Below are 57,540 nucleotides of genomic sequence, written 5' to 3' on the forward strand. Positions count from 1 at the left end.
TGCGTGCATCGAGATTACACCGCCAGTTTGGTGGATCTCGAATGCAACCCGGCTTACTCGTATGCTATGGTGACTCTCCTCCCTCTTAGGAAGCAGGACCCATCCATACACATTCTTAACATCTACAGTTCACCCAAACTGCCCAACATAACATACGCCGACATCTTTAGCAAAGCTCACACGGTGGCAGGCAATGAACCACTAGTCATAGTAGGCGATTTCAATGCCACCAGCCCTCACTGGGGTTATCGTCGGGAGGAACGACGTGGTCGGAAATCGGCGGAACTCATTTCCACCATGGGCCTAACCATCCTGACGGACCCCACACACCCAACCCGCATTGGAAACTCTGTTACCCGAGACACATGTCCCGATCTCACACTCACCAAAAACATCAAACACGCAGATTGGCTCAATACCGAGGAAACCCTCGGTAGTGACCACTGCATTGTCATTACCACAATCCGGACACACCCCCTTACTCGTCCTCACCACCAAGCGAAACTTCCAGACTGGACCAAATTTCGCTTGGTATACTCCAATCCGACCCCCATAGCTCACCAAGGATACTACACTTGGTCCCAACATCTCGTAAACTCACTCCACAAAATCGAGCAGACGGTTCAACTTTCAGAGGCCACGCCGGCGGTGGACAACCACCTCCTGCATCTCTGGGAGGCTCGGCACAGCCTAGTGCGCCGATGGCGCCGACAGAAACACAACCGACAGCTCAAAATCCGCATAGTGGCTCTCACCCTAGAGGCCGACGAGTACGCGGCCCAGCTCGCCGACTCAAACTGGGTAGAGCGCTGCAACACTGCCGCCACACAGATGTCAAGCCGCAACACCTGGCGTCTCTTTAGGGCTCTCATCGACCCTAGCCAAACACGCACAGAAACACAGAAACACCTTCAGCGCGCGCTTCACGCCTATGCGGGTGACGCGGAAAAATTGGCACAGGCTCTCAGTGACAAATATCTCTGTAGCCAACAGGACCCCATCGGACCGGCGTATTCATATGCAGGCACGGAAAACGCCGAGTTGGATCGTTGCTTTCAGCTCCACCATCTGAAGGCGGCCCTGTCCAAAATGAAACGAGGCACAGCGCCAGGTCGGGATCGAGTGACGGTTCGGCTCCTAGCCAACCTCCCTGACTCGGCGTACATTCACCTCCTCGACAACTTCAATCAGATCTGGGAGGGGCGCGAACCCCTACCGCTCGATTGGAAAACGGCCTTAGTAACTTTCATCCCTAAATCAGGCAAATCTGTAAACATCGACAATCTCAGACCAATTTCCCTAACCTCATGCGTAGGGAAACTTATGGAAGCCATGGTCCGGGACAGGCTCTCTGAATACTTAGAGGCCCGACACACTTTTGCAGACACTATGTACGGCTTCCGCCCACATCGCTCTGCTCAGGACATCCTCCTGCAACTCCATCGTGACGTTGTCGAACCGGTCTAACATCCCAGTGACGACAAGGTAGTCCTCGCCTTAGATCTCAAGGGAGCTTTCGATAACGTTACCCATGACATCATCCTTACCAACCTATCACAAACAAACTGTGGGCATAATGTTTTTAGGTACGTCCGCCAATTCCTCATAGAACGGCAGACATACCTGCGTATTCAAGACAAGGAGCATGGACCGTACCCCCTCGGTACGCGCGGAACACCACAGGGAGCAGACCTCTCTCCTCTTCTGTTCAATCTTGCCATGGCTCACCTTCCCTCATTGCTAAACGATGTCCCAGGCGTGCAGCACGCTGTGTACGCCGACGACATCACGCTATGGGCAACTCAGGGTTCCCTTGGTAGCATCGAGACATGCCTGCAACATGCCGCGTCGATAGTTGACAGCTACGCCCGCGGCTGCGGTCTCGAATGCTCACCCACCAAATCGGAATACGTGCATCTTCGCCCCAAACCGAACGACACGACACAAATTGAACTCACCTTGTGTAACAGGGCCATTCCGGAACGCGACGAAATCAGAGTCCTGGGACTCTTCATACACAAACACCGCAAAATTGACACCACTCTGCGCAAAATACGCACTGTGGGGGATCAGGTGGGCCGCATGATCCGCCGGGTTTCGAACAAGCGAGGAGGTCTCAAGAGCCGTGCTGCTCTGCGCCTCGCCAACGCTTTCGTGACCAGCCGGATCCTTTATTCGACACCTTACCTGCGTCTGCGTAAATGCGACGAGAATACACTAGACTGTATACTCCGCAAAATTTACAAACGTGCCCTAGACCTCCCCATCTCAACGTCGAACCAACGTCTCGCAGACCTGGGCATGACAAACACGTACGGGGAACTTAAAGAGGCTCATCTCAATAACCAGTACCTGCGCCTTAGTAGGTCTCAGGATGGGAACAACCTCCTACACCGCCTCCACATTTCCAACACCCACAAGGTGGAAGAGCGTACCGCGATCCCCGAGGATTGGCGTGGTGCACTGATCATTCCGCCTCTGCCCCCAAAACATGACAAATGGGACTCACGATGGGCGGCGTACAGCGCGTGCTACAGCCCTACAGCAACGGTATGGCTCACGCCCGGGAGTCTTCTACACGGACGCATCCGGCCCCCACCACGGCGGGTGGTACACGGCCGCTGTGGTTCACCAAAACGTACCTATTCAAGGGCCCACCTTTCGAGCACCGGACATCACACACGCGGAGGAGGTCGCCATAGCCCTCGCCGCAGCGGACCCCGCATCTCGGATAATTATTACCGATTCGCGGAGGGCGTGCCAAAATCTCACACGGGGTTGCATCAATCATCGCGCCGCCTAAATCCTTAAGCGATGCTATTATGTAGATCGCCCAAATCCACGCACCGTCATCTGGACTCCTGCTCATACGGGGCTAGTTGGAAACGAGGCTGCAGATGCCTCGGCCCGCGCGCTTAATTACCGGGACCCGCCTCGCCCTCCATCGCCTGATGTTCCAGAACCCAATCCGGCTACCTCTCTCGGAGAAATCACCGCTATGTACAAATCGAACAGGCTCCGCTTCCCACCCCCAGCATCGGGCTTGCCCAAGAAGGACGAGCGCTGGCTCCTCCGTCTCTATACCAATACAGTATTGTGCCCGGCGATACTCAAACATTTCAATCCGGCATTCTCTGGGGAATGCCCGCACTGTGACCATCCGTTCGCGGATCCTTTCCATATGGTGTGGGCATGCCCCTCAAATCCGGCGGTCCCGCCACTTCCTTCCCCTTCCCTCCCTACCCGAGAGAGCTGGGAGGCTGCCCTGCTCGGTTGCTCGACCCTAGAGGACCAGCGTGCCCTAGTGGCCCGAGCGCGTGCTGCAGCAGAAGCCACAGGGGTCCCGGACTAGGGACTCCTCCTAGATTTTGTAAGGGGCCGGCCCTTAAAGCCGTCCCCAACTCTCTCCTGTCAACTGAGTGAATAAAGTTTACTACCTACCTACCGCTATCAACGCCGATAGTCAGCCACTGTACGCCTCGAACACCTGGGAAAACAACAGCAATAAGCGTCCCTGTCGTATGCTGTCCCTGCTGCCAAGTGAAAGTGAATTCACGCTGAGAATCCCTGAAAACCTGCGGAGCCGACGCGACATGCGTGTCTGCACTCCGTGCTTTTAACACGTGAGCGTTAAGGAATACCCGACATCGGTAGCGTCAACCCGACGGATGCAAAGAATAAATGTGAGCGTCCCAGCTGAAATCAAACCCAAGCATTCTGTGTGGCAATGAAGCATTTTACCACAGAGCTACGCCAGCTCTCGGAACTACTTTTCTGATAGACGCTAATCTTCGTAAAACGCCAATAGTGGTTGCAGTACTGCCGACCCAATTTTATAAATATTACATGTTCACTCCTTTGATACAGCCGTCACGCCGGGTGAACGTCAATTGTGGTTAGTTGCCATGCGCTGAAGTTGATTTAGGTAGCAGTGCCTAGGGCCAGCATCCGCGAGAATCTGCGAGCATCCGCACTTCATAACATCTTCTGGTGTTGCTAATACGCATGGTCTAGTTGGCATCGTTGCGCAAGTGCAAACAACTGATTATATAAACATCTGTCACTCTTCAACATAAGTCTGTGCATGCAACATCTGTATATATATTTAACGTCATTTCATGACGTGTCGCTCAATAAAACAAATTGGAACATGGTCCCATTCCCTCCGCATTCTTCGCAAAACGTCGATCTCCAGGTACTTTGGATCTGCCAAATTTTTTGTACGACTTTGTGGTTAAATTAACAGGTAACGGGAACGTAGAGTGATTGTTGATTGATATGTGGGGTTTAACGTCTCAAAACCACCATATAATTATGAGAGACGCCGTAGTGCAGGGCTCCAGAAATTTCAACCAACTGGTGTTCTTTAACGTGCACCCAAATCTGAGCACACGGGCCGACAACATTTCCGCCTCCATCGGAAATGCAGCCGCCGCAGCCGCGATTCGATCCCGCGACCTGCGGGTCTGCAGCCGGGTACCTTAGCTACTAGACCTCCGCGGCCGGGCTAGAGTAAATGTTGAAAACGTTATAAGAGTGCTACAAAGGCAAATTTTCTCCGTTTTTCGCCCGCTGAAGCCAGAAAGTAGTCATCTATCCAAGGTGTTATAAGAGTTCCAGAGAGGCGATGCTTGATGGGCCGTTGGTGACTGAAATACTCCTCTCACTCGGTAGCAGACTGAATGAGAGCTGTTCTATTTCACTGCTGCATTTCGTTATTATTACTTACGAAAACTGAGCACAAAGAAAAAAAGGTGAAATGTTAAAGATTGCAGGTGGCATGTCGCGCTGCGAATGTACTGTCGGGTGCGTCGATCTCTCTTCTTTCCTGCGACCCAGTTTGAACGTTGACATTAAAAAGCTTCCCTTTTTGTACATGCCTGAAAAGATGGCACGTTCATTACTCAGCAGCATCGATGCCAGTAAACTTTAAAACTGCTGCTCAGCTTTAAAACGACAGAAGCTCACCACTGTAGCACTATTGCCTTTAAGAGTTTTTAATAATTTCTCGATTGTGACATTTTGCCGCTATCTAATACAAGGAGATAAGCTGCCGCTAGATTCGCAGCTGCGTTGAGGCACGTGTCGGTATACTTAGGCTAGGCTGGAATAAAACTTGTCGGCCAGTTGGCGGCGAATCTTTATTTCTTGATTGCTGTTCGAGTTCACATTCCAACATCGATAAAACTAATAGAAAGCTTGAACAATCAACGATTATCTGTGAAAGCATCACCGCGATCCCACTCGTCATTGCAATGTCGTGAGGTTAATTGCAGCCCAGATTTCTGAGAAACCAGAGTCATTGCATGGCACAAAGAACGTCCGACTCATGAGCTCATTCATTTTTAAAAGCCGGATTCAGTTCTGTTGCCAAGTCCTCATTGGCGTTAGAAGAAGCAGAGATTGCTCATTTTGATGTGCATTGTTGAGAATGCGCTTGATGCGCATCGTGCATGTGGTTCTCGGGTTTGTCTTCCCGCATATCTTCTTCGTGTTTTCAATAAATGTCTCAGTTGTTGGTATGCCATCGTGGCGTTTGTGTTCCCCTTCTTCCACGTTGTTTTTCGTGCAGTTAACTTAAGAATTTCAATGAAAGCGTTAGCATTTTACTGTTCCTTCCTTCTGGACAAGTGATATAGGCTCCAGCATTCGTATGTGAAAAAATTGGCAGATCGTACGTACAGTAGGAATCGATGATATGCGAAGCACGAATGAGGAAGGTTGATTTGTCACTTTGAAATCAGCATAGCGTTACTAGGCGGAGGTAAATTATGCCGTACATGACTTCCACGTAAATGTTACCACGTTTTGACGTGTAATTTACCTTCGTCAGCTATTCACGTCACCTGATACCTAATTTGGCATATGTTGAGCTAGTGAAAAGGCTGCGAGCGTGCTGAGATTGTAACATGTAGTAAAGTTTTACATGACACGCATGTGATGATTATCATGTTTGAACGCGTTATTTACCTTCGTCGTCTATTCACGCCTCGTAATACCAACTTTGGTATATGCTGAGCTAGCAAAACGGCCGCGAGCGCACTATGAGCGTAGCATGCAGTCGTGTTTTACATGACACGCATATCATGAATATCATGTTTGGAAACGGTTAGTGAAACGGCTGCGAGCGTGCTGGGATTCTAACATGTAGTGAAGTTTTAAATGACACGCATGTTATGATTATGATGTTTGGACGCGTTATTTACCTTCGTCGTCTATTTGCGTCTCGTAATACCAACTTTGGTATATGTTGAGCTAGCGAAACGGCCGCGAGCGCACTATGAGCGTAGCATGCAGTCGTGTTTTACATGACACGCATATCATGATTATCATGTTTGGACCTGTCACCAAATTCGGTATATGTGGAGCTAAAAAAATGGCAGCAAGCCCATCATGAACGGCCCAATATACTCCGACGTAACGTTGACGCGCGCGCACGCTGGGCGCAGTGGCGGTACGCTAGCAAAACGCGAGCACTCCATAGTCGTACGCCAGGCGCGACCGGTGCGACCAGCGTCCGTCGCGCGGCTCGGTGGCAACCGGCGCGAAATGGTGGCGGTAGTGGTTGGTTGGAGAAAGGGAAAAGACCCTTATTTCTTCACCCCTTAAGGGAGCACGGTGCAGCGTCTTGTAGGAGATGGGAGGAGGGGGTATATAAGAATATAGCAAAGATACAAAAAAATGACCCCGTATCTGCATGTTTTACTGCAAATGTCGTCGAAAGATGATATACTTTTGGTGTGAAGAGAGTGAAGAAAACGTTTATTTGATTTTCTGCGTGAGAAAATCGGTGAATTGTATTCTGGACGCGCTGCTAGATCGTCTCCATCCGTGCAGCGAAGGTGAACGAGTGCGTCAAGGCACGTTAGACACGAGCGCCATCTGGCAGTCATCTTCAAAAAAGAAGGAAGGCGTGCGCGCCCGTGGAGAAAGATGCGTGCCTCGCCTGTCTCGGAGGCTGTAAGGAGTAGAACGCAAAGCGACGGGTAGGGGCCACCACCGTGTCGTCTTAGCTAAAATCCCTTGATCTCGGGAAAGTAATGACACTCTCCTCCACGCACACGTTTCCTCCTCGATTCTCCTCGCCCGCTTGCCGTACGTGCGACGCCATTTTTCGCTGACGCTGCCGCGGGTGCGCCGCAGAATTCAACAGAGGCGGGTTATTTGCGGCAGTTTGCGCACCACAGTAGTGCTGAAATTGCTTTAATTGATGATAGTAAAATTAAGAACACTGGGGCAACCATTTATAAAGGGTTAGCTTCTTTAGAAATTGTGTAAGTGGGCCATGCTAAATAAATAAGTGTTTTTTTGGGCGTCCTACGATGCGGATGTTTTTCTGATGCATGATAATATGCTGTACGTTTACATCTGATGTAGTTACGCTTGTGGCATGCACAATGGGTTCTGATTTTTTTCCGTGCTTGTGCGCCAGTATACGACATAGGTACTTACAGCACCCCGTATTGCAGTGATTTCGTGTATGGTGGAGCCTTTAGATTTGCGCCAAACTGAAGCAGGCGTTTCTGCAATGTCAATACGATTAGGTGTCGTCAACAGTGACTCATCTACCACAATAACAGAAACATAATAAAATGAATATTTAGAGCTATGTTCTGACATTTTCGTCAAAGAAACTCGTGATCAAGTTAGTTCTAAGAGCAGGAACTGCACCAGAAATGTCATCATAATCTGCGCGTCGATAGCGACCAAAAAATCCTATCCGGGCCGACTGATCCCGGTCTGAAGCACCCATGTGACACTGGTATAAAAGATAACATAGTTTCATATTGGGGACTGGAAGACATGCTAATGCAGGCGAGACCAAAACGATTGCCGTGGCGGTCTCCTATAAAATGGCTCACTCGCAATAACCGTGCTATAGCTTGTTTTGCGTTGCGCCTTTGTATTCCTTTTCTTCTTTCGACAAACCGCATCTCCTTCATAATTTTTGTGTGTTCATTTCCTTTCCAAAAACAAACAACAAAACAAATTTTCCTATGGAAACTAGCACAAATTAGTGTCACCCCTATCCACCTATTTTTTTGTTTCCTCCACCAAACGTTCTAATCCTTACAATAAAAAGAAGCGTGATCGAGAAGCTGTGTCATCCCACATAATTGTTCGCAGCGAAAGCAGACTACAGTTGTGGATTTTTCACGATTGCCGAGGTGTGTGCGAGGTGATGATGAGCGGAATATTTTTATTTATTGTATGTATTTATTTATTTACATACTGAACACCAGCATTTTGGTCCAGGCAGGACCAAAATGTTTGACAAAAAACATGTATCTATACGCTAACTGACGTGACATGTCTGTGAAATAGCAAGAAAATTTAATACACATTGGAACACTCTAATCCCCAAGTCGACAACATTCCAGCAATATAGCAAAATTTTCAGCCGAAAAAAATTTTATGAGGCAGCGAATTGCATTCATCAATTGTTCTCAAAAATAACTGCATTTGTAAGCATTTGTAAGCATTAGTGTAAGCATTAGTGCATTTGTAAGCATTTGTAAGCATTTTTAAGCATTAGGGTGCCAAAGATCGAGAATGTTTACGGCGGGCATTCCTAGCAGTGGCTGGCTGAACGCAACCAGGTACATTTAAGGTAACTTTACCTGACATTATTTTGTACGAAAACGTTAAACGATCCAACTTTCTTCTCAATTGTTTCTAAGAAAGGATTTCAGCGTTTTGATGACAACTCTGCTTTAAAGCAACGCATAAATAGCCGAGAAAAAAATTACAGCATATCCACGAGGTGGATGATGACAAGTGGGGCGAAGCCTGCGGACGGACGGACGCAGGGAAGGACGGATGGATGCTCACATGGACGCACGGACGCATTGACAGGCTCTTTGTCCCACTCGCTATAATTTGTTTTGTGGATATGCTGTGACACCATTTTTATTGACATGCAAATCAATGCAAAATGCTACTACGACGACACGGGACATACGACCCATGGCGTAAGGAGCTTCGCCTCTAAAAAACACGTATGTTGATGCGCAGGTCTAAACAATACTTCGAATGCAGCATTCAGTGATGACTTTATACGAGCAATAAGAAAGGCGCCTTTTCTCGCAAAGTACACTGTTCTTTGTAAGAGCAAAATTTTTTCAGCCGATAATTTGCAGCCACTGCTTCTTGCGCAAGCCATTGCGTTTACCTTGGGGTATCATAAAAAGGGTGTAACTATTTTTACTGTGGTTGTTGCAGTCACAGGCGCAACAGCACGGCATAGCGCCCGCAAAAAAAAAAAAAACAAAGTGCGTACTACTTTTGTTACGCAGAGCGTCGGCTAAAAATGGCGGGAGAGAAAAAGAAAAACACAAGCAATGCGCAAGATCCACGCGTCTCCAAGGGCAGCCACGAAGTAGACCAATCATAGTGCAGAAAAAGTGTCGGAGACCGGTTGGACGCGAAGGGGGGCTAAAAGAGAGAGAGGAGGTCGAGCGCGCAGCGACGAGCACAGAGGATGGCTGTACTCTCCCAAGATCAAAGGGGTTAGTCTTAGCAAAGCGTTGGAGCATCGCGTTGCACTGTCAGCGCAGCGGGCTAAACGCTACGGTTCTTAAAGGGCCACTCACCAGGTTTGACAACTTTGAGCTGACAAGCGCAATGCGTAGACGAGGCGTTCATGATCACGCCTGCGAAAATTTGCGGAAATGGGTCGAATTTCATGCTGAAAGCTGCGCGCCCTCGCCTCTACCGGCGCACGCGTAGAGAATGAGGGCATGACGTGGGCGTAGGAATGGTCCTACGTACACAGCACTGCGGTCACGTTGGTTCTCTACGTAGACGACTCTGCTCTGACGTTGTCAACAGTATACCACGGCCCCGCCGCGGTGGTCTAGTGGCTAAGGTACTCGGCTGCTGACCCGCAGATCGCGGGATCAAATCCCGGCTGCGGCGGCTGCATTTCCGATGGAGGCGGAAATGTCGAGGCCCGTGTGCTCAGATTTGGGTGCACGTTAAAGAACCCCAGGTGGTCAAAATTTCCGGAGCCCTCCACTGCGGCGTCTCTCATAATCATATGGTGGTTTTGGGACGTTAAACCCCACGAATTAATTGATTAACAGTATACCACGTGACATGACAAAAAGTATTTAACACAACATGCGTAGTTTATGTATTTGTTGCTTTAAGAGATGAATAAAACTTTAAATAAATAATGAGACACAATAGGGATTTGTGCACGTTTGTCTTACATTTTTAGATGCGGAAGCATCTTATACTCGCGCCTTGTAGTGCGCCGTCCGCGCCGTCCGCGCCGTCCGCACCGCTTCTCGAACATTCGACAGCTGACGCGCGCGCATGCGCCGTCGCGCCGTCGCCCAATCTTCCACCATCTGTGCATCCCTTCCTCCTCTACACACCGCGCGCGCTTCACTCCTCCACCATCTGTGCACCCTTCCTCCTCTACACACCGCGTTCGACATCTACAATTCTCCTGATTCTCCAGTAGACGCGCATGTGGCGTCGCGCTTCGAGAACATTCAACAGCTGACAGTGCATGCGCCGTCGTGCTGTATATATACTCAAGGTCGGTGCTCGCTCGCTCAGTTGCCGCTCGTCGGTTGGTTTGTACGGCGCGTCGACGTCCAAGGTCGCGGTGAAATGAATTCCAACGAAGCCACAAACACAATGATCGACGTCCCTTCGACCAGCGCCGCCCTTTCGCATACGTGTGTACGTGTTCACTCATTTAACACCCCCTCCTACAACCACGTTAACCAATTTAGCCATCGACCCAAGTAAGTCGCAATTTAACACCCCATTTCACAACCACGTTAACCAATTTAGCCATCGACCCAAGTAAGTCGCACTTTAACACCCCGTTAACCAATTATATGGTCCACATCCTCCTCAGTGTTCCCCCGAGGGAAGCTGCGGGCAATTTTTTTGCCATGAAATGCTACAAGATGCGGGGCTAATGTGCCAGCGTTTCACATGCGTTCGGGTTCCCGCGGTCAGCGCATTAAGCAGAAGACCGCCGTGGAACGCTCCTATGCGTTCGCGCACTCATTGTGCTCATCTACTCTACCGCGTCTAAGCCAGCGTTTCCAAACCATCCCGCAGAAACAGGCAGGAGGCCACAAAATAACGCTGGTCAACAAAGCAACGCTGCTCGCGTGCACAGGGGCTTGGCTTGTTCGGGCACGTCATGTGAACGTTACCTCTTGGTCGGATGCTGGAGAGGGTGGGGAAGAGGTTTGGCTTGCGAAGGCTACGCGGAGGAGCGGCAAGGGTTTTGAGCTCGTCTCCTCTCATTCTCGTTGTGCGCCGCTTCAAAAAACCTGTTTTCTCCGCTCGTGATAAACCGATTCGAAATATTTTTGTGGCAAAACGTTCCTCATCTAACACCCAACAACTTCCACAGTCTAACTAAAATTCGGTATGGGGCCTGGTGAGTGGCCCTTTAAAATTACTTTGGTGTGCCTTCTCTAGTATAAAGGCACACACACAAAACATGGACGCATCGTTATGGTGCCTCAGATATGCGCAATAGTTACTGTTCAATTGACAATTGCACAAGTATGACAGCTGAATTTTGAGCCATATTAGTGGGCGCTGCGGATAGGGTTGGCCTTTTGAGGTGTCGTATGGTGCCGTTTAAGGTATCGTTACCACGGACAAACAGACATATGTACAAACAGACCAAAATTTTGGTGTTGAAGGTCTTCAAGAAAGACTATCGTCTTTAATAAGGAGGGGCAAGGGAGGCAAGAAAGAGCACTAGAAAGCGAAGAGATAAGAAAGTTGGGATCCGGTCGAAGGAGTCCATGGACGCGGCACAGCTCAGCGAGAGCTACACTGCGCCAAGAGACCGCGGAGGGCGAACCAGTCGGTGGGAGCTACGCTGTCGTCGGAGATCGCGGGTGAACGTCTGATCAGCTTGAAATCCACCTAGCGAATGCCGAAATGCGGCATCCTGCATTTTGCGCCGATGACGTTACACAAACAGCACTGAATCTGCCTCTCTTCGTGAGGAAGGGACGCCGGGCGCACTCAAACGCGCATGCGTCAAAGCAGCGGAGCGGGGCACGCGCGGCGCCTGGCGTGGCATCGCCGGCGTCACGCGACAAAACGAACGCCGGCGCGCACACGCGCCGGCTCACGTCGAAGTGCATTGGCGCTTTGAGTGTGACTTGTAGTCATGTTCTTACTTGACACACATCTCATCGTTATCAAGTTCGCAGCAGTCATATAACTTTGTCATCCATTTACGTCCCGTAATACCAGACTTGGTATATGTAAAGCTAGCGAAACGGCCACGAGCGCATCACGAGCGTGGCATGTAGTCATGTTGCATGACACCCACCTGATGATTATCACGTTAGCACCAGTCACATACCTTCGCCATTTATTCACGTACCGTAATACCCAAATTTAGTATAACTGACGCTAGCGAAACAGCCACGACCGCATCATGAGCGTGGCCTGTAGTCATGTGATTACACGACAGACATCTCATGATTATCATATTCGCACCAGTCACATAACTTAGTAATCCATTCACGTCCCATAATACCAAATTTGGTATATGCGAAGCTAGCAAAACGACTGCGAGCGCACTAATAGCGTATGGCGTAGTCATGATTAACGTGATATTACAAGACATGCATATCTGATTTCCACGGTCAGTCCTGCCACTTGTTCGCCATGCAGTCATGTCACACCATACCAATTTTTGCAACATGTAATGTGAACGAAACCACCGCAAGAGCAGGAAGACCTTGAATAGTAAATCATGACATTCACCACATGTAGTTTTCATGTTATGACTAGTCACTTATGCTCATCATACAGTCATAATATGCCATACCAATTTTGCCATCGATACCATTATCGAAACGCCAAGGAGAGCTAAAATTCAAAGGCAGCTAGCTAGCTAGCTAGATAGATAGATAGATAGATAGATAGATAGATAGATAGATAGATAGATAGATAGATAGATAGATAGATAGATAGATAGATAGATAGATAGATACGCTTAATGTCGCCGAAGTTCGCTAAGAAATGCTTCGCATATAGAAGTTTGTTAGGCATATCAACGCTACGATAGAGTCAGACGGGCAGACGCAGAAATACTGTACGGTCCACTAGAAAAGTGTCAGGAAACGTGACCGCATGCCAAAACGCTTGTTGATGCCACCTATAGTACTGTAAGAAAAAAGATCGATTCAAAGAGGCGTTCTTTTGTCCCCTAACAATACTAGTCATATATCTTGCGTTCCTCTCCTTGCACTACTGCCACGCGCCCGCCATTTTCGGGTCACCATTGACATGAGCGTTATTAGGGCGACATAGCTGTCTTGGAAAGAAATGGGTCAGCACCGAGTTTTCAAGAAAGGTAGCCAGATAATTATCGCCGTGGGACACAAAAACAAACTTTTAAGGGCGAAGCTCTTTAAAGCGGCACCCGTTCGTCCCTCGTCGTAGTACGTAACATGTCTTACGCTTTGACCTGCAAGCACGGTGTAAGAAGTAGTAGCTTAGGTGATTGAACGGCGCGCGCTGGGCGAGGGCCACTGCGGCACGCTTAGAGTTCTCCTTTCTCCGCTCGTCAAGAGAGGGCGCTAGAAACTTGTGCCCGCTCACTCGCTTCGCGCTCTCAGACAGCACTAGCCGTTTGCAGCTTTGTTCACGGCACGTTGTTGCTGCTCGCCGGGTGTTGTCAAAGCATTGTTCATTTGTCTGCCAGGTAGCTCCCAACCTTCGAACTTTTTCATGAGCCTGCATAATGGGAAAGTGCTTCGTACCGTTTTGTAACACCGGTTACAAGTCTTGCAAAGAAAAGTTCTCGCTTTTCAAGCCGCCGAACGATGAAGCAAGACTGGAAGCATGGAGACGAGCCATTCCTCGTAAGGACCGCGTGCTCCAAAGAACGGATCGCGTTTGTGAGAAGCATTTCGCTTCCCGTTTTATCCTGAAGACGTGGTCTGCGGGAATTGACGGCCATGTGCTGATGTCTGGAACAAGAAGAGCGGGCCTTTCAAAAGACGCTGTGCCGTCAATTTTCGAAGGGGCGCCAAGCTACCTGTCCAGAAAGATTAAAAGCCCTCGAAAGCAAGTGAAACGGCTAGCGCTTCCTGTGGCTGCTTCGGTGAGTAGCTGTAACAACAATAGCAGCAACTTGCCAACGACAGCTAGCCACATAGAAGTCTCCCCAGCGGACAATATGGAAACGTCGTCTGACGACAGCTGTTGTGTGACTAAGACTGGTGAGAGTAACTCATGTGACTCAGTGTTCGAACGGCTTTTCAGTGCAGTATCTTGCGTTAGCCTGCCACAGCCATCATGGGCGGCGCATCTCATCAACTTAGCTGGAGTGAGGGACGTCGTGTTTATTGACGCTGCGGTTGCGCATAGGACAAGCGACGGATCGTCGGTGCTGTTTAACAGGAAGGCTCTGCATGTCAAAAGCAACATGGAAGTCCAAGTCTACATCTTAGACAAGTTGATCGACTCTGCTGCAATAGGGGTAAGTCCCTTCGCCACATCTGCCCTTGAAGTTGAATCCATGCTCAAAGTTGTTGACGGCATAGATGTGTGTAGGGGAGGGCCTAGTTTAAAGGACTTCCCTGATGTGTCCCCTGAATGTGCCTTTGTGGACTGTCAAAAAAGCTGGAGACACAACAAATGTCTCTTGGTGACACCTGGAGGTGCTATCTGTCGCCTGTGTTCGGGCCTCGTTGACACCCTTAGAATACATGCTGATCGCCGAGCTGCGCGAGCCAAGCAGGGAATACCTCTCAAGCGTTTCAGGTTATCGGTGGTGCCCACCCAACAACAGAAGCTTTCTGCTTTGCGGCATGCACGATCAGCTGTTCAGCGGTCACGAGCACGACTGGCCAAGCGCAACAAGCTGTTATTGGAGCAGTTGCAAGCAGCGATGAAAGAGCTAACAGATTTGCAGGAGCAAGATATCAAGGAGAAGCTAAAGGGATTTGATATACCGCCAGCACAGCTTCTTTTGATAGAAGAATGTGTATCAGTCGCAAGGTGCGCATCAAAAACAAGCAGGCGATACACAGACGATTGGATCTTGTTGTGCCTCTTGCTGCACATACGGAGCCCGGCCACCTACTCTTTCTTGAGAAACAACGATATACTGCCTTTGCCGTGCGTTACCACAGTGCGAAAGTACATAAGCATGGTTGGTCCGAAGTGCGGTTTCGACGACAACTTCTTCAAAGCCCTCAAGATAAAAGTTGCCGGAAAGACCGCATTCCAGCGGCGGGGAATCCTGATCTTGGACGAAATTCAAGTAAGAAAGGAAATGGCTGTCAACTCGCAGACAATGACGTACACTGGCCTTGTTGATCAAGGAGAGAAAAATAATCAGAGCAAGGAACTCGCAGATCATGGCCTCGTCTTTGCATTTGCTCCGTTTGGTGAAACCTACCTACAGCCAGTAGCCGTGTTTGCGTCAAAAGGACCAACTAAGGGGACGCTGCTTTCGCAACTCCTGATCCAGTGCATCGTGCACCTAGAAAAAGCCGGCTTGTTCGTAGACGGAGTAGTGTGTGATGGTGCATCCACCAATCGCGCGATGTGGAAGCAGCTCGGCATTACTGGTGCACTTGGCCACGTCCGTAATTCCTTTGAGCACCCAATGGACAGCTCTAGAAATGTTTATGTGCTGTCTGATACGCCTCACATTTTCAAGTGCATCAGAAACAGGCTACTGGACAAGAAGGTTCTTAAAAAAGACGGCAAACTGATAAAATGGTCGTGCTACGATGCCCTGTACGTTGCAGACAACGAGAACAAAGCAGAGCTAAAGGTGTGCCCTAAAATAACATTCAACCACATCAACCCTTCCAAAATGCTGAGGATGAGGGTGAAGCTTGCCACGCAGATATTTAGCAACTCCGTAGCCAAAGGTATTCTTTTCTATGCAAAGAGAGGCGCGTCTCGTCTGACCAATGTTGAGCCGACGGTCGAGTTCACACTTTTTTTAAATGACCTGTTTGACGCTTTAAACCGACGTTTTCCAGCAGAAGGCTTAAAACTAGAAGGCAGAGATTTTTGTGTTTTAGAATCTGCATCCGCGTGGCTGGACTCATGGGAGCAACAGGTCGTGAGCGGGGAAATTCATAAGGACCTTTTTCTGACGCAGTCGACTGCAGAAGGCCTACGCGTAACCCTGAAATCAGTGCGGGAGCTGTCAATTTACCTGCTGAAGGACTGTGACTTCAAGTATGTATTGACGGCGAAGATGAACCAAGACCCGCTGGAGCGCTTCTTTGGAATAATCAGGCAAGCTGGTGGGCAAAATGAGCACCCGACGTTTCCCACGTTCCTACAGCTGTACCGTATGCTCAGCTTATATTCTTTGGTAAAACCACCAAAGTTTGGGAATTGCACGCTGCCTGATAAAAGACAAGCAGCCGTTGTGACTTTGTCTGATATCAGGGAAATATATAAAGGTTCTGCCGCGCAACGCACAGGAAAGTTGGATGAACTAAAGCGAAAGCTTGACGGGCTCATCGACGAAGGAAGCTGGGAGTGCGATGATGTCTTCGATTTCGACGACCCTGACACAGACGCAACAGTAGTTGAGTGCATTGTCTACTACGTTACAGGTTTTGTGTCCAGAAAACTTCGCAATGGAACAACCTGTTCCATTTGCAAGAACGCTCTTCAAGGAAAACAAGGTCTCGCAAGCGTGCCCGAAGCTGATCTCGTGAACTGTAAAACCCGGGGCTGGCTCACGCATCCAAATATGCACCTCTTTGACTTTTTCAAGTACACCGAGGAACAGTTTGCCAAGTATGCAGGGGACAGGGATGCATACGACAAAACTACTGATGCCGTGTTGGAGAATTTCCACTTCACATTTCCTTGCGGTACGCACAAAGAAGAAATGCTTGCGAAGTTGCTACACTACTATATCTGCCTACGTATGCGTCAGTACTGTAGGCAATTGAAGAATAGACATGAAAAAAAGAGCCACGACTTGCGAAAAATGGCAAAGCTTGTGTGAGCACGACCGCTACACGGACTCAATGCGACTTTCTTTGCTTATATGCGTTTCATGAACTTCTTTTATCGGACATATTGTGTGTCCTCTTGTGTGATCGATTTCATGTCTGAAAATTCTAAAAGTCAGTAAATAAATGGTATATGTGTCCTGATGTGAAGTTATGCTACGTATTGTCACGTAGTGATGACGGCAGTCCGACGGTCAGGAAGAGAACCAAAACGCTTCTAAAAGAAAGTGTTCATTAGGCGGACTAGCGCCAACTAAGAACCGTACAACTCGGGGCCGGCGACAGCAACAAACGTGCACGGCGGTCGTCGAAGAACAGAGTGCTTGGTGCTTTAGGCCGTGCTCAATTTAAAAGCCGTAAAAAACTTTCGAGATAAGCGCCCGCAAGTAACGACAAGAATGTGGAACAATGTCGAAGACACTGTTCCAGTTTCTTGTAGTTACTTTTAGGACATCTCGTATCGCGCACAAAAGTGATAAAGTCTTGTGGCGGTAACTTTCAACGCGAACGATCCATGGCCTATCCCCCGAGGTGCGTTGCACCATAGGTCAGAGGAACACGTACAAAACAAACAGTACAAAGCTTTCGCGGCAATATAAGCGGAATAGCAAGGAGAGATGCCCCTGGCTTTTGAACCAGTGGCGCCAGGTACAGCTGATGAAAAAACAGCACATACGTCACTAAAAAAAAACAAAAAAAAAACGTTAAGTTGTGTAATCATGCGATTGCGACAAAGCGTGGTCGCACCAGAACCTGTTCCATGATGCCATAGCTTAATGTCGATTCCAACGTACTGCTCAGGCCTCGGTTTACGTTATTAAGAAAAATTAATCAGTTATATGCAGTCTCCAGCCAAAGTGAACCGCACATCGCCAATCGTTCCTGGGCAACCCATTGTGAACAATAAGTCAACGACTAGGCCTCATAATACGTAAAAACCGCTCGTAGGTCCTTGACAGCGCTTCGGTTGCCCTCGGCAGAGCGGTCCTACACCGCGAACGGGACGCAAGCGCACGGCATGCGGGAGGCAGAGCCAAAGGGCATTAGAGTGCCTCGATGCGCGCGAGCGCGCGGGCATCAAGGCACCCTAAAGGGCATTAGTTTCGCGCGCCATCTGTTGGCGCTATCTGGAAGCAGAACCTTACCGCGGCGCGCCCAGCGAGCGCGCTCGCTCACCTAAGCTACTTCTTACACCGTGCCTGCAAGGTAGTGCCGGTGGGATATTTCTCCTGTGCGTTGTTGAACAATAAAAAATTTGCAGCGTGCGCGTTACCTAAAAGCCGAATTCTGCTGTCTCTCATTCCCCATTAGCAGTCATCGGCATGTACATTGAGCACTATCTGACAAGAAAGGGTTGCTACGTTATACTCGCTGGGCGTAACCTCCTTGGTTTTAGAAAGGTTCAGCGAGCGTTGGGCCGCAGTGGCATGAATACAGTGAACTAGCATATACCATGAACTCGAGGTGGTTAAAGGTGGGAAGTAGACACGAAGCGCAAAGCGTAAGAAAGTGTGCGTGTGCCACCTCTCGTTTAGTGCTTGGAATGCCCGCTGGATGGCGGCGCTTCTATATGCGGAATATATGATGAAAAGATGCGAGATGGTGCTACTTGGAGTGTTGACTAGATGAACGAACGGACACACAGACAGATTCATGGACGGACGCATGGATGGCTGCATGGACGAATGGACGCTTGGATGGATGCAGGGGCGGATGCATGGACGAACGCTAGGACGGACGCACGGATGGACGGGCGGATAGACGCACAGATGGTCACACAGAAGGACGCATGGACGGACGGAAGCAAGAACGAATGGGCGGACGGATGCTTCGCCCCACTCTCCATCATTCACCCCGTGGATGTGCTGCCATTTTTTTTTTTACTTGATCGATTTGCAGAGTGAATAGAGGTGTGCCATCTACAGTTGATGGCAGTGTTAGGCGGGAAACAAATGGGTCTTGTTTATTGGCCTTTAAATTTCGCACTGCTACGTTGAGTATTTCTCGCAGTTTTCATGAGAACCGCCTAGCCGCGGTGGTCTATTCGGCGGCTGACCCGCAGGTAGGGGGATCGAATCTCGGCTGCGGCGGCTGCATTTTCGACGGAGGCGAAATTGCTGTAGGCCCGTGTACTCCGATTCGGGTACAAGGAGCCCCAAGTGGCCGAAATTCCCGGCGCCCCTCACTCGGCGTCTCTCATAATCATATGCTGGTTTTTGGACGTGAAACCTCACGTATCAATCAATTCACGCGAACCAGTTATAGAAAGATCAACGCTATCACAGCATGCCTCGAACGACATTCCTTCGGTTAAGTTTTACTATGACTAAAATATTGCGTCTAATACCAGGTATGCTCACAGACTGATTTGATATATTTGTGGAGTTTAACGTCCTAAAACTACCATATTAATATGAGATACGCCGTACTGAAAGGCTCCGGAAATTTCGGCCACCTGGGGTTCTTTAACGTGCACCCAAATCTGAGCACACGGACCACAACATTTCCGCTTCCATCGGAAATGCAGTCGCCGCAGCCGGGATTTGATCCCGCGACCTGCGGGTCAGCAGCCGAGTACCTTAGCCATTAGACTACCGCGGCGGGGCTGCTCACAGACTGCTTTCGACGTAGAAGCACGTGGACGCAGATGCAAAGAGTGCGTCACGTTAAAAAACGAAAGGTGAAAATCATTTGCGCCCAGTCATAAAACCGACAGGCTATACATTAGGGGGGGGGGGGGGGTGCCTCTCGGGCGCTGCGGTGATGTAGCAATAGGTCGTAGCGCAAATGTCGCGAAGAGTGTTTTGGATACGCGCTTGCATAGGCCCAGAGCTTTAGTGGTGGCCAGTACGTGCTCCTGCAGTGCATTCAAGGGAGCATGGAATTTTTTAAGTTGAAAGCTTTTTATGGTGTCTCGCTGAATGGTGACTTCGTGCAGAATACGGCAGGGGAACGATGTGCTACAAAAAGCAGAGGACGTGAGTGATCAATAAAATAATCATGGCGTCCCTACGCTAAGCGATCCCTTGATCAAAGACGGGCACATCTCGCGAAAACAGTTCGACACTGCACCCCGTGATGTGTGGGATGCATAAAAGTCGGGAGCAGGAGCAGTGCTATCTAGTGGGAACATCGAGGTAATCTATTGCTGTCTTTCACCTCGCCTCATTGTGTGTGCTTATGTCCCCGACTGTATGACTCAATTCATCACCAAGTGCGCAGCAGGCCTTCGTCCTCAAGCTTTGAAGAGAGTATAAAGTGATGTTTAACTTCTCTTTGAGACACTGACTACTCACTTGAGCGTGTGACACTGCGCAAACTGCAACAGCATAAGACGCACGGCTTCAACAAGGTTTCAGTGCGGGTACGACGAAACTTTCTTATGTTAGCATTACTGCATCGCATGAGTACACGCCAATCTCTATGATCTATATATTATTCGTCGTATAAAGGAACTGGAATGCTATGTGGTTGAGAGAAATTTCTAGCAGTATAGATGCTTTTGCACTAGCAGTAGTTCAATCACCACATGTGCGTGATTTTCAATTCTTTTTAGGTGTTCAATGAATGAGGATTCTTCGTGCCTTAAAAGTAAATAAAGTTTTCAATATGTCAGCAGGTAAAATCACGTTGCGTGGCAGAGCAGAAACACCAGAATGCATGCGTAAGGCATTGGCACGTCTGGCACCGCCGCACCAGGATCGATGCTGGCATGTAAGCATTGTCGTCTTGAAGTGTAGGGCTCGCTCTTCAGCAGGCGAAAATGTTTCGCGATTGCTTTAGGGCTGAAACTAACCTCTGCGTTCTTCTCGTAAGAATACGCATAGGGGCCACGTGCACCCCTAAGGGGGTTGGTCACGCATATTCGATCTTTTGTGCCTTGTGACTTTGAAGGTAGGCCACAGAAGCTCATATACCTCCCCCCTAATGAGGACGATGGTCATTCAAAAGGTTGATTATACCTAGAACTCCATTGGTTTTACGGGGTGCAGCCACTGTGTATGGAGTCCGGACGACCGCAACAAACAAAGGTAAGTTGAAATCCACGCTCCATTGAAAATAAATGTTGCGGTGTGCGCGCGCAAACCAAATTTAGCTTTTGTGATTTATTGCAAGGAGACACCTGAAAACAGTAGTGTATACCTCCCATAAGCGTGCGCATGGGGTATACAGGGCGGCACCCGCCAACTGCTCTAATTATCAAGGTTGTGAGGTGGCCGAAATGTCTTCCCCGTTCATTTACTTGCTTTAGCGCATGTTTTTGACAATCAATATACAGGATTCACAGGATTCATAAATATCATTGGACACATATAACATGGTTCTGATCACGCACTAAAAAAACCGCTTAGTTCTTACCTTTACTTCAGGAAAGTAAGGGTGGCCATTGTAAGCAGGACGTCACCAGTTATTTTCTTTTTTTTTTTTGCTTCTTTCATTTTAAGGCCTGCTGTACATTGAACCCGACCAATTAAGGAGTTTGCTATGAAACACTGATCACATGATGGAGAACCTTGCAAAGCCTGCGCTTAATAATTGCTGGCGTCGAAAATACACATGCAAATTTGCCTCCTGTATAATGTTCAAGACAGATCGGTGGTAAGGTTCATGCATGCAGCGGTTGTGGTTGCGTGCCCGACCAGGCCTGAGGCCCGTTCTATGCAAGTTGCGAAGATAGCTTATAGTGCTGGGCCAGTGCAAGTCCATAACAAGTGTGTGGAAGTAACTCGTCAATTGGGGAGTCAATAAATGGGCACGATGTACAATATGGGCCGCGGTAATTTCGCGTCCAAAGGGTGGCCATAGGTAGAATAAGCACAGCGTCGGCACGGAGGCCCTTTGACGTAACCTCTTCTCAGCGGGTTAAGCCGCCAGGTAGGTGTGACCCCCGCTGATGTATAACAGGTAGCGTCATACGCCGGAGGTTTTCTTTTCCCGGAAACTTCCGAGAGAGAAGTGTGTTGTGAGCTGGCGGAGGCGGCAGTAGCTGTTGTGGGTGAGGTAGAGAGTGACGTCAGCGCGCAGCTGGGACTTGACCTACTTGGCCTCTTCCAGCAATCACGGCGAGGAGAGCGCGGTCCGGCGCGTTGGCACAGAGACACGGACGGACAGCGCTAAATAGGCTAGTCAAAGAGCTGCCTCGCATCTAAAAAAGCATATAATACTCGGAGGCCTCCCATAAGAACTAGAGTTCGCAGTTGACCAGCCAGGCCCTAGAATCCTTATATCGGTATGTTGACCTACGCTTGGAAGGAAGGCACCTGTTAAACTTCGGGTAGTAAGTGCTTATCACGTATGTTTCTACCATGCAGTTATCAACGGCAAAAGTAGTAACCGTTACTACCCTTGGCACTACTAACAAAAGTAACCATCGCTACCCTAAGTGTTGCTAACGGATGGTAGTAAAATAAAAGTTGTGAAAAAAAACGCAGTATCCGTTACTAACGCGATATTTTTTCCCACGCAGTTCATACCATTAAAAGTAAAAAGCTTGAAATTATGACACAAATTTCAAATAAGTATGTACGGGGCGTGCTGAATCAGAAGAGCACATGCACAGTTGCATGACACGTCAAGAATGCTATTCGACACTGATACTTATTTCTTTGTTATTTATTTACTAAACACCCACAGCGCCTTTCGGAATCACAATAAGGGGGGGGGGGGGCAATACTAACGTAGCTAGCCAAAAGTAGGTAATTGACCAAATTTACAGCTGCAAGTAGCCATATGGACACAAAAAAGCAAACCGAAACATATTTAGTACAAAAAACACACAAGAAAATACTCAATAAGGAATCACGATCGAGGACTATTTACAAGACGAACTTCACAAAGAGGAAGCAAATAATTCAGGGGAGATAACAGTGCAAATGCCTGGAGGCAGTTTGTTCCACCCGCTAGTTTTTCCGAAGAAAACACCATCCTTAAAGGGGCCCTGCAAATGTATTGCATCCTTAAAGGCTGCAATACATTTTGAGCATGATCAGAAGACGCTGCTGATTGGTAGTGAAGGCTCCCGACAACACGCGAGGCAAATATTATAGCGCAGCACGCGGCCTACAATTCACACTAAAATATCAAAGTCCTCTAAAAATAGCCTTCTCTTCTCTCGACAAATCACGGAAGCCCAGTAAGCCCATCTATCAGCCATTGGCTGATTTGAACATGGCGCGCTCGGTTGTTACAGAGGTCGCCGCGAGAGGCCGTTACTTGTCAACTCGTGCGCGCACGATCGCACTGAGAAGGTCGCGTATTCAAAGAAAAAAAAAAGAAAAAAAGTGCTCTAAGTCCCGAGGTGTGAGTGACGTTTTTGTTTGCCCCTCCCATGCCTCCCTGCTCAGCTTCCAGCGCTTTCGTCGGGACGAGAGAAGAGAGAATGTGATTGCCGTGTGTGACAAATCTTTGTAACTCCGTTCGTACTGAACGGATTCTTAAAATTTTTGTGGTGTTCAATTTCGGAGGTAATACGCTTTTCCAGTGAATTAATTCTACGGTTACTCAAAAAAGTGTTTCAGGGCCTCTTTAAGTAGTTCGTCGTATATCATATCTCTTTATTCTTGTAGGCATGATCAAGGTGGGTTGAGATGTAGTCAGGATTGTGCAAGCGCTGATCCCGGTTAATACCAGTGATGTTAAGGAAAATACTATGAAAAAATTTCAACCTCGCGTATCGCCTCCGCTGTTGCAGTGACTCCCATCAAATGCTTTCTGTAGCACTGGACATGCTAAAGTGGCGGTTGTAATTGGCGCAAAGAAATATTGCAGTTAGTTTTTGGATTTTTTCATACCTTTGAACGTCCGCTGGCTGCCAAGGATCCCACCAGAAAGTGCCAGAAGCGTGGCGATAATGTAACGAAGGAATCGTAAGACAGGCGATGGTTATTGTTGTGAGACAAAAAGACACCCTTCTAACTCGGTCAATTGTTAGATTGTTGTCGGAATGACAAAGTACGCTGTGTAAAGGCCACTTTGCCGCTCAAATATACAGTGAAAGTTGAGGACCGCACGCCGGCCGTTTCATGAAGTGTGTCCAAAACTCCTCAAAACAAGGACTTTGTGGTATTAGATCACCGTGTTAATAAACGTTTTTTTTTTTTGTGGTGGCAGACTGCTTAAGGGAAAATGAATAGCACGGACTGGTGTGCAGATAATACTGTCCATACCTCTGTCATATTTTTAGCAAAATTTACAAAACTTTACTTGAATGGGGATCGGCATTACGTTTTGCGAATTTGCGAGAAAATACAAAGCCGTTCTAAAGTTAATAAAAAATGAATATTTGCCTGCTTTTTTTTTTGAAGGAAAATTTGCGATAAGAATTTTGCATGCATTATGGTGAAATTCCTTTTGGCTACTACATGTGCCCAGGGTTTCCTTCTGATTGAAATAGTAATTGTCGGCATCACCATTCTTTAGTAAAAAATATAAATTTTTTGTGACTAGAATTTCAGGGCTCTTTGTTTATAATATTTAGTAAGAAATATAATTATCGTGGCAACAACGTTCTTTCACGTCAGAAAGAGCGCATCACATTCAGAAAGAAGTCACAAAAGTTTGCATTTGATAGCTTCAGCGGTCACAATGAAAATGTTCCTTTTCTGACGAAAAGCCATGTTCGGAGAAAACGCCATTTAAGTTCGAGTTGCCGAGGTGCAGACACGGGATCAGGCGCGTCTGGGGTCAATCATAAATGTTTTCTACTGCACGCAAACACTTGCCACTTTGTGAAAGCACTTGTGAGTTATGCTTGAATATAGTGCCAAAAACTTGAAAAATGGCATATTCAGTCATCTGTTCCTGCTATCCCCCACTTAAGATGACTAGAGAGAGACATAAACAGAAAAATTCAAATAATGGGTAGAAAGGTTGAACATGCTCTACCTTGTTTACTACCCTACGCACGGTAGACGAGCAGGTGACATAAAAAAAGCAAAGAGGCCATAGATCAGGTGAATAAGTCACGGCATTAAGCAAATCAGTAACTAACTTCACGATTGGAATAGAAATTATTTTAGGCTACACGGGAGAATCGCAGCCCTTCGTGTGAACAAATGATTGCCGCTTTGAGATATCAAAAAAAAAAACACTGACTCACAATTTTTTTGGTGTAATAAAAGCTCCGCTATCTCGCCGGTGAAACTGACCCCGAAACGCGTGAGAGAGCAACTACCATATTCTTTCCTGTCATCCCGAATGATTGAGCGTTGTCATATTAATCATAAATAAACTTCGCTTCGTTGATGTGCGGGCTGCGCTTGCTATTAGAATACAAGGCGCCGTACAATAATGAATGCCGTAGAACTCACCACTGAAATTAGTCTGCATGGTGTACAGCGACGCTATTCTGATCACCTGCTACTTTCGCCATTCTCTTTATGAAATACGCATACTGACCAATAGCTTCTACAGTAAATGCACTTCTCTGGCGGTGCGAGCAGAAAAGTACCGCATATTGGAGTAGTCAATCACTACTCGTTCACAACACTACATGGTTTGTTACGTAAGGTACGGATATAGGTAACACTAGCAATGATAAGAACATGTTCATTGCTTGGCGGCCAATGTGTTGCTTTTCGACGAAATAATGTCACTAAGCTAATAAAGCGGCAGTGCTCTTTTTGATTACCACCAATTGAGCACGCATTGCTCGATTGTAACATATGTTGTGCCCACGAGTAGGACGCAAAATATGAATGACACAACGCACGATTTTTTTGACTCCACACGGAACATTATCTCGCTTTGGAAGGGGGAAGGCGTCGTTTCATCATCATCATCAGAATCATCATCATCATCGTGATTACGTCCACTGCAGGACAATGGCATCTCCTGTGTTCCGCCACTCAACTATAGGTCCTGTGCTTGCTGCTGTCACTTTATACCCACGAACTTCCTTATATGATCTGCCCACCTAACTTTCTTTCTCCCCTTCACCCACTTGCCTTCTTTCGGAAGCCAGTCTGTGGTCCTTAATGACCAGTGGTTATTCTGCTTACGTGCTACATGCCCGGCCCATGTCCATGTTTTCTTCTTTATTTCAACTATAATATCCATAACCATGGTTTTTTCTCTGGCCCACTTTGCTCTCTTCTTGTCTCTTAAGTAACACCTATCACTTTCATTTACATTGCTCGCTGCGACGTTCTCAATTTAGGCTGAACCCTCTATGTAAGCCTCCAGGGTTCTGCTCCGTAGGTATGCACTTGTAAAATGCAGCTGTTATACACCTTCCTCTTGAGGGATAGTGGCACTCTACCAGTGATGATTTGAGAGCGCTTGCCGAATGTGGTCCACCCCATTCTTATAATTACTTTAATCTCGTGGTTCGGCTCCGTGGTTACTACCTGTCCTAAGTAGACCTACTCTTCTAGAACTTCAAGTGCACAGCTACCCACCTCGAAGCACTGGTCTCTTCTGAGGTTGTTGTCCATTGCTTTCGTTTTCTGCAGATTAAGTTTAAGACCTACTTTTCAGCTTTTCGTGTCTAACTTCGTGATCACGAGTTGCAATTCGTCCCCTTAGTTGTTAGCAATGTTATGTGATTGGTGAAGCGCAAGTTACTAAGGTGCTCTCATTTAACTCTTATCTCTATCTCTTCCCATTCTAGGCGTCTGAAAACCTTGTGTAAGCACGCGGTGATTAACACTGGGGAGATCGTATCCTCTTGTACTACACCCTTTTTTTTATTGGTACTGTATCACTTAATGAAGATCTGTGGCAGCAGGTGATCCTCTAGAGATTTCTTCTGGGACGCCATGATTCCGCAGTGCCTGCATGACTGCTGATATATCCACTGACTCAAATGCCTTTTCGTAATAAATGAAGCCTACGAATCGTGGTTCGATGTATTTTGAGCACTTCTCTATTACCCGATTCAAAGTATGAACGAGGTCAACTTCTGATTAGCCTGTTAGAAATTATGCTCGTTCTTTTGTTTGACTGAATTTTATAGTCGAAGTGTCCTAATTTTTTCAGCAATTACCTTTCTAAATAGCTTGTATACGAGAGAGAACAACCTTATCGGCTTGTAATTTTTAAAGTCTTTGTCGTCCTCTTTCTTATGTACTAAGATGATGTTAGCATTTTTCCAAGATTCTAGTACCCTCTCCGTCCGAAGACACTGCGCAAACAGGGTGGTTAGTTTTTCTAACACAATCTGTCCTCCATCTTTCAGTAGGTCTGATGTTACCTGATTCTCACCGGCAGCTTTGCCTCTTCGCAATCCCTCCGAGGCTTTCCTGGCTTCTGTCATTTCTAGTGGGATGTCATCTGGGTTACTGCTAGCTCCTACATAATGATCGTGGTTGTCCTGACTACTGTACAGATCCCTGGAAAAGCCATCCACCACTTTAATTATGTGATCCAGTTACTTTGCCTTCCTTGTCCCTTAGTGCATACATCTGATTTTCGCCTATCCCAAGTTTCCTCTTCACCGCTTGGACGCTTGCTCCGTTCTTTAGAGCGTGTTCAATTCTCTCCATGTTATACCTTCTAATATCAGATAAGTTGAGCTTGTTATTCAACTTTGAAAGATCTGCCAGTTCTGTTTTGTCTATTGTGTTTGAAGCTTTCGTCGTTTGGCGTTTCTTATTGAGATTCTTTGTCTCTTGGAACAGCTTGCTAGTGTCTTGTATAACTAACGTACCTCCAACTTCCATTGCACACTCCGTACTGACACACGTCAGATTATCAATGATTGCGTCAATGTTAAGGCCAGCTTTTTCAATAAGAGCCGAATATTTGTTCTGAAAAGAGGTTCTGAATTCCTGTACTTTCCCTCTCAGTGCTAACTCAATGACTGGGATCTTGCGTATAAGTTTCTGTCGCTCCTTTTACTGCGAAAGCTGTTGCGAGATCAAACTCAGGTGCCGCGCGGCACCGTAGTTATCTGCCACCGCGACCACCACCGGTATCCGTAATTACTATCACAAATTAGGAAGAAAAACAACCTCACAGTGGGGCTTGAACCTGAGTCCGCTGCGTGCCTGCCATGTATTCTACAACTGAGCCCCGCCAGCTTTCTTTCTTTATTGCCTGTGTACATACAACATTCACAAACAAATATACATAAAATAAATGAGCCCCACCAGCGCTTGGGACTTGTTCGCAAAGTGGCCTTAGGCAGGCTTGATGCCGGGAAAAGAATGACGTTTAAATGCATGAGTAATAAAACGTTTTAGAACAGCAAAAGAACAATGAGGCGTCACACAATGCGAATGGCGTAACGAGTGAGTCGTCCAATGCTCCAACACATTACAAAAGTTTTTTTTGTGTGTGATCACCCAATGACTGTGGCGCCTACCTACTTCAGGCATAATTCCCCATCGTCATCAGCCACTGCATGAACGATTGGCACAAAATACATTGCAAGTGTTTAGCTGGTACAACGCTTCTCAGAAGAACGACGAACAATAGCATAGTGAAAGCTGGTCTACTACTCAGAAATTATTATCATTAATGCCGTAGTGGATACTCAGCAAGCGTGCTGGCAGCAGTTATCCAATGAGAGTTAAGAAAAGGCTCTGAAAGGCTGCTCTTCTTGCTTTCGCTGTGACTGTGCTGCGTCTTCCGCGCATGCTGGCGTTTTTTTAGGTCCAGGTTAATTCGAGTTCTTACCATTACATGGTAACTGCATCACATCTTCCTAAGTACTTTAACATCCTCCACGATGTCTGGGTGTGCACTACGTATAAAGTTTATTTCGTTCTCATTATCGACATTAGGGCTCCTCCATGTCCAGCAACGGTCCACTCGTTCTCGGTAGATGTTTTTCATGATACGTAAATATTTGTATTCGGCGAATTTCATCATTTTTTATAATTTTTCTCTGGCATTTCTAATACCGATGCCATAATCTCCTACAGCGTGGTGTCCCACCTGCTTCTTCCTTACTTTGGCTCTGAAGTCACCCATTTGTATAGCATACAATTCTTTGCAATCGTGGCTTGGCTAATTGAAGGAAACTGGGGTTGTGGTTCCTTATCTACAGAAAGATAGCTGGTAACAAAGAAATACCATAGCAGTAATGAAAGGATGGTAGGTATCGTAAATAAACTCTATAAGGGATACATGATGAAGCTGGCACAGTCCTACATGCCTACATTCAGTCATGATGACGTATTATTTGAAATCTTCTATGAAGGTGTGGGCGCAGTTTACCTGAATGTGAAAGGTGTGACAGCACGCCAGCAGCTAACTGATTATGCTTTGCCAAGCAGAAGAACTGACTCCAGCTTTTCTTCCGGAATATTACCTGAAACCTGGCTGGCTATAAATGCATACGGTGACTCTAAGAGCTTATTTATGGTTTTCAGTCACTTTTGGGCACATTTGTGTTAAGGTAATAGATTGTGAGTATTCGGGGTGTAATGATTTTGCATGAATTCCTTCACTGTTAAGTGAGAAATAATTTAACGGGTGGATCTTGTTTTGGTTACCTTTTTTTTCCAGAAATTTCTGCCAATGAAAAGTTCAGATATTCTATAAAGTAAGAATGAAACTTCTTTGCGCAATCTTGATATTACTTACAGGTGAGCACCATTTTCCATTTACCATTTGTTCTGCTTAGGTAGCAGTGTGCATGAAGTTGCATGAACCATGTAATGTGTACGTTGATTCCGCGTGAGAATGTCCTGCAATATAAAACAGTATATATGCAATCGAACACAAATTAGTGGCTATGTTTACTCAGTAATTGGTGTTCACATATTAAAATGGCGCTTTAAATACTGACGAACGCTTACGATAGTTTTCATAAATTTACGAAGGGCCAATGATGCATAATGGTTAACCTTGTAGATAGAAATATTCGAGAGACACCATAGTTAGAAGAAAATAACACCAAAAATGTACAGAGAGGCTAATGCTTATGCGTAAAAAAGGTATTTCGTGCTTTTTACACCTCTTCTGAACAAATGATTTCTTCCCCCTACAGTCGCGGTTATTAGAGCGCACAGAAGAGTAACACGGTGCTGTACGACTCATGAAACAGTCGAGAACTCATAAAATGCGGCAGTTTCAGCCATAGGCGTCCGCATAGTTTTCTGTTTGGAAGAAGGGTGGGAAGCATATGTCATTCGGTGATCTTGGGCCCGTGAAGCCGACGCGGTTGCCAGCAAGAAATAGCAGTTCTAGTTAGGAGATGGAGCCTGTATCGTCTGAAGCAGTTCCCGACTTGCTGAACCTTGCCCTTAGTTTCAGTGCTGCAGCTATGACGACCTCCGAACCAATGCCAATCCTTTCAGAAGGTGTAGGGAAGATGCAGCTCTGGAGCACAATTTTCCTTCACCTCTTATGCTGACCGGGCTGGATTGGTGCAGTAGTGCGCGTGCGCACTAGCGGTTGATCAGACGACACGCTGTTCAGGCGTAGTCACAGTATTTGCCCCTATACTACGCGGTGCGTTTTGTGAAAACGTTTGCGCGTAATAAACTGTTCGCATGTGTGGTTGGCCAGCTGTGAAAGTTAAGAGATGGCACGTACATAAAGCGCACAAACACAACGCCTGCATAATATCTGCACTTCACAATTTGCTTCTGGTGTCGCACTAAGACAAACACTAAACACCCGCTACATGATTTGTGAACTTTGGTGCACGACGATAGTTATAGCGCTAGAACAGAACGACGACAAAGAGACAAGAAGGAGACAAGAAAGAGACAAGAAATCACAGCCATGATTCGGGTCCGATTGGTGCAGGTGAATCGTATGGACCCTAGAGTATAAATGCACCGAGAAACACGAGTGCTCACGTGTGCCTCTGCCCGCACTTGTGCGCGTAAGCACGTTTGTTCCTGCGGTGCTCTCTCGAGTGAGCTGCTCCCCGGAAGTGACGAATTAAAGTAGCGCTATTAGGGCTGAAGCTCCTGAAGGTCGAGACCCTTCCATTGGCGGTGTTGTGCAGCGTGTCCGTGATTACGGCGACGCTGTTGACGATTATGATCACAGACAACGACTTGCTCTTGCCGAGTGTGACGTCTCTATGTGCTCTATGATGCATTTCATGGCAGAAAACAACGAACAACCATCAAGGAACGTACACAGACATCGTGTCGGCCAACTTCAGACTAAACTTGATGCCAAAAATCAGTAATTTTGAAGTCAAAACCAAATTCACAAGTCAACACAACATACCAGTCATGAACAATATGCAGTGTATATAACTTTTCACGGGTTCGTTGTTTGTTTAAATGCGTGAGTGGGTGATTTCACGGGTGATTAACAGTAACACTGAAAGATCTGACTGCTTTGCCCGGTCATCATCATTCACTTCATAAATATACCGTAATTTTTTTTTCTAACGTCATGTAGTGTTCCTTGTCAAGCCCACCGAAGTTGATTGATATGTAGGGTTTAACGTCCCAAAACCACCATATGATTATGAGAGACACCGTAGTGGAGGGCTCCGGAAATTTCGACCACCTGGGGTTCTTTAACGTGCAAGCCCACTGAAGTCAATATCATTCAAGCTTTATGGCGGTTTCAATGTAGGAGCCTCGCCTTGCAAGGCTCAACTGAATGCCCCGTTTGCGACAGTTCCCTTTGAATTCTCATATTGGATGTTGTGAGGATGGCACATTCCTAATGAAGTGATGCCAGGGTTTTGTCTGAGTGTTTAAACAAACAGGTAATTTTAGTGGTCGTTATTACCGCGTTAGGTGGCTCCGGCATGTTATCCGTGTATACTAGGCAGAGCAGAACTGACAATAGCCATTAGTTCGTAGTTATTTCCTAAATAGATGCTGTTGAATCCCTCGAAGAAGTGGCCCTTAGATGTTCGAATTCTGAAAAACCGAGTTGATCGAGGCTAACATATAGCTCTAAACGACAAGAACAACGAGTTTATAAAATATCTCATGATCATTTGAGAAATGAAAACTAAAAAAAAAACTGCATGAAAAAAAAATACAACAACGTGAAGAACAGGAACGAGCGCCTATATTGAACCTTCTCAACTTTGAAATAGAAACCGTTTGAGCAGGAGAGAATAGTAGTGGTTGTAACCTCGCAATAATACTCATTACAACATCTGGGATTTTACGTCCAAAAACCACGATATTGCAAGGGATGCTGCCATGGCAAGCTCGATAAATCTTTACCATCTGGTATTCTTTAACGTGCACAAACATTTAACAGTATATAGTCCTCTACCATTCTGAAACCATAAACGAGAGAGATTGCATACTGTTAAAGAAATGACTGAGAATGCCGAATGGATGAGCCTGTAGAGAACATTGGTTTGGTTGTTAGCAAGGGTAAAATATTCATAGTTTGCCCCGCAAGTAATGGTAACAGTGCGTGCACATCCATGTTCCAATCCCACAGCTTGGGCACTTGCACTCATGCTGTGTCCGGAAATACATGTAAGGTGCCTGGCCAGGCACATGTACCAGGACGGTGATTTCTGGTAACGTGTGCTCTCCGGGAAGTGTTAACGTGAAGCCAAAGCTACATACGCATCTTAGTCCGGCATCACTTTAGTAACGTGTAATTATAAGCCACTTACACAGAGCAAAGCTTTTGCTCACGACAATGCATACGTGGTATCACACGTATTGGTAGGTTGTATCACGCTAAGAAAATAGTCCCTTGAAGCCCAAAACAAAGGTCGGCGAACACATTCATTGGTCGATTCACGCAGGCCCACTGAGACTGAGATCGGGTTGTGAGTCTAAGTATGAGCGAGTCTGAGTGAGCAATATTCTGGCGAGTTCGATTGCGAGTCAGTCCGACTGAAGAATTTTTTTGTGAGTCTGACAAACACTTACCCCAGCCCGGCGTTCCTACGTCTCTTTTATTTCGGCCTATTCGCAAATCCAGAAAACACTCAGTGTGCTCGCAACACAGGTAGAAAAAACAAAGATGGCTGCGCCTAACAGGGTTGACGGGACACTTTCGCTATGATTTCGCTTGTCGCTGTGATGAAGTTTCTTGATTGTGACGTCCGATTGAGTTGCTTTGTCGAGAAAAAAAGGTGCTGGCCGCGGAGTGCCTCATTCTCATTGACATAAAGATTTTTGTAGGCGAAACAGCGGAAAATGTTGCGCTGTGCTTGTTTTATATTCCATCACGTCAGAAAATGGCCTAAGGTTTCCAAAAGATTCGCAGCTCCATAAAACACTCCACGTGTTGACAAAACTGGTCGAAAAACAAAGATGGGTACACTTAACAGGGTCAACGTGGCAATTTCGTTTGGCAGCTGCTGACCCACAGGTCGCGGGATCAAATCCCGGCTGCGGCAGCTGCATTTACGATAGAGGCGGAAACGTTGTAGGCCCGTGTGCTCAGATTTGGGTGCACGTTAAAGAACCCCAGGTGGTCAAAATTTCCGGAGCCCTCCACTACGGCGTCTCTCATAATCATATAGTGGTTTTGGGACGTTAAACCCCACATATCAATCAATTTCTTTTGGCACTGCGCTGAAGTTTCTTGATTGAGGCATCTGATCGCGTTACCTCGTCGAAGGCGAAAAAGTGCTCGACTCGGACCACCTCAGTCTCACCGGTATAAAGGATTTCACTGACGAAAGAGCTGAAATAGTTGCACTGTGTACGCAAACATCGAGCCTCTTAGGCGAACCGCATCAGACTTCAAGTTGAAGAATTTGTCTAGCGAGCGGGGTTAAAGAAGGCAACTGATCATAAGTACCGGTCTCTCCGAAGGGTGCTAGCACTTTTTAGCTGATTGCTACACAGCTACAGGCAAGGCCTTATCAGTTTTCGAGGTAACTACGCTGCGACTCACGCCGCCAATTGCATGCATCCTAATGAGTTCCGTTGTGGCATCAAAAGCTGAATACGTATGCCGTTCACTTGATTACATAACAGACCGGTGCCTGGACCAGTGTATCATGAGATAAGGCAAACCATAGTTTTGATTGTAATAGGAGTGCACGTTCCTTTCTTTCCGTTCACTGATCTATGGTATTAGGTTTCTAATGAAGGTCGTGTGCTTCCGAACAGTCGCTTTTCGTGTGGGCAGTAGATGCTGTTCAAAACAGATATATGCACGCACACTACGAATACACGAATATGCTGCATATACGCACAAACATACATACACAACCACTATATGCATGCGTGACCCTCGCGCGCCCGTTTGTGTGCATGCATACACATTAACATGCGAATAAATCAATAAAGAAACGTTCGGAAGGGGCAAGCATTACAGCAGCTTAATTTTAGAAAGGGTAGGACTACGTACTTGCCCAAAAACAAGCATATGCGAAAAACAGTCACACACGTAACGCAGCAAATTTCTAAAAGCGCTTTCTTATGTAAACGAAATCATACTCCGCGCATAGATAATGCCAACTATTAAAAATAATGCAAACAAGCTAAATAATAGTGTACTCACCGAGGAAAATTAAGTTGTCGTGAGTGAATTAATTAGAACAGACTAATGCACTGTCAGTCACCTTCTTTTCAATGCGTAAATTTCAGATTTCCACCGTTCTTCATCGTGTGTCGTCTGCATCCATCGGGAAGTGAAAGAACGATACGTTGCCATATTTCCGCTGCGATGACACGCATTGCGGCACACTGCAATGATCTCTCGGCGTCGCGTTCTTCTTTTTCGGGCTCGCGTGTGCGGCATGGCAAAAAAAAAAGGGGGGGGGGGGGAACTATGCGGCATCGTCTCAACAGACGCAACGTGGTCACGTATCGTTTTCATGCGCAGCCGCTAGGTGGCGAGCGCTCAGTTGGAGTCGTGAATGCCCGAAGGACGCGTGTAAAGCGTGTGGGGAAAGGGCGACACTGAGGCACCTGCTTTGGGAGTGTGCAAAGAGAGCTAATGTTCCCACTGCCGCTCACTTCGCGACGCATATAAGGCAAGGGTGAACTCCGAGGCGAATTGTTGCTGCTACCACCGCACGAGGGCAAGGGCCGGCTACCGTCGTGACTGCGGTCACTGATGCGGTCACTGCTGCGGATCGGCTGCGTAAGCGTCACTGCCGCTAAGAGACGGCACTCACCAGCTGCGAGCTGGACGACCTGCTTTAGGTTGTCTGGCTAGCAGAAGATGCCGTCCGGGTCCAAGAACTTGACGCCGTAACCTGAGGCACCGCCATCATCATCGACAAAGGGTGGTATGATAAAGGGGTTAATCCCCCCCCCCCCCCCCGCCTCGCCCGAAGGAAATTGCCGGGCATTTTAAAAGTCAATTCATTCATTCTAAATTCAAGTGAGTCCGGTTGATGAAATTGTTTGTGAGTCTGAGTCTCTGTGAGCTTTCAGCCCAAAATATATTTTTTGAGTGAGTGTGAGTGAGCTGCACTTTTTATTGCTGACTGTGACTTAACTATTAGCATTACCATCAGCCTTATATCAACTTCCGTTTATATGCCAAACTATCGACACATGTGTCAATGAACTAGCATGCATGCGCCACTTCAGTGTTTATTGATCAGAGGCTTGATTTAGGTAGAGGGGGGGTAGCCATGACCTTTACTCGCAAACTCTTTCACGCGACTTCATAGAAGTAGTAGCTCGTGTGGGTCGCATCACCCGTATTGTAGAGTATCCATTACGTGATACTGGCATTAAAGGCAGTGTGCACTATTATCCAAAATGATAATTTTACGCCGTCGTACTCATGAGCCGACTCACTCAGCTTCACTTGGACTCAGGTGAGGCCTTGAGTCTGAGTCTGAGAGAATCCGGCTGAGTGATTTGTTAGTGCAAGAGTTTGAGGCTGAGTGATCTCCCAGAGGAATTTTATTTCTTGAGTAAGTCTGACTGAGTTTCCATAGCTTTTCGAACCTATAACCGAGAATAAAACCTATCACATTTATAGCGAGGGACGGCTATATTTGGGTGCTTTGAGAACAGGCTACTTTCACTGTAAACGATCTAGTGACCTCTCCACAAGCGGCTTGAATATGACCATTTATACTAAGCGTTTGCACACACCTCAGTCAGAAATTAGGCTCATCTTATGGGCATGTAATGACATTTAATACCTGTTTTATTTCGTTTTCAACATTGGTTTCCTCGTGTACATGTACCGTACATATAAACTTCATCATCATCATCATCATCATCATCATCATCATCATCATCATCATCAGCCTGACTACGTCCACTGCAGGACAAAGGCCTCTCCCATGTTCCGCCAGTTAACCCGGTTCTGCGCTTGCTGCTGCCAATTTATACCCGCAAACTTCTTAATCTCATCTGCCCACCTAACCTTCTGTTTCCCCCTAACCCGCTTGCCTTCTCTGGGAATCCAGTTAGTTACCCTTAACGACCAGCGGTTATCCTGTCTACGCGCTACATGCCCGGCCCATGTCCATTTCTTCTTGATTTTAGCTGTGATATCCTTAACCCCTGTTTGTTCCATATTCCACTCTGCTCTCTTCTTGTCTCTTAAGGTTACACCTACAATTTTTCTTTCCATTGCTCGCTGCGTCATCCTCAATTTAAGCTGAACCCTCTTTCTAAGTCTCTAGGTTTCTGCTCCGTAGCTAAGTACCAGCAAGATACAGCTGTTATATACCTTCCACTTGAGGGATAGCGGCAATCTACCTGTCATAATTTGAGAGTGCTTGCGAAAAACTTTATTATAGTTAACACAAACTCGAAAAACGTCCATACAACAAATCTGAGGGGTTTCCCGCCTTTAGCCTTCAACTTGAATGTATTAGTGCCAGGTTTAGTGCACTTGGTGAGTTTCAGTCTGGCATGAAACAACTTCGTAAAAAATTTCTGAACACACTACAGCCAAGAAAGCTTGTTCTACAGGATGTACGAATGGGCTTGTTGTTGCTAATACATACAGAAACTTGTGGCGGACAAAAAGAACGCAGACAAAGAACGGGGAGAAAGGAGAAGAAGTAAGCGCATCCTTTTATCGTCATGGTTTTTTTTTTCCGTATCTTTTCGTTCAGCGCAAGTTTTACGAAGTTTGTTTGGTTTGATAGAGAAAGAACGCAGAACGTGAGACGATGCAGACATTGGAGGGTTTTTGCTGCTGTAAACCTTACACGTCTTGACAAGGCAGCCCAATAGATACTGTCTCGATTTTTTTGTTCTCTGTGTTTTTGAAGGATACGCCTGGACAAAAAATAGGACTGAGCATGAAGAAATATTAACCAGGTTATTTGGCAATATGATGCGCAGAAAGTTCCCACTCAGGGACGTGTATTTCACCATTCGAGAAGAAGGAGCACCAAGCGACAGCACACTCTACCGATTCAACTTTACGAACGGCAAGATATGGAACATGGACGACCTACTTAACATCAAACGGGATCCAAAGGTTGTGAGAAGTCCTCCATGTTAATACAGTTATATTTATATAAATCATACTCACAAGACTAGCTGGAGCCTTTAAACACGCACATTAGGATAATCTAAATTTGCGTTTGCACGCGTGAAAAAGCACCCATAGTATAGCTCTTCTTTCTGGCACGCATGAAGTCATCATTACCACATTGTTATTGTCTCGTCTTCTTATATATCGACATTTCACCGCAATGACTTTTACACTGAAGGATCAGAGCGTGAATATGAACAAAACCGCACAACTTGCAGCATGGGCAGGCGTAAAATATGTTTATTTCTTTAAGTTTGCTTACAGTGTTGTGCAAATATGTATATAGCATTTCTGACATCTGCCGAAGCAAGGAAAAACTCTGTAAACTTTACTCTTTATTGCATAGGAAATCTAAATTGATAAATTCTACACTAGAAATTTTTGACCATATATTTGTTGTGGTTTACATTGCCTAAGACTCACGGGTCAGGTGTACATAAGTCGTTGTTTGGAGAGAGCTTGAAGGTCTCAACCAGAAAGAGATGTTTGATTTACATGGGTTGACGCATAACCCAATTTGTCAAAAGAAAAATGCATTGCACTTCAAATTTTCGCAAGGGTTATCCAACATAGGCAGTAAGTTTTTTTTTTACGCTTACTGTAAATATAAACAAATGAGTGCCCAGGTTTTCATAAGCTTGTCCCTTTTTTTTCCAAGTCGAAGCCTTAGAGCAACACCTATATTTGAGCGCATATATCCGAACGTTTGCAATAGCAGCTTCCATGCCGCATAAAATTACTAACAGATCCCATTGACTCCCTTACCTGATACGCATGCAGGCGTGTCTAGCAGCACCAACCCAGGCCATAATCCCGAGTGCGGTAGAACAAGTCGACATCATGTAAAATGAGAAGCGTAACATTATATGTTGCCATCTGAAATAAATACATGAAAAGCGGGCATAAGCTCTTGGGATTGTTAAACCTATAGCACTAAAATTGCATAAGAAAATACGGTTGAGAAAAACTATAAAGACGAAAGATGGGTTATGAGTGAGGCTCCGTGTTTCGGGTTTACTTTTCGTGAAATATGACAGGTCTTTTCTCGAATTTATTTTTTTTGGAATTTCGGTGTTTTCGTAGTTTATTTCTTTGAAATCACAAACTCGCCAAAGGCCAGTGTTTATTTTGAATTATAAGTTGTTGCAATGTCTTCTTATTAGTTACAGTTTCAATGAAAATGTGCTACATTACTGCTGATGATCCTGTTTTCCCATAGTTTCATGTTTTCTCACTTCATACGGATTTGCCTTGTAGTTAAGGCTGTTGACGTGCAATGCTGTAAACTTCCCAAAGTGCGTCTTTTGGGGGTGAAAGAGCTAGTTAGCCTGCTTCCCAGCTTTTTCTCCCGCAGCTTGCCGCACCTCTTTCTTGAAAAAAGGAATGTCATATAATTACTGTAATTCCCAGTACTATAAAATTTGAGAAGAAATATTTGAACATGAAGATATGGGATCACATAAAGTGTATTTAAGATATCCGGAAAATTTGAATGCGCGAACTCTCTCTCTCTCTCTCTCTCTCTCTCTCTATATATATATATATATATATATATATATATATATATATATATATATATATATATATATATATATATATATATATATGGACATCAGACTCTGCCCAGGCGGCGCTGCGAAAAACGCCGCCACCAGTGCCTCCATCAACGCGCCGGCCATAAATGGGTAGTGCCCAGAGAGCCGTCCGCAAGCGAACGTGCATAGGCCCTCCTCTTTCGTTGGTCTTGAGGCGCGGTTTCCTGAAAATCAAGGACCTGGCAAGCTTGTTTCAATCAAACCTCGCTTCATAGAAGTAAGAAGCTTATCAAAACGAAATGCGGGCGCAATACAAAAATGTTTCGTTTATTTCGGCGTGCTGCAACGAGCAATTCAAATGCAAGCGACCATCGCATGTCATTGAGTGCGAGGCAAACGCTCCGGTGTGCGTTCTGTAATACCTAAATGCGTTAAGCTTAGGCATACACATTATGCGAAAGCGGGGAAGTGCATACACGAACCATTTATGCGATCTGTGGTACGAAGCTCGCTTTATCCGGCATGAATGGCCTCGGTGATTTTCGCTCCAGTCACATTCTCTATCGATTTCTCGCTTCTTGTGCATTGAAACGATTTATTACGCATACTCAAATGCTCTGTTGATGGTTGTATTCCTTTTGTATATAGTGGAAATGGGGATACATGCGTGTCCACTTCCTCAGTGTTCTACGAAAGGCAAAACCGATGCCTCCGAGATAGCTCAGGTAATCGATGAGACTATAGGCAAAAAAAAAAAAAAAACGAATGTGGTTGTGATCATTTTGCCATTCACATGCATGACGAACGTGTTCACAATTTCTGGTAAAAGCCGGGAATCGGAGCCTTCAAAGGCCTACGTGCGTATATGCTGTGTGGCGGCGAAAACTTCAGATTATCGGTGGTCGCGACGTGTGCAACGCCCGAACCGCCGGCGTCACTTGTCTATACTGTTGTATGTCGCGCACCGTGGTCAGAGGGTCTGTTAAGTTTCATAGTAAAAGTTACCACTGGTCTCCGTCAAGGCTATACTCGAAACGATAGCAGGAGACCTTCATTACCACACTTACTTATGTGAACGGCTGTGGAGAACGCGAGTAATTCGCTTACCCAATACGTTCGCAACGGCTTGTATTTAGCGCTCTCGACATTCTGGTTTGTGAAAGCTGCAGAAATCAGTAAAACTTAAGCCATTTGCGCCTGTGGCAATTCGCAACGCAACAGTAGCGCAGACTAGGGTCTTTGTTAGTAGAGCGCGGACCAGTTGCGTCTGCTCTTGTTTTCGCCGTCATTCAGGCGAGTGAGCCAGCAAGCGCTTCACGGCGGTTCCGTGACGCGTCCGACTAGCGAAGAGAATTTCGTAGCTTTTTTTCTGAGTTTTCCATGCGCAAATACATCTAGTATTTTGCTCAATCGTTGTTTCACGCACTGTGGTTGCACCTGGTTGCACAGCAAACTGTGCAAGGGAGTCAGGCTTTGCACTACTTGAAACAGCGTCGACAGGTGGCGCTGCGTGTCCGCAAAACTTATAGTTACTGTATATGCTAACGTAGGCTAAATGTAGCGTATACGCTACATTTAGCCTACGTTAGCATATACAGTAACTCTAGCAAAACTCCAGAGTCTGATGTCTATATATTGTAAGGAAAATAGCGCCGCTATTGCCAGGTCGCGAGCTAGGTGAGCTAAAGGAAGAAAATTGGCAGATTCCACGTACTGTGCGAATCGATAATATGTGAAGCACGAATGAGGAAGGTTGTTATGTAATTTTAAAATGAGCACAACGTTACGAGGCGGATGTAAGTTATGCCGTACATGACTTCGATGCCATGATTATCATGTTTAGACGTGTCTTTTACCTTCGTCGTCCATTCACGTCACGTGATACTCAATTTAGCAGCACGTGGCATGATGTGGAGTTAGCGAAACGGCCACGAGCACGCTATTAGCGTAGAATGTAGTCATGTTTTACACGACATGCGCGTCAGTATTATCTTATTTGGGCGTGTCATTTACCTTCCTCGTCTATTCACGTCCCGTGCTACTAAATTTGGTATATGTGGCGCTATAACAAAACGGCCGCGAGTACGCTATGAGCGTAGCATGTAGCCATGTTGTACATGACGCGAATATCACGATTATCATGTTTGAACGTTTCATTTTCCTTCGTCGTCTATTCACGTCACGTGATACTAACCTGGTGTATGTGGAGCTAGCGAAACGGCCGCGAGCACGCTATGAGCGTAGCATGTAATCATGTTTCACATGACACGCATATGCATGATTACCATGTTTACACGTGTCATTTACCTTTGTCGTTCATTCGCGTCACGTAGTACGAAATTTGTAACATGTGAAGGTAGCGAACTGCTGCGAGTGCATCATGAGCGTGGGGTGTAATCATGTTCTTACATGACATGCATCTCATGACTATCATGTTTGCACCAGTCAAGTACCTTCATCATCCATTCACGTCCAGTGATACCAATATATGTACATGAGAAGCTGGCGAAAGGCCTGTAAGCGCACTTTAGCGTGGCATGTAGTCATGACTTTCATGACATGCATGTCATGAATTTCGCGTTAGGGCCTGTCACTTGTGCTCGCCATGCAGTCATGTCATACCGTACCAGTTTTACGAAATATAATGGAAACGAAACCACCGCAAGAGCAGCAAGACGATGAAATACAAATCATGACATTCGTCATGATTTTCTTGTTATGATTAACCAATTATACTCGTCATACAGTCATGTTATATCATACCAATTTCGATATCTATACCAGTATCTAAACGGCCAGGACAGCAAAAAGTCGCATAGATAGATACGCTCAAAGGCGCTGAAGTTCGCTAAGAAATGCTCCGCATTTAACATGACGAGAGCAGATAAAGGACAGCCGGCCCACTGAATGGGTTCTGTCTGTGAATCTCATTCACTACAATGGAGCAGTCCTCAAGAACGAAGCCTTGAGGCTACCACTACCTGTGTTCGTGCGTCCTGAGCGTTCTGGACCCGCCAGCCAAGCAACGCAGTCCACGCTTTCTCGGCCATGGCATTCGCCTATCTGCCACCGTACCGAGCACAGCGTGCGAACAGCGCCTACGCCTTACGCCTCCTCGATGCCTCACAACCTCTCGAAGCTGCGTACGCCGTTCGAGGATAGCATCCAGGCATCCTCGGTGGCTCAATTTTCCTTCGTCGGCACCGCAACCCTGGTTCACTCCAACTCACCGTATGGGCTTTTAGCGTCTGGAAACGCGGTTAACGATCCATGTGCATAGGTCCCGTCAACTGGCCTGAAATTTCCCATCAGCCTCCCACGAATGCCTTCCACGTCTCCTTGGCTATGCATTCTGCCACCATGAGTTCTGGAGACGCCGTGTCCTTCACAGACGTCGCACTTAGCTCCACATGCGGTTTGCCCGAAAGTCTCGCTCAGCTTTGCCGCTCCATCGCGTGACTCCACGTCATGGTCAACGCCTTGGCAGCGTCCACCTCTGCGCTGTTCTCTACGGTCTTGCCAGGACTGCACATCACCAATGAGGCGTTGGCCGCAGTCGCCTCGCAAGATCACGACAAAAGCTCACCTGAGAGCCGAAGAAAGCTTCGATATACCCCCCCAGAGCTTTCATAGCAACTCGGCTGACATCGACATACTGCAAAGGTTTGGCAGCCGTATCACCATTGCTGGTTGCTTTCAAGCTCCCGGAGTTTCGTGGCACCCAGGATGATGTCTTTGGGTGGTTCGAGACCATCGAGTCACTCGGCACCTTCCTTTGCCTGGCCAAAAAAAAAAGAAGTCGAAATATGAGAATCACCATTGGCCACCTTCGCGATGCCGCCAAGGCATGGCATGCCTATGAAAAAGTTAGGCAAATATCCTGGTCAAAAACGGTGCTCGAGGTTGACGAGTGTCTTTCACCGCCTTTTTGATGGTCGCGGTACCTTTCCTACCTATCAAGTCCCCACCGCGCATCAGAGCTATGAGGCACACCACATGCACTTCGACAGTGTGACTCAGGTGTCGATCCACCAGCCCCCCCCCCCCCCCCCAGCGCAAATCAACCTTGTGAGGCGCAACGACCGCATTGTACATTTGTGCCCTGTAGTTGCTCTACAGGCAGCCTCATGGCGAGTCCTGTGGCAATCATTGACCCTAGCTGCAAAGGGCCCTCCTCACTACCGTTGTCAGACTCCACCTCGACGCCTGCCACTCAACACACCTTGACAGAGGTCAAGACCACCTCCCCACAAGAAATGTCAGTGACGCAAGCCGAAAGCCCATCGCCACCTTGAAATGTTGAGACACCAACTCCTCTAACTGTGCACATGCTACATGCTCAGAAGCCTAGGAACCCTGTGCCGTCGATCAACATTATTATAGCCGCAGACGGTGCCGGAGCTGCGTACACAAAGCTCAGTGCAGTCATTGGCCGACTGCGCAAGTGGTCACCTTGCTCTGAGCAAAGACCGAACTACTGATACAGTGAACCTGGCAGTTATGTTTGTGTGCGCCGATGATCTAACTGTTGGCTCCCACGACAATGTCGCTAGATCTATGACTCCGGTTACGACGTATTCCGTGTATCCCAGACATACACCAGTGAGCACTTGCACTCGCAGAGACATTTTCATTCGATACAACGATGCCTCTTCGATCGAGGCGCGAGAGACCTACACGGCTGTAGACATCGCCAATATGCTGCTGCAGTTAAAGCGTCACTTCTTTTTGACCAAAACACGACAAAGGCAATCACAGCGCCATCAAGGCTATCAGCGACCAACCCGACCCAGCCAGTGTCGGGCCCCAGAACGTCCATCAGCTAGGCCAGACAAGCCACTCTCACCAAAACCCCACGTCATACAAGATCGACCACTGTGGAGCACCCAGTGTCGCCCACCAGGAACACGTCCAACCGATCTCCAAACAAAGTTGCATTGTGCTTGAAACCGACCACCGGGGTGTAGTCAATTTCGCCTATGAAAACCAATTCTGCAGCTCGATAACCATGCAGTGCCGCAGCGTGGCAGAGTGTAAGAAAAATAGTGCCGCTATTGCAAGGGCGCGTTCAGCGAAGTGGAGGAACAAAACAACGAGGGAAGCACAAAGCACCTACGTCTGTTCATATTGCAACATCAAAGATTGCTATAATCAACACAATTATACAGTACGAGTTGCTGCTCTGATGGAGGTGTGTTCCATTCGATTGATCATGATCAGCTTTGCGAATGGCCTTTTATTTTGACAATGCGCCTTTAAAATCGAAGCTAGTCGAATAAATCTGATTTGTTGGAAAGTTTACCGGAAAGTTTTTGATAAAAAATTTCAGAATTATTCCAAATAAGGGAGCCCGAGTGATTACAAATCCACACGTTGCGATGTGCGCATGAAGTAATTTTTTACATGCTGCTTGCATGATCATACAATTAGTGCAATATTTGAGTTTTTCCGGCCAGCCATTGATAACATGCTGTAAACGTTTCAGATTTTTCTATTGATATTATTGCATTACAGACTGAGGAAGAATCTTACGTCTGAAGCTATGATAACATATTCCCTCATACAGATTTTTGGTGCGCAACGACTTTGTTTCGGAGACATAAGCAGTCATTAGAAACTAGTATAAAAATACTCGCCGTCCTGATGGAAATTACACCTTAATCGTTTTCTGCTGTACTGTGTGATTAGGCAGCACTTGAAATATTAATTTGAAACTCAACGAATAAAACCACCAGGCCTCCCAGTGTGACATCCCAGCATACGCGGACCGAACCCAGGCTTTTCAAGATGTTTACGTTCATTTCTTTCACCCACGCATTGAAAAAAAAATCTCGGGGTAACGAATGCGCATTTCGGAGTGGAGTTCCTGGAAGGATTCTGTCGACGGCTCTTGCGGGCCCTTCGCGCAAACGCCAGGGCCGGGTGGCGGCTTGTTGTCTATTGACACGATCAGGTGCCGATGCACCGTGCGCGCCCTTCAGATTTATGGCATGGGGGGCAGGAGATAACCTCTTGTTGGTTATGTACATGCGACCCTGCTGTAGCACCCGCGCCAGGCCCGGCCTGACATTCCGTCGGCCTCTGCAGCTCCCTGGCTCATTACTGCGTTCTGCCCGGATGACCACCTTCGGCGTTGAAGGATGAAGAGGCGGCGGCTGTGGAGAATTGTGCGGGAGACACCGGGTCGCATGGAGGCGTTGAAACTCGATCCGGACATCGGCTCGTCGGGCATGCACCGGAAACTGGGACAATTGGGGCGGCCAGGGACTTTTCAGCGCAGCTCTCTAAACTCCGTGCGTCGGCCATTACAGACGGCGCGTTTTGTCTGAGCGATGGGACTCCTGGTTGCCCATGTTTCACGTGTCATCAGAGAGCTCGCCGTTTCTCTCTCTAAACTAGGAGTTTGTACATTGTTATTTGCCTTACTTTGCTTGAGAGAGGGCTTTCCACTGGCGTGGGCTGCGGGGGAAGTCGTCGAAGCTGACACAGACCGACTGACAGTGATATATGCCGCATCAACAGTGGCAATTGGTTAGGTGCCACGGAGGGGTGGAGTCGGGTCCTACGAAAAGGGACCACGGAACCACGATCGAAGAGACGATGCGATGAGATTGAGGTAATAGAGAGACGGAATGGAAAAGGAAGATATAACTAAAGGAAGAGATAGCGAGATGAGAGTCGATAGAATGATGACTGAGACAGGGATGGTATGATGAAGAAGGAGAGTTAGGGATGGGAGACGAGGAGGCGAGTGGTTGGGACGTTATGAAAGAGAACCAAGATGGAAATGACTGAGAGAGACGATGAAGGCAACAATTATCAATACGAAGAAGACCTTGACGAGTTGGACAGTGAACCCATGGAAGAAGCCCTGAGCCCCGACACGAACAGCCAGCTCTGAAGCCCCCGACAATATGCACCTTGGCATGAGACGAACTTCACGTACTTTTATATGAATGAGCTTTGCGAGAAGGGATGTGGCACGTTGAGACATTGTGTGGTTTTATTAACTGATAACTTCATCGTGTGTATGCCATTGTGCGTTTCCTTTGTATTGTCACAGTTATTTTCCTTATGTACCTTGTGTCGCACGTCGCGAGTGTCTAAATCATGTGGCATAATTTTGTGCAGGAGAACAGTTGTGCGCGGGTAGCATGTGTGTACGCCGTTTGCAATTAGTGATCAATTAAATGCATAGGTAATTAAGAAAAGGTTGTAGTGTTTCTTACTTCCGGCCTCAGCATGAATCCCTGCCTGTAGAAAGTGGTTGAGATAAACATACAAAAAAGAACTGAGAAAAGGGGTTGAGTGGTCCTCCCTTTCTTCAGTGGTCAGTCGGTAGCGGGGAACGTCTCACAGCGATAACTGGAAGACCGGCCTTTCAAAGCCTTTTTGGACGCTCTTTAGGTAGCTGCTGCAAGCACACTCGTAGGTTACCCACTACGCCATAAAAGATTCTGTAGTAGGCAGTCATTCACTAAACCACCATTCGTCATTCTTCAGAGAAGCGTGGAACGTATCCACTGCTCACTTGCGAAAACCTTAGCGCAAGTATATTTTTTTTTGCTGTAGCTGACGGCGATAAAGAACTATACCAGAAGATTTTGTAACCCCCCCAGTACTCCACAGGTGGTATGCGCCACAGTTAATGGGTGAACAAGATCAAGCTTTTTTAAAGCGTTGGAGCGTTCGACAACCCACTCATAGATCAATGCGCATTATATGACATATGAATGCTGATTTTATTTTCTAAAACACTTTATTACTCCTATTAAAGAGATCCCCGACAACAAGCTTGCCTAAGCCTAGTTTACAAAGGAGTTCCAAGCACCGGCGTGGCTCAGTGGTTTATTGCTGCGCTGGCACGCAGTGTAAAAGATTTCGAATTCCATTGTGCCCATGGTGCCCATTTGGTCCCATTGTGCCCATTTACTGAGTTATTTTTTCATATTTCGTGCGATAGTAGTTAGGGACACAGGCGGTAGTGGGCTTCCTAGACGTGCACGTGAACCGTGTTCTGATCTCATAACAGCTTTCGCTGTAAAAACCGTCCATCCCACGTGGTACTATATTGATACGGGACTTGCGTTAAAGTGGGTAGAGGAAAAACAAGTGACTGTGTTCTGTGGCAGCCCTGACTTCTGCTACCATCTATCATCCCACCTGTACAATATCTCTCACCCGTAACATAATTGGCGGAGAGTGCCTGGTAATACCTTGAAGCACCGGACAAGTACGGCGGAAGAGACACCCCTGGAGCTTCGCCGCAGCCGTAGACAAGCAGGACTTCCGCCGCTACCAGTCATCATTAAAGTGGACGGCGAAACCCAACCAGCTGCACCTAACACCAATGGACACTATTAGAGGGAACCGCACCCGTTCTATGGGAAACCTGGAGAGGACGTCGATGAATGGCTCAAGCACTATCAGCAGGTGAGTCTGTATAACCACTGGGACACTACCGGCCAGCGCAACTACGTACCACTTTTTCTTGAGGGAACCGCGCTGATGTGGTACGAGAACCATGAGGAGAATTAGAATACGTGGGTGAACTTCATGGACGAAATCAAGAAGTTTTTTGTACATCCGACCATGATAAAGAAGCGTGCTGAGTAGATCCTGACCCAACGTGCTCAAGTCTTCGGGGAGACGTGTACGATGTATATAGAAGAAGTTCTCAAGCTTTGCAAGAATGTCGACCCACTAATGACTGACGAGAATACGGTGGGCATCTCCTTAAAGGCATTGTGGAGGATATCACTACATTTTAAGAAAGGATGACTTGCCGTCGACCAATGACAACATCCGACATTGCCGAGCATTTGAGGCTCTTAAAGCTCGGCGCATTTCGGCAAAGTTTGGTTGACTCCCCAACGTCACAACGGTCGCAATCATCGACATGGTCCCTCCACCCAACGGTCTGGCGTCAACAATACGACAAATAGTGCACGAAGAACTTGATCGGCGGGACGCTGCTGTGCCGTCGATAGCACATGGTCATGGATCTTACACGTCATGTGGCCTCCCGCCTGTTTCCATCAACGCTGCGGCATTCCTCGGCTCAAGGACACCGGTAAGGTCGCCTCGTCATGCCTATATATCTGATCGGCGAAACGACCCCGTGCAAAGGTAGCAAAACAGCCACGAGGTGGCAAAACAGCCGCGAGTGCATCATGAAGGGCCCAATATACTCCAATCTAGTGTTGACGCGCGCGCACGCTAGGCCCAGTGACGCTACATTAGCAAAACGCGAGCATGCGCTCGACAGTCTGACGCCAGGCGCGACAAGCGTTCGTCGACGCGGCCCGACGGCAACCGGCACGAAATGCGACATTCTGCATTTCGCGCCGATGCGTTATTCGTACAACACTGCGTCTCCCTCTTTTCAGAACGGAGAGACGCCGGGCGCGCTGAAACGCGAATGCGTCAAAGCAACGCAGCCCGGCACGCGCCTGTGAGTATATGGCAGGACCGGCGCCTGGCGTGGCAACGTTGGCGTCACGCGACGAAATGAACGCTGGCGAGCACGCACACTGCGTCACGTCCAAATGGATTGACGCCTTAACTGTGGCAATTAGTCATGTTCTCACATGACACGTATCTCATGATTATCATGTTTGCACAAGTCCATACCTTCGTCAACCATTGGAACCACGTAACACCAAATTTGGCATATGTGAAGCTAGCGAGACGGCCACGAGCGCATCATCCGTGTGGCATGTAGTCATGTTGTTACATGATACGCATGTTGTGGTTATAATGTTTGGATGTGTCATTTACCTAAGTCGTCCGTTCGCGTCGTGTAATACCAAGCTTGGTACATGTGAAGCAAGCGAAATGGCCGCGAGCGCAACATGAGCGTAGCACCTAGTCATATTGTTACATGACCCACATCTGATGTTTATCATGTTTACACCAATTACCACCTTCGTCGTTCATTCACGTCCCGTAATACCAAGTTTGATAAAATTGAAGCTATAGCGAAACGGCCGCCAGCGCATCATGAGCGTGGCATGTAGTCATGCTTTTACATGACACGCAGCTCATGATGATCGTGCTTGCACCAGTCAGTTACTTTCTTGATCTATTCACGTACTGTAATACCAATTGTGGTATATGTGATTCTAGCCAAACGGCCACGAGCGCATCATAAGCGTAGCATGTAGGCATGTTCTTACAAGACCCGCATGTCACGATTTTCATGTTAGGAGCTGTCGCTTGTGTTCGTCATGTAATCATGCCATACCATACCAGTTTTGCAAAAAGCCATGTGAACAAAACCACCGCTAGAGCTGCAGGACCATGAAATCTAAATCATGACAGTCATGACATACATGTCCTGATTTTCATGTTATGAGTAATCAAACATGTTCTTCATACAGTCATGTTATGTCATACCAAGTTTGGTATCGATAGCATTATCGAAACAGCCAGGACAGCTAAAAGTTGAAGGCGGCTAGATACATAGATAGACAGATAGATAGATAGATAGATAGATAGATAGATAGATACGCTGAAAGTTGCCGAAGTTCGCTAAAAATGCTTCGCATTTAAAAACAATGAGCCTAGATACAAGAAGTGCTGGCGTCACTTCTGGGAATCGCTGATTGGTTGCAGCAGCTTTGCGACTGCAGTCGTGCGACTGAAAAGTTGATTGATTGATTTGTGGGGTTTAACGTCCCAAAACCACCATATGATTATGAGAGACGCCGTAGTGGAGGTCTCCGGAAATTTCGACCACCTGGGGTTCTTTAACATGCACCCAAATCTGAGCACACGGGCCTACAACATTCCCGCTTCCATCAAAATGCAGCCGCCGCAGCCGGGATTTGAACCTGCGCCCTGCGGGTCAGCAGCCGAGTACCTTAGCCATTAGACCACCGCGGCGGGGCGCGACTGAAAAGTCAGTCAGGAAGCGACTAGCCAAAGCAGTTGCTTTGCGGCCGTTTGCGACCAGTCGCAAACGGTCGCGCAACCACTGCTAGTTTCCGGTGTGCGCCGGCCTTTACAATCAGTGCTGAATTGTTTAAGGCAGATTTTGCAGTTTTTCTGAATTCCACTCATGACATTATCCTGGGAATAGTCTTTCTGAACGAATGTGGAGCCACTGTGGATTGCACAGCTGGTGAAGTTTTACTGTCTGGTTTTTGTGAAGAGCCCACGCGATGCCAACAGACTATCGCAGTCGTTGATGACATAGTTTTGCCGGCCTAGTCAATAGCTCAAGTGCCTGTTGATGTTTGTGGTATCATAGCAGATAACGTTGACGCTGTAGTTCACCCAATCCAGCTTAGCTGTGCGAAAAATGACGTGGTTGTGGCGCATTGCGTGATTTCTGCAAGTAGTCGCAAAGGTTTGGTGTGGGTGGTCAACTGCTCTCTCGAGTCGATTGTACTGCCTGGTGGAATGAGGCTGGTTGTGTTTGAATTCGACGTCAGGAGAAATGTTAACATTGAAGTCATTAGCAACGACAGGAAAAAGCAAAAAGTGTCTGATGTGGCTTGTCCTAGTGATGAAATGCCCCGCCGCGGTGGTCTAGTGGCTAAGGTACTCGGCTGCTGACCCGCAGGGCGCGGGTTCGAATCCCGGCTGCGGCGGCTGCATTTTCGATGGAGGCGGCAATGTTGTAGGCCCGTGTGCTCAGATTTGGGTGCACGTTAAAGAACCCCAGGTGGTCGAAATTTCCGGAGCCCTCCACTACGGCGTCTCTCATAATCATATAGTGGTTTTGAGACGTTAAACCACACATATCAAGCAATCAGTCTAGTGATGACATACTCATGGATATGGTGAATAGGTTCCTATCACCGGAGAAGAGAGAAGCGTTAGTTTGGATACTCTCGAAGCATGCATTCTTTTTTTTATTTAGCACTCAATCGCTGCAGAATTTCTGCACCACCTCTGGGCACTCGTCTTGCGATTGATACTGGTTCCGCCCATCCCATTTGTCAGAGACCATACAGAGTATTTCCGTCTGAGCGTTAAGGTATTGATGAGCAGGTGGAAGAAATGCTGTCCAAGAAAGTTATACAAATATTTTCTGTAGATTACCGGCGGCTCAACTCAGTTACGAAAGAAGACGTATATCCGCTTCCCCGCATCGACAACGTTATCGATTGTTTGCACTTTGCTTCGTAATTTTCTTCCGTAGACTTAAGAACTGGATATTGTCGAATCGCCATGCACTCCGTCGATAAAGGAAAAAAAACGGCATTTATAGCTCCAGATGGTTTATTTGAATTTAACGTAATGCCATTTGGTCTATGTAACGCTCCAGCCACGTTTGAGCGCTTCACGCACATGGTTCTCCGTGGCTTAAAATGGGAAATATGTCTTCCTATCTTCATCACGTCGTAACTTTTGGCCGCACGTTTGAAGAACACAGTCGTCGACATGATATCGTTCTCACGTGCCTTGAGAAAGCAGCACTTATCTCGAATTCCAAAAAGTGCCATTTTGGTGATCGTCAAACTCTAGTTCTTGGCCATCTCATAGACAAACATGGCGTTCGGCCTGATTTGCACAAAATTACCGTGGTCAGCACTTTCCCTCAATGACGCTCACAACGAAAACTCCGAAGCTTCCTGGGCCTGTGTTTGTATTTCCGGTGTTTTGTTCCTAGCTTCGCCGATGTTGCTGAGCATCTTACTCATCTGCTCAAAAAAGACGTACCCTTCAAGTGGACGAAAAAGTGCGAGTCATCATTTTTTTAGTTGAAGCGTCTGCTTAATTTTGGGCATATTCTTCGTCATTTTGACGCATGAGCCCAAACTGAGGTGCACAGTGATGCCAGCGGAATCTGTATTGGCGTAGTATTAGTTCAGCGTCACGGCGCCGCCGAACATGTCATTGCGTACGCAAGCCCATGCTTTGAGTAAAGCTGAGTGCAATTACACTGTTACAGAGCAAGAATGTCTGGCAGCTGTCTTCGCCGTGCACAAGGTTCGCCCATACATCTATGGCCACCGATTCTCCATCGTCACAGACCACTACTCACTTTGTTGGCTCACTGGTCTACGAGATCCAACCAGTCGTCTTGCACAATGGGCGCTCCATTTGCAAGAATATGACTTTCATGTTTGCTTCAAGAGTGGCCGCCATCACGCGGACGCTGACTGCCTATCGCGACTTCCCCCTCTCACGACGGAATGCGACGCCGACAATTTAGATGACTGTCTGGCCGCTCTTGACTTGCGGTTTCCAGATTCGGAAACGTTCCGTACAGAACAACGTCAAGACCGTAGTCAAGATCCTTTTTTCTCATCCGCCGTCGATAAGCCGCATCAGAGCCCATTCGTCATGTAGGATGGAATTCTTTACAAGCGAAATTTCACTGCAAAGGGGGCCCGCTTACTTTTGGTTGTCCCCGAACCTTTGCGACCCAACCAGCCGCAAGCTATGCACGACGATCCAACATCTAGGCATATGGGGTTCGCCAAGGCCTATCACCGCACACTGAAACGTTTTTGCTGGCCCAGCATGCGTCAGGCTACAGCTAAATACGAAACCAGCTGTGAGCATTGTCAACGGTACAAGAGTCCAACACGTGCGCCGCCAGGATTTCTCTATTTTATGTGGCGTCCATATTTTTTCTTTGAGGTCGTCGGTATTGACTGGATGGGCTCTTTTCCATGGTCTATCACTGGGAACCACTGGGTTATAGTCTGTGTAGACCACCTCACTCTGTATGCTGAAACCGCCGCTATCTTCCGCAACAGCCGATCACGTTTGGGACTTCCTGCTACGCTACATCATCTTCCGGCATGGGCCCCCTCGTGCCGTCATCAGCGACCATGGCCGGCAGTTTGTAGCCGACGTCGTGGAAGAGTTGATTTGCCGGTATGCTTCCCAGTTTGTCACACCACTTCATACCATCCATAGACCAATGGTTTGACTGAGCGTGTCAACAGGACGCTCATTACCATGCTCGCTATGTACGTTGATTCGAAGCATAAAAACTGGGTCGAAGTTTTACCGTTTATGACCTATGCCTACAACACTGCGCTAAAAGAGACCACCAGCTTTAGCCCGTTTTACCTTCTCTACATTTGTGAGCCACGCACTGCCCTCGACACAATTCTCCCGTTTTCAGGGCAAGAAAACCAATCCCTTGCAGAGACACTCTGTCGCGCAGAGGAGGCACGCCGCATCGCGTGTCTCCAGACTTTCGCAGCCCAAGACTATTCAAAGGCTCGCTACGATAAGCCATATCGACATGTGTCGTACAGCGAAGGAGATATGGTGTGGCTGTGGACTCCATACCGCAAGAGGAGCTTGTATTAAATGTTTCTGGCCCGCTATACAAGTCCCTTCTTCGCTTTATCGCGCCTTAGCGACGTTACGTACGTATGCACGCCCCACATATTCTGGCCATCGCTCCAGGAAAACTGACGTCGCACATATCACCCAGTTGAAGCCACACCACGTGCGACACTGAGTAACTCGCCCAGCGGGCATCGTCTGCAACGGAGAAAATGATACGGGACTGTCATTGAAGTGGGGTAGAGGAGAAAGAAGTGACGGTGTTCTGTGCCAGGCCGGACTTCTGCAACCACCCATAATCCCGCCTGTACAATAAACAACTCTCAGCCGTAACAGTATAATCTTGAGAGGGCCCTGAATTGTAATGCCTAAATAGCGCTGTGGGTACGAGTGCAAATAAAAAAAATACATTTTTTCTTGTAACCATGAAATGAATTCAATGGAAAGCTTATTGCCTCATGAATTTGATGCCGCAAAAATGTCACGAAATCGTCCAGTGCACGTGGAGTTACAGAGGTTTGTCACATGCTGCAATTGCATTCTCTCTTGCATTCTGTCTCTGTCTGGTTTCGACGAAAGCGCTGACAGCTAAGCAGGGAGGGATACCAAGGCCACAGAAAAACGTCACGCGCGCCTCGTGACCTTGAGCACTTTTTCTTTTTTCTTGATCGCGTGCGCACGCATGATCGCGTGCGCACGAATAAACAAGTCGCGGCCTCCCGCGGCGATCTCTGTAACAACCGAGCTCGCCATGTTCAAATCAGGCAATGGCTGGTAGACGGGATTTTTACGAGCGATTGTTGAACGTCTTCTGTGATTTGTCAAGAAAAGAGAAAGCAATTTTTAGCTGACTTTAGTAATTTTTTGTGAATTCCAGGCCACGTGCTGCGCTCTAATATTTGGCTCGCGTGTTGTAGGGAGCCTCTACTACCGATCTACAGCATTTTCTGACCATGCTCAATAAGTAATGCAGGGCCCCTTTCAAATAAACTACCATTTGAACAGCCGACGGAAAAAGTTACGTGGTTTCTAGTACGACTGTTTCTGTATAGTAGAACATTTGCCGCAGCTAGCTTTTCTAAACAAAACTTGATGGCGCCAACACACCGAAGCACCACAGCCTTCTCCTCGGCGGCGCAGCCGTTATGTCGCGTGTGGCGGACATTGTCCTGAAGCTTACGGCGAGAAACGGGCTGCGTAGACTATGTAGGCGCGAGCGAGCGTCCAAGAAAATAGGCCTCGTTAGTAGTCTGCCGAGCTCGGTGCACTGTCGGGCGACGATGTGAAAGTATGTGAAAAACCAGGAGCGGCTCAAGTCCTAAGCACCGGTGTGGCTTAGGGGTAGAATGCTGAGCTTGCACCCAGCTGACCAGGGCTCCAACTCCAGTGAGTCTTCGGTTTTTTAAATGCGAAGCATTTTTTAGCGAACTTCGGGGACTTTTAGCGTATCTATCTATCTAGCCACCTACGACTTCTACCTCTCCTGGCCGTCCCGATAATGGTATCGATACCAAGTTTGGTATGGCATAAGGTGACTGTATTACAAGCGTGACCACTCACAACACGGAAATCATGACACGTATGTACTGAATGTTTGATATGTAGGGTTTAACGTCCCAAAACCACTATATGATTATGAGAGACGCCGTAGTGGAGGGCTCCGGAAATTTCGACCACCTGGGGTTCTTTAACGTGCACCCAAATATGAGCACACGGGCCTACAACATTTCCGCCTCCATCGGAAATGCAGCCGCCGCAGCCGGGATTCGAACCCGTGCCCTGCGGATCAGCAGCCGAGTACCTTAGCCACTAAACCACCGCGGCGGGGCTGTCCTGAATGTTATGAATTACATTTCATGGTCTTGCTGTTTCTGCGGTGATTTCGTTCACATGACATATTGCAAAACTGGTATGTGAAGACTTGACTGCAATGGCGAACATAAGTGACCGACCCTAACATAAAAATCATGACTTGCATGCCATGTAGGTCATGTCTACACGCCACGCTGATGCTGCGGTCGTGGTCATTTTGCCATCTTCACATATACCATAATTACTATTACGGGATGTGAATGAATGGAGATGGAATATGACACACCCATACATGATAATTATAACGTGAGTGTCATGCAAAACATGGCTATACGCCACGCTAATAGTGCACTCACGATCATTTCGCTTTCTTTACATATCCCGAATTTGGTGTTACGTGACGTCAATGAATGAAAAGTATATGACTGGTGCAAACAAGATTATCGTGATATGCGTGTCGTGTGAAACATGACTACATGGCACGCTCATAGCGTGCTCGCGGCCGTTTCGATAGCTCCACATCTACCAAATTTGGTATTACGTGGCATAAATGGACGACGAACGTAAATGACACGCCCAAACATGACAATCGTGATATAGGGGTGATGTAAAACGAGACTACATGCTATGCTTATAGCCTGCTTGCAGCCGTTTGGCTAGCTCCACATATACCAAAATTAGTATACATGGCGTGAATAAATGACGAAGGTAAATGACACGCCCAAACATGATAATCGTGATATTCGGGTGATGTAAAGCATGACTAGATGCTACGTTCATAGCACGCTCGCGTCGTTCTGTTATCGTGCTATTATAACTATCGTCATGTCATACGAATTAGCCCAAACCACCACACTTCAGCGTTTCGTCAGGTCCGCAATACCAAATTGGGTATCTCTTGACGTGAGGAAACGACGAAGGCAAATGACACGTCTAAACATGATATTCATGACATGGAAGTCATGTACGAAATAATTTATGTCCGCCTCGTAACGTTGTGCTGATTGTATAGTTACATATCGACCTTCTTCCCTCATGCTTCGCATATCATTAATTCCAACTGTACGTTGGATGTGCCATTTTTCTTTATATACTGAGTTGTTCTTTCGATACTGGTCACGGATACCGGTGGTGGCGGACAACTACGGCGGCCCACGTGACCTGTGTTCTGATTTCATAACAGCTTTCTCTTTAAAAGAACTAGAAGTATTACGCTTTCTTGAGCATCGTTTACTACGGCTTTAAGTGGCCATGACATGTATACTGAGAAGTAGGCTCCCGACACGTCCGAACTAGAGGTGGAAGGGCTGTTGTTGAAGACAGTAAAGAATTGTGACTCAGTCGTTTGTAGTAGGTGGGAACCCTTTCAATGGCTTACTCGTGACGCACTTAGAATCGTGTGACGCCTAACGATTTTTTTTTGTTATACGACGCTGTACTACATCTGTTAACGTGATTGCGTGCACGGAATCATTTTTTAATCAGGTCTTTTTGCGAAGGATTTTTAAGCACAAGTGTGGCTCTGTGTTAGTGTACTCAACTGCTCAGGCCCGTAGTCAGGACAGGGGGGGGGGGGGTAGGGGCTAAGGTATTCGCCCCCCCGCCTTCCCGCCTTTCAAATTTTGTACATAAGGGGGTGTTTTACCGCAGATAGACGATGAAAACAGGTGTTTTTCAACGTCATCTACAAGTGCCCCCTCTCCCCCCCCCCTAAATTTCTGGCTACGGGAAGGCAACTGCTGCTCAGAGTTTCTGTGTTAAATGTCACCCAATTCAGAATCTTTTCTCATTTTGCACTGTAGTGGTTACAAAGACCAGCGACGGTGAACAACTACGCCACCAAGTTCTGATGTGGTTAGATAAGAGTTTTTGCAGTATTAACGTTTCTTCCAGAAAAAGACACTGTTGCATTTTCAGAGGAACAGGATACCAGCCAGTAGAGGCCACAGACTAATATACTATTGTATTTACAGGTGTGCAAAGTTGAAGACAGTGCAGTCCACACCTTAGTGGTATGCCATTTCGACATCAAAGATGCGATGGTAACCTACGACGCCGCACTTTCATACGGCCAACCTATCAAGGAAAATTTTACTCTCTATACCACTATCACTGAGTTCCAGTTTGGCAGCCACCGGAACCCCGCCGAGTTGACCGTGATTACGTTGAACGGTACTAATTGTCAAGCTCAAAAACCGTGTAGGTAATGCTGATGATATTCATATTCTGTATGCTTTATGAGAGCAAACTGCTTCGCTTGCACATTCTCAACAGTTCATATATTGTACCCTTTAATATTTAACGGGAAGGATCACGCAAAGGTTTTTACACAGTTATTGCCCAGAGACAAGAAGATGGTCATAAAACGCTATTTCTGAATTATTGGTATAACTCCCGCTTCATTGTACGAAAACTAATATACTATTTTTAAAAAATGTACTTGTAGTAATATTGCATACCACATGGTATAGAAACCTAACTGGCTGCATATTCCCGGTGTCGCATAGCGTGGTTAGTAGCGTACATAGACGGGCGGTACACGGCGGGCAAGTTAATTTATAAGGCGCCTAACATCTGTATCAGGTCCATTGGTAGACTACCAAGAA

The 57,540-nt window shown here is 47.0% G+C and overlaps 1 protein-coding gene across 1 annotated transcript; it reads left to right on the forward strand.

The window, feature by feature from the left end:
* Positions 1–20,301: 20,301 nt before the first annotated feature.
* Positions 20,302–57,141, forward strand: LOC142772287 (uncharacterized). The gene is made up of 5 exons (XM_075874484.1): positions 20,302–20,370; positions 20,901–21,037; positions 29,460–29,539; positions 37,057–37,268; positions 56,908–57,141. The coding sequence occupies exons 3-5, from the start codon at positions 29,503–29,505 to the stop codon at positions 57,139–57,141; spliced, it is 483 nt and encodes a 160-aa protein (XP_075730599.1). The 5' UTR covers positions 20,302–20,370; positions 20,901–21,037; positions 29,460–29,502.
* The last annotated feature ends 399 nt before the right edge of the window (positions 57,142–57,540 follow it).

The sequence above is a fragment of the Rhipicephalus microplus genome, chromosome 9, assembly GCF_043290135.1.
Source record: "Rhipicephalus microplus isolate Deutch F79 chromosome 9, USDA_Rmic, whole genome shotgun sequence".
NCBI lineage: Eukaryota > Metazoa > Arthropoda > Arachnida > Ixodida > Ixodidae > Rhipicephalus > Rhipicephalus microplus.

What these genes read in the sequence shown, in the direction of transcription:
- LOC142772287 (XM_075874484.1), top strand. Translation starts at nt 29,503, where the DNA reads ATGAAACTTCTTTGCGCAATCTTGATATTACTTACAG. An exon ending in AATCTTGATATTACTTACAG is followed by an intron (nt 29,540 to 37,056) that starts GTGAGCACCATT and finishes GTGTTTTTGAAG; the next exon opens with GATACGCCTGGACAAAAAAT. An exon ending in ACATCAAACGGGATCCAAAG is followed by an intron (nt 37,269 to 56,907) that starts GTTGTGAGAAGT and finishes TTGTATTTACAG; the next exon opens with GTGTGCAAAGTTGAAGACAG.